Here is a 72089-nt window from a genome sequence, read left to right as displayed (position 1 = left end):
CAACCACAACAACAATGACATCACCACCCTCAGTAAGGTTGGCTTGGACTGGAGCTTTTCCTCCATTCTTTGAGCTTTGTCCTTGACTCTCACTGTTAAACTCTATCCATTAGAAGTCCAAAATTTTGAGCTTTCTTTTCTTTCTATCTTGAGCTCACTTGAACTGATCCTAATCAAGTGGTCGTTCATAGCGCAAGCAAGTTCTATGTGGCCGTGCATAGTATTTTTATGACTCTGAAATGCTAAAAAATATTGTTAGTCATGGTTAGTATTGCTTACAAGTCACAAGGTCATATTTGATGGATCCACCAATTTTTAGGCTAATCGGAGTCCCTCAACCAAATTCAGAAAAATTTTCATGTATATAAACACACGAAAAAAAGAACATAATCATTAATTTCTATTTCATGATCCCAAAATACCAAAAAAAATGATGTTATTCATGGCGAAGCAATGAATAGTAGTTACTGTAAGAAAAATGAGTAGATAATATCGACTAAGAACAAGAAGGAAAGAAGAACAATTTATCAAAAATACTGTGTCGTGGCAAGCCACTGCCTTGAAAGCGATTTCGGCCCGACTAGGTGCAAATCGTTAAGGTCGGTCGCTCCCCAAGGTTCCACAGCACCTCCAAACACGTGCACTCGTGGCTGAAAGTTTAGAATTTGCACAAAACAGTTGCCCAGAAAGAAGAGAAGATGAAGGTATTTTCTGTAATTGTTACAGAAATTAAAGAATGTTGTAGGAAGAAAAGTAATGATTAGCAAGATGGATTCTTGGTTAAGATTGAGTGATGATAATGCCTAATCCATAACCTATTTATAGGCAATTAAGGAGGTTGCATGTATGATAAGTGTCGAGAGTCTTTTGAAACTTGTCCCATTATATTAGTCCACTTGGCTCCAACATTGACAAGTGTATCTTGTCTTCCATGCATGAAGACATATGGTAGATTTGCATAGCCATTTGTCAAGGCCATTCAACACTTGGCTTTAAGGCTTCAAGCAAGAGGCCACTTGGAAATAGATAGGACATTTGAAAAATAAATAAAAAACTCATGGCTATTGGTTGTAAATGGAATTTCAAATTGACTTTGCATTATGAATAATTCCAACAGTTACTAGGCTATTTCTGATGGACCCACCAAATTTCAAATTAACGGGAGTTCGTCGACTTTTTGAGCACCGGTAGGATCCAAGTGGTCGTGGCCTTCCAATTAGAATTACTCTATTTTCAAATATTGAACAACACATTCTAAGCTCTTCTTAGAAATAAAAAATAATTACAGCCTTAAGACGAAAGTTCCTAATGCATTGTAATTTTTAGATTTGGATGAAGAAAAAACTACTTTCTCCTGATTCACATGACACCCTTCTTAATTGAAAGGATCTAAAATCATTCTATACAACTTTCACAAGTTCAAGAATCTAATATCATTTAGCTAATCGAATTTGAACATAAAAAAGACATTTGAACAGTTCTGCACTCTCTTCAATTAACTAAGTTTTACCACTAATTTGATACTTTCAATAAGACCTAAACAAACACACAAACAAGTCAAATTAAAATCTTAAATCATATGACTTGAAGTCACAGTTGGAATTAAAAGAAAATTACGTATAATATTAAGTAGAATAATACAACAAGAAGAAAGGATACGAATGACAATGATATTGTTCATCGATAAAGTTAGTTAATCTTGAGTACAACTTGCAACGACTGATACATGGCCCAACAAGAAGGAGGGAAGAAAATAGGAGGGTGTAAATTTCTGCTACTTCTATTGAAGTTATCTGTTTGCATGAGTTACAATAGAGACAATCTTCTCTCTCTCTACCCATCAAAACCAGCAGGAAAAGAAAAGGATTAATTAGGTCAAAGTTCTCGATCTGTATCTTCGTTTTCATCACCTACTGTCTTATTGGAACTACTGCATAAATGTAGAGAGTGCAACACAAATTAATCAGTCCATACGTGAAATGCTAAGAAGATTTTTAATATATAATATGATTGCTTCCGATTAGATAGTTTATCAGTACCTAATAAACCCAGCTTGGAGTAGTTAATACTATATTAATATTGAAGAACATGAGCTATTGCTAAAATTAATTACCTTTTCCCATTGCAATAGTTGCTGAGATCTTCACATAATACCTTGCTTACATCTCCAACTTGGACAGATCCTTTCTTCATCAATTCTGTGAACTGTAATTTATGGATAGCATTAGTGTAATAGGTAATAATCATCATTAATCTGGTATAAACAGGAGAAGGTAAAAAATATCAAGAGCTATGAATCAGGGAGTAAACGTCATCGTTGTAGGAAAATCATCTTACGTCATCTTCAGTTTGCTCAAGTAACCTGGCAGCATAACAAAATATTGTTAAAAGTGCAAAAATTTAGAGTGGAATCAGAAGTGAAATAGGAATACACCGTAGATAAGAGGCTTAAATGGTCCCTCTCTTACCTTCCACAGAAGGATGATATAGCTTTTGAATGTGCTCGAGCTTCTTGTTTATCTGTCAAGGAAAAAGGAAAAGCAAAACATTAAATTCAAGTTATACGTAAACTTTAACACATAATAACCAGAGATGATTTACTGAGGAAATCACATGATTAGCGTCCCTGATAACTTACTTCTACTCTAACGCACTCATTTTATGAGAATCCATTTGTTCGTTTGGACTATCAGAAATGGTTAAGTTTAGCTTACTCCCAGAAAGTTAAATTATAAATGCAGTTAGCAACTTGGCGTCAGGATTATATTTCCCATATCGTAATATGTGTTCATTAGTCCACATTTTTGAGGTCCATGTCCAATGAACATCACTTTACTAGCTTGCTCTCGGCACAAAACTTGCCTAACAATCTGCCTCATCTAATCTTATCTTAGTCATCTCCTTAACTCAACTTTTGATTGGAAAAATACAAGAAACTTAGAAGTTATTTTCATTCCAAAACTTAATGTTTTCCCCATATGGTGCACACAGCTCATTAAGATAATGGTAACCAACTCATGAACATAGAGACCATGGGGTTCAGTTGAATTCCTCTCATAATTGATACCTCCCCTTGGGTGCTCTTCATATGGTGCACAGCACTTGTTAAGATAATGTGTTTCTTGTACAGCATACCCTGTAAGTTATCTCTTTTCTTGTTATAATGAACAAATTCCTACTAACAACCCATGAATAAGTTATCACGTTTCTTTTTTATAATGAACAAATTCCTACTAACCAACCCATGAATGGGCATGGAGTTCAGTTGAATTCCTCTCTTTCTCTTTTTTGATTAAGTAAAATGTAGGTTCGATTGAATTCCTCTCATATTGTTACCTCCATTGGGGTGCTCTTTACTTCACGCAAAATTCCAGTTACAATGTATGCTTCCAGGAACACTTAAGAATGTCTGAAAACCAATTAAATTGCCATAATATAAATGGTAGTACCATAATCATGTTCTCAAGTTCCAAGCTGTTAGAAAAATTCCCAAGCTCTCTCTGTGTAAAGGAAGGGAAGAATTAACTAAAGGAAGATCATTGACTCGCCAGCTAAGAAAATGCTAGATCATTCCCGCAACACAATGTCAACGTGTAATGTTATTCACATCAATATACCCCATGTACGATGTAATTTGGCAGCTGGAACTATAATGACTATGGATGAGGTTTGTGCTTCAAAACAGAATGAGTATGAGAGATAAAAAAAAAAGAGCATGTCCCAGGCAATACTCAAGTTCATAACAATTAAGATTCTGTCAAACTCGGCCAGAGAGAAGACCTGCATATATAGAGAGACTGTGTTGCTCACTGACATCCAACTCTTAAGAGGCAAGATATCCAAAAGGTAATTTCATAGGCAGATAGCTTGTGAAGGTCATGCTGAGGTTTGGCAGAAACTAGATGAATGACTTTTTTCAAGAAACTTATACTTCGAACTCTCAATATTAGCAACATTAGGAGTGCAGTTATAGATGTGAAGCAATTAAGCATTCAAAGTGGAAGAAATGAAGTCATGAGACGTACTAGTCTTGAGAAGGTCCCAGTTGTTTACTTTAATCCAAGTTTTTGTGCTTGAATCCACCTAGCAGGCAGAAAAAGAACAGAGTTAGCATTAAGGTAACTTTGTACTCAAGTGATTGCCAGAATAAATTGTACAAAAAGCTTTTATGTCTCAAATTTGGATTTATCCAATTTGTCTCTATTAATACTGTTGATTGTACAAATAAAACATGGCAATGAGAAACTAGCAAGATTTCAAGTAAACGCTACCTTCTCCAGAGTATAATCTTGCATTTTTTCACAGAGGTCCTCTAGGAGTTCAACAACCCTTAGCTCACTAGCTCTGCTTGAAGAAATATAGAAAAGAGGTTACCAAAATCATAAAAGTTTAAACTTTTATATGCTGTTAACTCAACAAGAGGTGAAAAAATTTGTGTAACTGCACATCAGCAATATGGGATTCTAACACTTGGTTACTCCTAAAATAGGTAATCTCGTGACCAGGGGGAAGGGGATATTAAAACTGGGACAAGAAGGGATGAGAAGTAGGCAGGTAAAGAGAAGAGGAAAGAGACCAATGACCTCTGATAATATAGAATAGTAAGAAGACAAAGTAAAAAGAAAGGGATTATGAAACCCTTTGATTTGGATCCAAGGAAACAGAGGAAGAATATGGATCCAAGGAAACAGAGGAAGAATATGCATGAAAAATCTAATTGCCTAGCGAGAATAACTTGCTTTTAATGTTTATCAAAATAAAAACAAAAACAAAAACAACTTGCTTTTAATTCATAAGGACAAAACTGGTACCGCACCATATTATCTAGCCTCCCCACCCCTACTTATTTCCTGGAGCACATAATATTAACTACTTGTTGAGAACATCAAAAGATTGTGGTGAAAGTTGAGGTGAAACACCACTCTTCTCTTAGTTTTATTCTTTAGAAAACCAAGCTGATGGTTACCTTCTGTTAGAAACTGCAGTTTCTATTAAGAATCCAACATGCAAAATATGAGTTATTGTAAAGTGGTTATATTTTTTTGAGAAGGATTGTAAAGTGGTTATATTATAATCTGATTGATCATTGTTGCCCGTTAAAGTAACAAGCTTTTAATGAGGAAAAGATTCAGACGATATTTTCAAACTACTAGTTTTTCTAAATTGAAAGGGGGGCAAAAGTATAAACCTTATGGAAGCACTCCTAGGAAATGAAAAAATAACAAAACTAAGTCACTCCAGAAAAGCGGAGAAATTAAAAGCATGTTCAAACTGGAAGAAAGCAACTATAATATAGTTCTGTCAGATGTTGAAAATAGATATGCTTTAACTCTTTAACCAAAAGGCCCATAGGGATAGGATATCACAGAAATCAATTTGAAGTAAGCTCGGTTCTTAATTACAACTGGGTAATAGATTTAAAAGCTGTAACGATGAAAAGAGTAGCAATTAGGAACTGACATAAACAAAAACCTTAATTAATCAATAAGGTGATCATTAATATTAGACCTGTAATCAATAAGTTTCCCTTCACGCTGACCTTTAGAATCCAGGCGGTGTCTCATGTCTAAATGGTTTCTTGGTTTTTCCTATAAAATACACATAAATTAACTCAGGAAATGTCAGAGAAAATGACAAAGAATAGACATGAAACTATAGTACTTTATGTAGATGAGAATATGAAACACAACTTGAACTGAAGATCTTTTACTTCGGATGTATTGTCCTAGTTATAAATCATTTTAGCAATTTGATTTTCTAGTATTAAAATCAGATAGTAACACTATTGAGACCACTATTAAAGCTTCTTCTCTAAAAGTGAATCAAGTGTGGCCTTGGAACAACTGAAGAAGTTTTACTACATTGTGTATAAATCAAAGGCTTATACATGAACATAAGCTTGGTACACAAGACACTTTCAATTATTTTAATAAATAGTCGCTACCCCTGGTATATGCCGCTTTCCTAATCAAAATATAGGAGAGCACCCCTTCTCCCAAAGTTACAGGGTCATTTTGCCGAGTTCCTTCGACTGTTCGACATGTTTCCCATCGTCTTTCAAAACCATCAATCTTGACTAACACAACTTCAAACATTTCCATTTCCTTGTAAGAAGAAGTTCTCACTGCACAGTCATATACATGTATCCAATTTTACAAATCACGCTAGAAGAACCTAATATCTCCATTTTAAACCTAGGGTGAGATAACATCATGGCAGATAGCTAGGATGATTTCTTTTTCTTCCTTTTATTCCTGATAGATTGAGCTAGGACAATTTCTACAAGGTAAATACACAACACAAAAGATAAAGATCAACAAAGTGACATGATATTCTTACTTTCAAGAGTCCACGCTCCAGCTCCTCCTGAGAGTCATGAAAATAAATGAGTCAGAGCCAATTAGGTGCCACACATGAATCAATTGTCAGTACATGTAAATTCTCATTTGGCTACTTTCACTATCATTAAATGTTAAAAAAGGCTTAATCTTTAGCATAATCATGTATTCATACAAATATAAACAAATAAATCACTTCTCAATCTCAAATTAGTTGGAGTAGTCTATTTACAATAGACCCTTGTGTCCGACCCTTCCCCAAACCCGCCGGGCTGCCTTTTAGTCTATTTAAATCATCAATTGAGGCGAACTAATTTGTCTTTAATCGAATTAAAGGTTCTCTAAGCTAGATCTCATACGAACAAAATAAGGTAGAATGCATCTTTATACATTGGCGTAAAATGAGCAGAAGAGAATGTGAATACTTACAGCAATGGCAGTACAAGCAGCACATTTATCTTCGATACAGAGAGTAGCTGGTAAAACAGATAGGAAAGCAATAGCAACAATCAAAATCGATCTCATATATGGCTTAATCGCCATTTGCGTTCTCTCCTTTTTCGTGTGAATTTTTCCCGGTGCCGGAGAATCGAAGGAGCTACGGCGGAGAAGTATTTGTTTTTAATGGGAACGGCGGTCCATGTCATCGGAGTACCTTTGGTGTCATTATCCAATAAAAATGAGCCACGTTTGCCTTCTCTTATTTGATTGCCACGTCGTATTGAACTCGTTGCCATAGCCACGTTTGCTTTTTCTCCTGATTTCTTCAAATATTTTTGCTTAGAGATTTCTTCAAATTGCTTAGACTTTAGAGTTTAGAGTATGTTGCAGCAAAAAAAAATTATGAAAATTATTCCTATAGGGATTTATCACAAAAGCTTTTAGCAAAAAATTTGTTTAAAATTCCTCCATCTTTATCTAGTGGTAGCATATGTAATGATTAAAAATACAGATCTTTCAATTCATTTACAACTCATAAAAGAAATATATTACTTTAAAGATTTTTTCTAGCATTTTCTTTTACACGTTCATCTTATTATTCTATATTTCTTTTTCCACGAATACAATGTAATTATACTGAATTTAGGTGGACTAGGTGATAGTAGGGAGGGGTAACTTTTCAAGAATAGAGTTTAATGTGTACATTGACATTGTAGATAATTATAATATTTATTTGTATAAATGTCAAATACGGATGATTAACAATAATAATGGTGAATAAATAATCCCAAATTATTTATTTATAATTATTGCATTTGCTTTATATAAAATTTCGTATTACATTGGTTTGAGGATCTCTCCACGAAGACTAAAGAATCTATTGACAATTGATTGATGAAAACGAGACACCTCGTTTCATCCCAAGAGCGAAATAGCATTTCTTACTTTCTTTTTTTTTATTATTTTATTCTATGTGATATTATTCTCTTATTAATCTGTTTTAAAATAAAAATATACTTTTATTTGAAAATAATTTAACTTCAAATTTTGTTTATCTTAATGACATATTTTTATAACCATAGCATCTTATGGTATATTTAATAATAATTTTTTTAAAATTTTTTTTTTATCTTATACATCGTACTCAGTCAAGTTGTTCATATAAATTGAAAATTAGGAGCATAATTCTCATAGTGGCGGTGTTACATGAATTTGGCCATCTTTAAATGAAGAAATCAAGAATTAAATCCCATTTATAAACAAAAGGGTGGAAATATTGTTTCATTCATTAATTCCAGTGCCGCGCATTTAGGATCCTTAGTGACGAAAAATTTTATTTTGTGCCTCATACAATTGACATTAGTTGTGTGAGGCTTTTTTTTTATCTCACAACTATGTGGGTCCCAGAATTTTATGAAACCAGATGTGTAAGATATGGGTCCATAAATATGTGAGATAAAAAGAGGTCACACACAACTAATGTAAATTATGCGAGACACAAAATAAAACCACTCCTCAGTGTCATGTTCCTACCACGTGGATCCCAGCTGTTCATCTACGTTTTAATTTAATCCTGTACTCCTCATTTATGATTAAGTGGGCTCCCCTACTAGGCTACTATTAGTCTTTATTGGTTAAGGGTCCTAATCACTCGACACCTAAACAAATTGACAAGATAAACCCAAAACCCAGAAAAAACAAGAGATTGGATTTATATATAAAAAAAACAAAAAAAAAACGTTTTTTTGGTTGGTGCATTGGTATTAAACAATAAAACGAGAAGGTGACTACATGCCCTGATGTATATTTGCTATTTTAAGCAATTTTATTCCTCTCTAAGTTTATGTGTAGAAATATGCTTTAAAACAAGATAAACAACGCGGAGATAAAAGTCGAGCTACGAGTTCGGCCGAATTCAGTCGTTTTTTGCTTAACAATATATTTTATGTTAAGAAATTTATTAAATATGTACAAATATTAAATTTAAAATTCAGTCACTAACACCTGATATCGTCGGTCAAAATTCAGAACCCATAAAATTGATACCTTGACTCCACCTCTGATGCTAAATACTTATTCGCATCGGATGTTCATGCATAACTAAATAATTAACTGAAAGGATCAACGAATCAAAATAAAAATACATATTACTTAACCTTATATAAATTATATTAATTGATTTGGTATGAACAATTAGTGCGAGTAATTTCTACTCTTAAAAACGATAATAACAAAAATATATATCTTACAACACTTCTAGTAAACAATTGTTCAAACAAACACCAAGCTAATTGTTCAAACAAACACCAAGCTAACCGGATCTATTGCTCAAAGATCTTTGGCAATTTTTTAATGAACAATTCAAGAATTAAATCCTTTTTTTTATAATTAAAAAAAGGGGAAAAAAATATTCAATTAGTTACTGGCCAAGCACTTCCATTGCCGCAAATTAAGGATCTCATACAACCCATTCAGATTAACTAGCCACTACTAATAATTAGGGGTGTTCATGGTTCGGTTTGGGTCGGTTTTTTCCTAAAAAGAAACTAAACCAAGTAAGTCGGTTTTTCAAATATTGGAACCAAACCAAACCAATTAAGTCGGTTTTTTGTCGGTTTTTCGGTTTTTTCGGTTTTTTCGGCTATTTATCGGTTTTTTTCTTAAATATGAGACATACACTACCAAATGCATATTCCGGCGACTACATTTTCAACGTAACACTATCAAATCAATTGCTCTTTGAGAAATCTATCATTTACCAAGATATATTGATGATAATTGAATTAAATAGTGATGAATAATTTAAGTACTCAATTAAAAATCGAATATTTTTATCATTAAATAAATTCTTGACTTGCAAAAGAAAACTACCAATCAAACTAGAATGTAAAGGCAAAGAATTAAATTATTATAATAGCAAAGAACTAGACTAAAAATACAAATGACTAATATGTACGATAAAATTTTAGAAACTTTATATAAAAATACATATATGTAGGTGTAATAATAATTTTAAGTAGCTACTTTTATAGTCGGTTTGGTTCGAATTTTTTCGGTTATTTTTTTATTAAAACCAAAACCAAACCAAATTTGATCGGTTTTTAAAATTCAAAACCAAAACCAAACCAAACCTAAAAATATCGGTTTTTTTGGTCGGTTTGGTTCGATTTTCGATTTGGCTCAATTTTTCGGGTTTTTGTGAACACCCCTACTAATAATATATTGGCTTATGGTCCTAATCATTTGCCACCTAAAATTGAAATGAAAAGAAAAACTCAAATCCTAAAAGAAGGAAAAATATATTGGATTAAAAGTATTGAAAATTCTAATATTTCATACACTCTTTTGCGGTAGGTGCATATAATTAAAAAGTACTAGTAAAATGAGGAGGTGACAACTGACAACATACCCCGCTAATAATTGACAATTGCATTTACTCATCCCATTCAATGGAGTTGTTTTTTTAATTTATTTATTCAAGTTCCCTCTTTTACTTCCATAATTCCTCATAAATTATTGCATACTCTTATCCAATAAAACTCAATTTTCTTTCCCCTTTCAAAATTTTGATTACTTGTACAAGTCATGGTCAATAGTCAACAACAACGACGATGACCCAGTGAAATTCCACTAGTGGATCTGGGGAGGGTAGTGTGTACGCAGATCTTACCCCTACCCGAAGGAATAGAGAAGTTGTTTCCGAAAGACCCTCGGCTCAAGAAAACAAAAAGACAAAAGGAGACCATATCAGTAACACCACAGAAATAATATGAAAAATATGAACAACATGAAATCAAGAAGAAAGATACAAGGCAAAAGCGAAATAGTATCCCTACCAAATTAGTCTCACAAAGTTATGACATAAGGCAAGACTCAATTACCTCCTAACCTAGAACCTTAATACTCAACCTCCACGTGTTCTTATCAATTGCCATGTCCTCGAAAATCTGAAGCCTCGTCATATCCTGCCTAATCACCTCCCCCAATACTTCTTAGGCCGCCCTCTACCTCTTCTCGTGCCCTCCACAACCAGCCGTTCGCACCTCCTTACCGGAGCATCTGGACTTCTCCTTACCGGAGCATCTGGACTTCTCCTTACCGGAGCATCATGGTCAATAGTCACTATTAGTAATTAATATATTGATGTACAACATTTCTAGGTCCCATTTGAACAGAGTTTTGGAAAAAAGATTGAGAAAATATTCGGAAAAGTTTATGCAAGGAAAAAGGTATACGATATTGTTATTTTAAGCAACTTTTTTTTTGTTCTCAATTTTTTTTAAGAAACGTGCCTCAAAAATATTTTTTTAACCAAACGGGACTTTATAAAGGGCAAAAATCATTATTAGCCAGTGACGGTAACTATTTATATTCATTAGCCATAATAATGTATAAAAGTTATATACTATATTTTTTTTACATGATATACAATATATATATATATATATATATATATACAAAAAAATATTTTTCCGTTTGTATAGGGTTAAATTTGGCTCATAACGCCCCCACGCCAAATGGGCACGTCCCTTATAATAAGGGCGACCCGAGTGAGGGCACAACCCAAGTTGGTGAAGAAGAAGTGACGTCGTTTAGTGCCTGACCTTTTTACTGAGTAGAAGCCACCAACTTTTGTACCTTTTTGATTATTTCGAGGGAGATAATACAATTTCTCTCTCTATCTCTATCTCTCTCTCTTATCTCTTTCTTGATTTTCCAACTATTGCTTCCCTCTTAAGCTAAGTCTATTTCACTACGCACTTACAGATCTACAAACATTCTTGAAGCAATAATCATCTCTTGGGCTTATTATATTTGATTACGATTTACCCCTATATATTTTCGATTGTTTTTAGGCTTATAAAATACGAATATAATTTTTGAGCTAAACAATTTGGCGCCGTCTGTGGGGATTTCGAGAATCAAAACCATAGTATCCACCTAGAGATCAACCAACTACCACTCTCTACACCATACAAAAACAGAAAATGGCCGAAAATAACACAAGATCGAAAGCTATATTGGGTGTCACTACCAATCTCCTTGGCCCTCTCAACGAGGCCAGTGACGATGGCATCCTGAATGCAACCCCTAGCATCACACCGGGTGCAGAGATCTCACCTTCCCCATCCGAAGGTCTGACGATCTTGCACGAAAAAGGAGCTTCCACATCTGCGGCTACGGAAGCACCCTCAACGGTCAAGAAGCTACTGGAAAGATGGCTAACAAGCACTCTAAGTGGCTTGGTTGAGAGGTCACCACAAAGTAACATCGGGTGTACACCAACGGTAGGTACCACTGCTGCCGTGGGTGAACCGGAAGTCGCACTAGCGAATAACAAACCCATCGAGACACAGACCAACGATGGCACGCTAACAGCCATCCTAAAGAAGATGGAAGAAATGGAAAATGAAAACAAGGCGCTCCGCGGTCAGATGAAGGAACATCAGGAGAGGGTCGACAAGATCCCCGGTGCTCCCAAGTTGCTACCAAAACGCGATGTGGGAAGGTTCGTTGAACAACCATACACTAAAGAAGTTTCCCCTCACTCCACCCTGAAAACCTTCAAGATGCCACCCTACTTGAGGGTATATGACAGAACCACAGATCCCGAGGATCATCTGATCCACTACGTCACCGCTGTGAAGGGCAACGACCTATCAAAAGAACAGGTACCGTCGGTACTGCTGAAGAAGTTTGGCGAGACGTTGACAGGAGGGGCCTTAACATGGTACTCTCAGCTACCGGCTAAGGCAATATCAACGTTCGAGGAAATGGCGGATAAGTTCGTCACAGCCCATGCAGGCGCGAAGAAAGCGGAGGCCAGGGTCAACGACATCTCTCCGTCAGGCAACCACGAGGAGAGGGGACTCAGGGACTCCTGGCNAACTGTTAGTTTATTGCATCTAGTCGACTAAACTTAAAAACCAGTCAACTAACAGAGATTAAAGTTAAAATATACATACCACCACCCCCCCCCTATTGTACTTTCAAAGTGGATGTGTTTTTACCAACTGAACAAGCCTCACTTGTCTAACTTTTGGGAGTAATTTTACATATTGTGTCTACATTAACTACTTTTCATTTCAAAAAGGTATCCCTATTTGATCTCGAATTCAAAATGACCATCTAGAAGAGATGAACATTGTATAGGGTTAAATTTGGCTCATAACGCCCCCACGCCAAATGGGCACGTCCCTTATAATAAGGGTGACCCGAGTGAGGGCACGACCAAAGTTGGTGAAGAAGAAGTGACGTCGTTTAGTGCCTAACCTTTTTACTAAGTAGAAGCCACCAACTTTTGCACCTTTTTGATTATTTCGAGGGAGGTCTCCTACTATATAAAGGAGACCTCCACATTGTAATAGGAGGATGGTTATTCTCGGATAATACAATTTCTCTCTCTATCTTCCCTCTTAAGCTAATTCTATTTCATTACGCACTTACTGATCTACAAACATTCTTGAAGCAATAATCATCTCTTGGGCTTATTATATTTGATTACGATTTACCCCTATATATTTTCGATTGTTTTTAAGCTTATAAAGTACGAATATAATTTTTGAGCTAAACAATTTGGCGCCGTCTGTGGGGATTTCGAGAATCAAAACCATAGTATCCACCTAGAGATCAACCAACTACCACTCTCTACACCACACAAAAACAGAAAATGGCCGAAAATAACACAAGATCGAAAGCTATATTGGGTGTCACTACCAATCTCCTTGGCCCTCTCAACGAGGCCAGTGACGATGGCATCCTGAATGCAACCCCTAGCATCACACCGGGTGCAGAGATCTCACCTTCCCCATCCGAAGGTCTGACGATCTTGCACGAAAAAGGAGCTTCCACATCTGCGGCTACGGAAGCACCCTCAACGGTCAAGAAGCGATTGGAAAGATGGCTAACAAGCACTCTAAGTGGCTTGGTTGAGAGGTCACCATAAAGTAACATCGGGTGTACACCAACGGTAGGTACCACTGCTGCCGTGGGTGAACCGGAAGTTGCACTAGCGAATAACAAACCCATCGAGACACAGACCAACGATGGCACGCTAACAGCCATCCTAAAGAAGATGGAAGAAATGGAAAATGAAAACAAGGCGCTCCGCGGTCAGATGAAGGAACATCAGGAGAGGGTCGACAAGATCCCCGGTGCACCCAAGTTGCTACCAAAACGCGTCGTGGGAAGGTTCATTGAACAACCATACACTGAAGAAGCTTCCCCTCACTCCACCCCAAAAACCTTCAAGATGCCACCCTACTTGAGGGTATATGACGGAACCACAGATCCCGAGGATCTCTGATCCACTACGTCACCGCTGTGAAGGGCAACGACCTATCAAAAGAACAGGTACCGTCGGTACTGCTGAAGAAATTTGGCGAGACGTTGACAGGAGGGGCCTTAACATGGTACTCTCAGCTACCGGCTAAGGCAATATCAACGTTCGAGGAAATGGTGGATAAGTTCGTCACAGCCCATGCAGGCGCGAAGAAAGCGGAGGCCAGGGTCAACGACATCTTCGCCGTCAGGCAAACCACAGGAGAGGGACTCAGGGACTTCCTGGCAAGGTTTAACAGGGTAAGGATGAGTCTACCAAACGTATCGAAAGGTATGGCAGTCGCCGCTTTCCAGAACGGGCTAAGCAGGGATGGTTCGAGGGCAACCAAGAAGCTGCTGAGCCGCCTCATGAAATATCCCCCTACCACATGGGAGGAAATCCACAACGCCTATTGCGCCGAGGTACGAGCGGACGAGGACGATCTTAATGGGCCGACCCAACGGCTAACAGCGATACACTCAGAAACGAGGAGAGATCGACGGAACGAAGGACGACGAGAACAACTCCCCCGCTCCAACAGAGATCGACATCAGCCATACACCAGATCCTCCCATCCGCCACCAAGGCATACAGACGCGCTACAGCGACACGTCGCCCCACTCCGAAACGAAAGAGGTACGCCCCCTTTATTAACCGCCCATAACTTTTGTGTATCTCCTTCAGAAATAGTGTACGCACTGGAGAAGCTGGGCACCAAGGTGCAGTGGCCGCAGAAGATGAAATCAGACCCTGCCACAAGGAAATCAAATGCCCTATGTGAGTTCCATTAGGAACGGGGACACAAAACTGAAGACTGCATAGGCCTACGGCAAGAGGTGGTCAGGATGCTGAACCAGGGATACCTGAGGGAGTTACTCAGTGACAAAGGGAAAATCAACTTTGCACGCGGACGAGAACAACCCCACGGGCCGCCGAAGCCACCTTCCCCAGCGCGCACGATAAACATGATCGTCGGAGGCGGCGACGAGTCAGTGATCAATCACGTCAAGTTCGCCACCACACACAGACCAAAGCGGACCATCGCCCATGAACGGTATGACGACTTCGAAGATAGTATCACCTTCGATAAGTCTGATGCCGACGGTTTGTCTTTCCCTCATTATGATGCTTTAGTTATCGCTTTACGTATCGCTAATATAGATGTTAAAAGAGTCATGATCGATGACGGAAGTGGCGCCTGTATTATCCACCCAAGGGTCCTCGTACAAATGGGACTCGAGGATAGGGTAATACCGCGCTGCATAACACTAATTGGTTTTAACAATGCAGTGGAACGGACGTCCGGAGAAATAGCACTGCCCGTCTTAGCGGGAGGAGTCACGCTGGAAACAACTTTCCACGTGATGAACCAAGAAACGGCATACAGCGTCATCATAGGACGCCAGTGGATACACTCCATGCGAGCGGTCCTTTCAAGCCTCTACCAAGTGATCAAATTCCCTACCCCATGGGGAGTATTCAGTATTCGAGGCGAGCCACGCACCGCATAAGAATGCTACAAAATAGCCCAAGACTGCGCCCACACCCAACAACTAAAGAGGGCGAGCGCGGAGGCATAGCAATTAGCCGTGTCGGGGACTAAGGTCAACCCGACAACGGACGCCATCAAAGACCCCGACGTCGTGGAGGCCTGTAAAGCAACGGTCGAAGATCTCGACCCAGTCCAATTGGACGAAACCAATCTTACGAAGAAAGCCTATATCGGGCACGGTCTCGCCAACCCAAGTAAGTATCGTGAATTCTTAACCAACCATGCAGATTTGTTCGCCTTTTCCCATTCAGATATGCCGGGAATCCCGCGAGACATCGCCACCCACAAGCTGAATGTCGATCCACTATATCCGCCCATGCGACAGATGAGGAGAAAATTCAACGCTGCTATCAATGAAGCGGTCAGTAAGGAAGTAGACAAGTTACTGGCCAACGGCTCCATCAGAGAATCAAAGTACCCCTAGTGGGTCGCCAATGTCGTCATGGTCAAAAAGAAAAACGGGAAGTGGAGAATGTGTGTGGATTTCACTAATCTGAACAAAGCATGCCAAAGGATTCATTCCTACTACCCCACATCGACCAACTGATCGACGCCACTGCAGGACATGAACTACTGAGCTTCCTAGACGCCTACTCCGGCTACAATCAAATTATGATGGCCGAGGAGGACCAAGAGAAGACAACTTTCATCACCCACCAAGGGACTTACTGCTACAAGGTAATGCCCTTCGGGCTCAAAAATGCAGGGGCTACGTACCAGAGACTGGTCACCAAAATGTTCAAAGAGCAGCTCGGTAAGACTATGGAAGNGCCCCCAGTGGTAGTATCTACGAGGGGCGGAGGGCGAGGCCGAGGCCGTGCTAGGGGCCGAGACAGGGGTAGAGCTCAGCCCAGAGCAGCAGCACTAGTGGCGGAGCCTCAGGTTGAGTTTGACGAGGAGGTTCCAGCCCAGATAGTTCCAGCAGGACCGACTCAAGTCCCAGAGGGGTTCATTGCTACCCTAGTACTCCAGGACACTCTGGTCCGTCTAGTGGGCCTTATAGAGAGTGTCACTCGGCCAAGCTTACTTCCCGTAGCACCAGCTATCTCTCAGGATGGGAGAGGAGCACATACTCCCGCTACCCGCACTCCGGAGCAGATGGCTCCCCAGTTTCAGACTCCAGCAGCTCAGCCAATTGGAGCAGTTCAGCCGGGTGCGGTAGCACAGACCGGTGAGGGAGCAGCTACGCCTGCTGATACTTTGTGGAGGCTGGATAGGTTCACCAAGTTGTTCACTACCACTTTTGGTGGTACATCTTCTGAGGATCCCCAGGATTATTTATACAGTTGTCATGAGGTTCTTCGGAACATGGGGATAGTGGAGACTAATGGGGTCAACTTTGTTGCTTTTCGACTGTCTGGATCCGCCAAGACTTGGTGGAGAGATTATTGTTTGGCTAGACCAGTTGGGTCACCAACTCTAACTTGGGACTAGTTTTCTCAGCTATTCCTGGAGAAGTTTCTTCCTGTCACTCAGAGGGAGAGCTATCGGAGGCAGTTTGAGTGTCTCCAGCAGGGTTCTATGACTGTTGCTCAGTACGAGACCAGGTTTATTGATTTGGCCCGTCATGCTCTTCTTATACTTCCCACTGAGAGAGAGAGGGTGAGGAGGTTCATTGAGGGACTCGTTCAGCCTATTCGACTTCAGATGGCTAAGGAGACGGGGAACGAGATTTCCTTTCAGGATGCGGCCAATGTGGCCAGGAGAGTTGAGATGGTTCTGTCACAGGGGAGCGGTCAGGGGTTTGACAAGAGGCCTCGTCATTCAGGCAGATTCAGTGGTGCCTCATCTGGAGGCAGAGATTCTTTTGGTAGAGGCCATCCTCCTAGTCCATTTCAGTCAGCACTTCAGGCTTCTCACGGTGCTCCACGTGGCCGTGGTTCCTATATACAGTATTCTGATCAGCAGTCCTACAGTGCACCGCCAGCTCCTATCAGTGCACCGCCGCTCCAGAGTTTTCAGGATGGTCATTCAGGTCGTCAGGGTCAGCAGTCTCAGCAGCCGAGGGCTTGTTATACTTGTGGTGTTACGAGGCATATTGCTAGATTTTGCCCTCGAGCATCGAGCAACTCTCAGCATCAGGGTTCCTGTGCCATGGTTCAGGCACCGAGTGTTCCACAGCCCGCTCAGCCAACTAGAGGGGGAGGTAGAGGTGCTAGAGGTGGAGGTAGAGGTATTAGAGGTGGAGGTAGAGGTATTAGAGGTGGAGGACAGGCCGCTAGAGGTGGAGGCCAGCCAGTAGGAGGCCGTCCTAGAGATGTAACTCAGAGTGGTGGGGCCCAGCCCCGATGTTATGCTCTTTCAGCCAGGCCTGAGGCTGAGGCCTTCGATGCAGTTATCACAGGTACGATTTTGGTTTGTAGTAGAGATGCTTCAGTCCTATTTGATCCAGGATCTACATACTCCTATGTGTCATCTTATTTTGCCCCGTGTCTAGTCATGCCTAGTGATTCTTTGAGTGCTCCTGTATATGTGTCTACACCGGTGGGTGATTCTATTGTGGTAGATCGTGTCCATCGTTCCTGTATAGTTGTGATTGGGGGTCTTGAGACTCGAGTAGATTTGTTACTTTTGGACATGGTTGATTTTGATGTCATATTGGGATGGACTGGTTATCACCTTACCACACTATCTTGGACTGTCATGCCAAGACTGTGACCTTAGCCTTACCGGGTTTACCTCCTCTAGAGTGGAGAGGGACTCCTGGTCATTCTACCCGTAGGGTTATCTCATATATGAAGGCTCGGCGTATGGTTGATAAGGGATGTTTGGCCTATTTGGCATATGTTCGTGATTCTAGTGCAGAGGTTCCTTCTATGGATTCTGTGCCCGTGGTTCGCGAGTTTCCTGAGGTATTTCCTTCAGACCTGCCGGGCATGCCACCCAACAAGGATATTAACTTCTGCATTGATTTGGCTCCAGGCACTCAGCCTATTTCTATTCCGTCGTATTGTATGCCCTTGCCTGAGTTGAAGGAATTGAAGGAGTAGTTGCAAGACTTGCTTTATAAGGGCTTTATTAGGCCTAGTGTCTCGCCTTGGGGTGCGCCGGTGCTGTTTGTTAAGAAGAAGGACGGATCGATGAGGATGTGTATAGATTACCGGCAATTGAACAAGGTCACAATCAAGAATAAATACCCATTGCCGCGGATTGATGATTTGTTTGACCAGCTTCAGGGTGCCCAAGTGTTTTCTAAGATCGCCTTGAGATCTGGCTACCATCAGTTGAGGATTAAGGCATCCGATGTCCCTAAGACAGCTTTCCGCACTCGGTACGGGCATTATGAGTTCTTGGTGATGTCATTCGGATTGACAAATTCCCCAGCAACTTTCATGGATTTGATGAACCGAGTGTTTAGGCCTTATTTGGATTCCTTCGTGATTGTCTTCATTAATGATATTTTGATCTATTCCCGCAGCTGGGAGGAGCATGAGCAGCATTTTCGAGTGGTTCTTCAGACTTTGAGGGATATTCAGTTGTATGCTAAGTTTTCGAAGTGTGAGTTCTGGTTGAGTTCAGTTGCATTTTTGGGTCACGTTGTTTCAGCAGAGGGTATTCAGGTGGATCCGAAGAAGATAGAGGCAGTCAAGAACTGGCCTCGCCCCACATCAGCTACAGAGATCCGGAGTTTCTTGGGTTTGGCAGGCTATTGGAGGGGTTTTCATCTATTGCATCCCCGATGACCAGGTTGACCCAGAAGGGCGGCCAGTTCAGGTGGTCGGACGAGTGTGAGGCTCAAGACAGCTTTGACTACGGCGCCAGTGTTGGTTTTGCCCACAGGTTCAGGGCCATATACAGTTTATTGTGATGCATTTCATATTGGACTTGGTGCGGTGTTGATGTAGGATGGCAAGGTCATTGCTTATGCTTCACGGTAGTTGAAGATTCACGAGAAGAATTATCCAGTTCATGATTTGGAGTTAGCAGCCATTGTTCACGCGCTGAAGATTTGGAGGCACTATCTGTATGGCGTGTCATGTGAGGTGTTCACGGATCACAAGAGTCTACAATATTTGTTCAAGCAGAAGGAGCTAAACTTGAGGCAGAGAAGGTGGTTGGAGCTCTTGAAAGACTATGATATCACCATCTTATATCATCCGGGAAAGGCCAATGTGGTGGCCGATGCTTTCAGTAGAAAGTCAGCCAGTATGGGCAGTCTTACGTATATTCCGGTCGGTGAGAGACCGCTTGCTTTGGGTGTTCAGGCTTTAGACAATCAGTTCGTAAGGTTGGATGTCTCTGAGCCCAGCCGTGTGTTAGCTTGCACAGTCGCTCGTTCTTCATTATTTGAGCGCATCCGAGATTGGCAGAATGATGATCCTCACTTGTGTGTTCTTACGGACGCAGTGCGGCACGGAGGTGCCAAGCAGGTTACAATTGGAGATGATGGAGTTTTGAGGCTGCAGGGTCGTGTTTGTGTGCCTAATGTGGATGGGCTTCGAGAGTTGATTTTAGAGGAGACCCATAGTTCCTGGTACTATATTCATCTGGGCGCCGCTAAGATGTATCAGGATTTGCGGCAGCATTATTGGTGGAGGAGGATGAAGGATATTGTTGCGTATGTGGCTCGGTGTTTGAATTGTCAGCAGGTAAAGTACGAGCATCAGAGACCTGGTGGTTTGTTCCAGAAGATTGTGATTCCTGAGTGGAAGTGGGAGCGTATCACTATGGACTTCGTTGTTGGGCTCCCACGGACTCAGAGGAAGTTCGACGCAGTATGGGTTATTGTTGATAGGCTGACCAAGTCAGCGCATTTCATTCCTGTGGCAGTCTCCTGTTCTTCTGAGAGGTTAGTTGAGATCTATATCCGGGAGATTGTTCGTCTTCATGGTGTGCCCGTGTCTATCATTTCTGATTGAGGTACGCAGTTTACCTCTTATTTCTGGAGGGCAGTTCAGCGTGAGTTGGGCACACAGGTCGAGCTGAGCACATCATTTCATCCTCAGACGGACGGGCAGTCCGAGCGTACTATTCAGATTTTGGAAGATATGCTCCGAGCTTGTGTTATTGACTTTGGGGGCTCATGGGATCAGTTCTTGCCTTTAGCGGAGTTTGCCTACAACAACAGTTACCAGTCGAGCATTCAGATGGCTCCTTATGAGGCTTTATATGGTAGGCAGTGTCGGTCACCGGTTGGATGGTTTGAGCCAGGAGAGGCTCGATTGTTGGGTACAGATCTAGTACAGGATTCCTTGGACAAGGTCAGGATCATTCAGGATAGGCTTCGTACAGCTTTTAGTCCAGGAAAAAGAGTTATACCGACCGTAAGGTTCGTGATATGGCATTTATGGTCGGCGAGCGGGTGTTGCTTCGGGTGTCGCCTATGAAGGGCGTGATGAGATTTGGTAAGAGGGGCAAGCTTAGCCCTAGATTCATTGGCCCGTTTGAGATTCTTGATCGAGTGGGAGAGGTGGCTAACACACTTGCATTGCCGCTGAGTTTATCAGTCGTGCATCCAGTGTTTCATATGTCCATGCTTCGGAAGTATCACGACGATCCATCACACGTATTAGACTTTAGCACTGTCCAGTTAGACAAGGACTTGTCCTATGAGGAGGAGCCGGTAGCTATTCTAGACCGGCAGGTTCGTCAGTTGAGATCGAAGAGTTTCCCTTCTATTCGTGTTCAGTGGAGAGGTCAGCTTGTTGAGGCATCGACCTGGGAGTCCGAGTCCGATATGCGGAGCCGCTATCCCCATCTTTTCTCCGACTCAGGTACTTCCTTCTTATGTCCGTTCGAGGACGAATGATTGCTTTAGAGGTGGAGGATGTGATGACCCAAAAGGTCATCACTCGTTTTGAAAATAAATTCTGTGTCCCGAGGCCTTAAAACCTCCTTTTTGTCTCACCTCAATTTGCCTCTACAGTCCGGGCGCGTATCCGAAAAGCCATTATGTGGAAAATCTGTGAAAAATAATAAAGCTTGCTTTTAAAATGAATTTAAGTTGACTTTGGTCAATATTTTGGGTAAACGAACACGGGCCCGTGATTTGACGGTCCCGGAGGGTCCGTAGGAAAATATGGGACTTGGGCGTATGCCCGGAATTGAATTCCGAGGTCCCAAGCCCGAGAAATAATTTTTTGAAGAAAATTGTTTTCTGGAAAATATAAGAGTTTTTGGGAAATGAAAGATGTCGAAATTGATGGTATCGGGACCGTATTTTGGTCCCGGAGCCCGGTACAAGTTTGAAATAATAATTTAGTTGAATCTGTGAAGTTTGGTAAGAATCGGAGTACGTTTAGTATAAATCGGACCTTATTTGAGAAAATTGGAAATTTTGATGTTCTTGAGCGATTTCATGAATTTGAGGCTTAATTCATAGTGGTTGATGTTATTTTGATGATTTGATCACACGAGCAAGTCCGTATGATGTTTTTGGACTTGCGTGCGTGCTTGGTTTGGAGCCCCAAGGGCTCGGGTGAGTTTTGGATAGGCCACAGAGTGAATTTAGACTTAGGAAAAAATAACTGTTGCAGGTTCAGAGAAGTTGCAGGTCTCTGAACCAGGCTTCGCAGTATGCAGTGATTTCTCGAGACCGCGGTGGGGTCTTCGCCACCGCGGTGGGATTTATGCGGTCCGCGATGAGCAAGGCTAAGTCTTCGCGGCCGCGCTCGATATTTTGCGGTCCGCGGTGGAGCTCCGCGGCCTCAGTCCTTTTTATGCGGTCCGCAGTGAGGGTCTGAGAGGAGTATATAAACGGGACTTTTCAGCTATTTTCAATTTTCAAAGACCTAAAACATAAGAGGCGATTTTTCAAACACTCTTTTCTTCCCCATAAACACAAGTAAGTGATTTTAAACTCATTTCTTTCACTCCTTAACTTCTTCTTACAAGATTTCATCCTAGAATCTAGAGTTTTCATGGTGGAATTGGGAATTTTGGGTAGAACTTAGGAATATTGAAATATGGGGATTTAGACCTCAAATTGAGGTCGGATTCCAAAACCAATAGTATATCCGGGCTCGGGGGTGAATGGGTAATCGGGTTTTGGTCCGAATTCCAGGTTTGGACCAAGCGGGCCCGCGGGTCGATTTTTGACTTTTTGGGAAAATCATTAGAAAACCCATTTTCATGCATTAGAGTTGATTCATTTAGTATTTATTTATAGTATTAATTAAATTGTAGCTAGATACAAGCGAATTGGTGGCGGAAACAAGAGGTAAAGCGGTAGTTGAGGCTTGAATTGTGTTCGTGGCGTCGAGGTAAGTATTTGGCCTAACCTTAGCTTGAGGGGATTAGGAGTTGTGTCTTATTTGCTATGTGTTAATTGTTGAGTACGACGTATAGGCATGGTGACGAGTATCTATACGTCGGTGTCAAGCATGCCCGTGAGTCTTGTACCTTGATAAATGTGACGCTGTTTCGTATTGTTCATGTTTTATGTGATGATATCTATTGTTGAACAAGGCTTGTGAAAGTATAATTGGTAATTGAACATTGAAGAGCGTTGGCTGATGTTGTGAATTGATTTGTGGAAGTATTATTGGTAATTGAACATTGTGGAGCGTTGGCTCAAGTAGTGAATTGATTTGTGGAAGTATTATTGGTAATTGAACATTGTAGAGCGTTGGCTCAAGTTGTGAATTGAGTTGTGAAGAAATTGTGGAAATGAGACGAGGTTTATGAAATTGTCTCCCTTGCCGGGATGTTATTGCTTTTCATATTATCTCCCTTGCCGGGATGTTATTGCCTTTGATATTGTTTCCCTTGCCGGGATATGGTTGTTATACTATTGTTCCCTTGCTGGGATTTTATTGTGATTTTATTGATTTCCTTGCCCTTATTGCTTTGTGATTGTTGTTTGGGTAAGGAAGAATGTTAAAGCACGAAGGGTGATGTCGTGCATGATATTTGTGAGAGAGTGTTAATGCACGAAGGGTGATGCCGTGCCGATATTGTGAAGTTAAAGCACGAAGGGTGATGCCGTGCCGCACGATGTACAATTCCGTGCCATGATATGAGTGATAATGCACGAAGGATCATTCTATGCCATGATTATGTGAGGTAAAAGCACGAAGGGTGATGTCGTGCCGATTATATTGATTCTATTGGTGATTACGAGAGTAAAAGCACGAAGGGTGATGCCGTGCACTTGTCTTTGATTTCCTGATTATTGTTGATAATTGAGTTATGGTGTTCTTTACGGTTACTTATTGGTTTTTTGTTGTTACTTGATTTCCCCGCAGCATGTTTTTCCCCTCCTATCTTTACCTATAAATTTTTGCCTTTACTTTTCCGCTGTATATGATTTAACTGCACAGGTTTATTTGGTAGTCTGGTCCTAGCCTCGTCACTGCTTCGCCGAGGTTAGGCTGGGCACTTACCAGCACATGGGGTCGGTTGTGCTGATACTACACTCTGCACTGTGTGCTGATCCCGGTGCTGTAGCTTTTGAACCGCAGTGAGATTGCTGCTTCCAGTTCATCAGGCGACCCGAGGTAGTCTTGCAGGTGTCCGCGAACCTTGGCGTCTCCTTCTATCATATCCTTTCTATTTTTACTTATTCAGAGACAGATTCGTGTATTTTTATTCAGACTTTATTTGTAGTATTCATAGATAGTCCATGATATTGTGACACCAATTCTGGGTAGAGTTGTACTTAGACTTCCGCAGTTTGTATTAATCTAAATTATCAAATTTCGTCTTCCGCACTGTTTATGTAATTATTATTTCCGCTGTTTTGTTATTTTATTTTGGAATTGTTAAGGGATTAAAAATAAAAGTGGTTAAATAATTGGAATAATTGGCTTGCCTAGCCTTTACTAGTAGGCGCCATCACAACTCCCGAGGGTGAAAAATCCGGGTCGTGACAGTAAAAGAGCAAGTTAATAGAATAATAGAATACAGTCAATCGGGAAAAGAAAAAAAAACACGTCAATCCCTATCTGAGTGTAGCTTAACAAAGGATGTTGGAGGCTTGTTCTAATTGATAAAATAGTCTTCTGGAAGTGGTATTGTTGTTCAATAAATTGAGTTATATTCTCCAATTAGGAAACAATTTAACATTGTGATTAGCTATTCTTTTATATATTTTAATGGGTCCATCCAAAATGCCATACATATATGGGTGTCAGACCTTGTTCAACAAATTGACTATACGGAGACAAGTATACTACACACTAAAAAATATCCATATTCGCGTTGCGTAAGGGAGGAGTGGAGCTATTAAGATTTTAGTATCCAAAAGGGGAATAGAAACTACTATGATTTAATCTCCAACAAATAAAATATAAGATAAATACAGAATTATAAGTTAAGTTCCTTAAGTTTGTTAGTATTCTATATTTGAAAATATATTCAAAAAATAAACAAGTAAAAATCATAAATGTAGAAGAAGTAGAAAATTAATAAGAGCCCACTGAATTCATAGTGTTTGCTTAAGAAACTTAATTTTCTCCCAATGCCCGAGGTTTAGGATTATTTCCTCCAGTATAGAACGACTTATACACACTAGTGTAGCGATACTTCAAACTCCAGTACTTTAGCGAAAACAAAAATCGGTAGCAAATCACACTTATTGTTTCTCTCTTTTTATTTAAAAATAATGTAGAAGGAAGAAGGAGCATTCAGAATTTTCGTAAGAAAAATCTGAGGGAAAGATAATGCATTTATAGCCAAAAAGTTGGGTAATACCGAAGAGTTAGCAACTCTTCCTTTTTAAGGCTGCAACTGCGGATGTTTTATAAAATGACTAGTTAGGCAAACTGCCAAATTTAAATTTTAACAGGAAAATCAAAACGAAAAAAAATTAAATTACCGTTATAGAAACGATATTAAAATAATATTAATTAAATCTTAATATTAACAAATAAATTTGATCCAAAATATTAATTAATCAATCAGATAATTTGACCAAATCAAAATCCGAAGCTGAGTCGAGCGACGACGGCGGCACAACGCGAGGCTTGCCTTCTTCTCAACTCTTTAAGAGCTAGAAGAAGTGCAATTGTATATATACCTATTGTAACTCTTTTTCTCCTCCAATATGGGACAATGTCCTTTGTAAAAAAGGGAAATTCAAAATTTTATCTTTCCTCCATTTCCCATTCACTCTATTTTAAGCTTAAACCCAACAAAATTATGTTGCCAGATTGCGTAAGGCGTCGCTCGGGGCAACACAAAAAGTGGTTTTTCTAGACAATGGAGCAAAGTCCAGCCCTCTGATAAACTGCATATACGCACCGCGCAGGGCGACACACCTGTGCATTTTTGCTACATGTTTTTCTCGTTTTGGTTTAAAAAGGGTATTTTAGTCCGAGTCTATTCCTACTTGGTATAAATAGGTTTTAAGAGGGAGATTCAACCTAGGAGCGTATTGAAGAGCACTAAGGCAAGAAGACACGTGATTTCATCAAGATTTCAATCAACAATCGGTATAAAATGACAATTTGTATCGAATCATTAAATTTGATGTTGTATATATCTTTGAACCTATTTGAGATAATTTACTGCATTGCTATGGATTAGTTTACCTTATGGTTTGACACGATTTAGTGACTTGATTGTTGTTCATGGATCTAACTGTCGGATAATTGCTTGAATTAGTTGGAGGAATTTTAATCTTAGATGTGACTTTATTCTTTTTCTTGTATTTAATAGAAAGAGGAATACTTTATTGGATATTATTGGAACCTATACCTGTATGGGTCAAAATCCGGCTTAGGAAATCGGGCGTGGGAAGGTCGTTAAGTGAGAAGACTGTGTTTCGATTTGGGCGGCCAAGCCGAGGTCGACTGAAGCCCAACAACGAGCAGTCGTTGAGCAAGCCGTTGAAGCCGAGGTCGAGTAGCGAAGAGTAGGAACAACAGCTAGTGTAGTCTTGAGACTAGCGATAGGAAAATTCTCTTGAACAACGTGACGCCAAGCGCCTCAAATAGGCGAAGTGATTCACCCCCCCCCCCTTCATGGTAACGTTACCGCTTCTCGTGGAAAGGGAGCCTCTACGTCCACTACGGAAGAAGCACCACCAGCGGTAAAAAGCTACTAAAATCATGGCTAACGAATACACTAAACAGTATACTCGACAACCCGCTCAGAGGGTGAGCAGAGAGGGTGTGCGAGTCGACATCGCCACAACAACCAATGAGCAACACACCCAGCCTCCCTCGACAGGTATCACTCACTCTGTTAATGATGTAGGTAACGGCACCCTCGCTGCCATCCTTAGAAAAATGGAGGAGATGGAGAACAAGAACAAAGCACTCCACGACCAAATGAGAGAGCATCAAGAAAGGGTAGATAAGATACAGGGCCCCCCATAACTCCTACCAGAGCGGGACGCCGCCGGTTTGTGGAACAACCGTATAGCGACGAGGCCGCACCACATGCTATACCCAAAACATTCAAGATGCCACCATACCTGAAGATATACGACGGTACGACAGATCCTGAGGATCACATCATCCACTATGTCACCGCAGTGAAAGGCAACGACCTCGTTAAAGAGCAGGTGCCATCTATATTGTTGAAAAAGTTTGGTGAAACCCTAACCGGGGGAGCATTAACATGGTACTCGCAACTGCCCGCACGATTCATACAGGCATTTGAAGAAATGGCCGACAAGTTCGTCACCGCCCATGCAGGGGCCAAGAAAGCGGAAGCCGGGGTGAATGACATATTCGCCATCAGACGGTCACCTGGCGAAGGGCTCAGGGACTTCCTCTCCCCATTCAACATAGTGAGAATGACCCTTCCAAATGTATCAGAGGGGATGGCAGTAGCAGCTTTCCAAAATGGGCTGAACAAGAGCGGGTCGAGGGCGAGCAAAAAACTATTGAACAGACTCATGAAGTACCCTCCCACCACTTGGAAAGAAATACATAACAGTTATTGTGCCGAGGTGAGAGCGGACGAGGACAATAATGGGCCAACCCAGCGGTTGACGTCAGTCCAGATGGAGTCGAGAAAAGACTACAAAAAAGACAACAGCAGAGATCATGCAGGTCCGCGCCTCAATCGCAAAAGAAACCAGCCGTACACCAGAACGGCCGTCGTACCACCTCCTCGTCACGGTGATGGCTCACCTAGGCCGCAAACAGGGACTCACCAAAGCGAAAGAGGTATGCCTCCACTGTTATCTGCTCATAACTTCTGTGTTTCTCCTTCAGAGATAGTCTACGCTCTAGAGAAGCTCGGCTCTAAGGTGAAATGGCCACAAAAGATGAAGTCCGACCCAAACACCAGAAAATCGAATGCCCTATGTGAATTCCACCAGGAACGAGGCCACAAAACCGAAGATTGCAACACCTTGAGGCAGGAAGTAGTAAATATGCTCAACCAGGGGCATTTGAGAGAACTGATGAGTGACCGAGGAAGAGCGAACTTCGCTTGCGGACGAGAACAACACCAGGGGCCGCCCAAAACACCTTCCCCAGTTCGGACCATTCAAATGATCGTCGGAGGAGACGACGACACATCTATCAACAGCGTGAAGTTCACCACCACCCACAAACTCAAGCGGTTAATCACCCACGAGCGGCATGACGAACTCGAAGAAAGTATCATCTTCGATAAGTTAGATACCCACGGTTTGGTCTTTCCTCACTATGATGCCCTTGTCATTACTTTACGTGTTTTTGATACTGATGTAAGACGTATCATGGTCGATGATGGAAGCGGCGCGTGCATCATCCATCCTCGAGTTCTTACCCAAATAAAGCTCGAGGACAGGATAGTGCCATGCTGCATCACGCTAATAGGTTTTAACAATGCAGTTGAGCGGGCATCTAGAGAAATCACGCTGCTCGTCTTGGCCGGCGGCATCACCTTGGAGATCACGTTCCACATCATGGACCAGGATACAACGTACAACGCCATTATAGGCCGACCATGGATACATGCCATGAAAGTCGTCCCCTCTAGTTTGTACCTAGTCATTAAATTTCTCACCCCCTAGGGAGTATTTTGCATCCGGGGAGAGAAACGTGCGGCCCGAGAATGCTACCCCATCGCCCAAGACTGCACATACACCCAACAATTGAAAGGAAAAGCCAAGGAAGCATAGAAATTAACGAAGTTGGGGTCAGATGGCGATGAAAAGAAAGTCGTCATCAGCGACCCTGAAATCATTGAAGCCACGGGGCCAACCGTAGAGGAACTCGACCCCGTCCAACTAGACGACGACGACCACAGCAAGAAAGCTTTCATTGGCCATAAACTCCAAGATCCAGGTAAATTTTATCAATTCTTAAAAAATAACGTAGACCTATTTGCTTTTTCCCATGCAGACATGCCAGGTATCCCAAAGGAGATAGCAACTCACAAGTTGAACGTCGACCCATTTTACCCCCCAGTAAGGCAAATTAGACGAAAGTTCAACTCTGCAATAAACGACACAGTTCATGAAGAGGTCGAGAAATTGTTAGTGAGCGGTTCTATTAGAGAATCGAAGTACCCTCAGCAGGTCGCCAATGTGGTCATGGTAAAAAATAAGAACGATAAGTGGAGAATGTGCGTGGACTTCACAGATCTGAACAAAGCCTGCCCGAAAGACTCGTTCGCGCTGCCCCACATCGATCAACTCATCGACGCCACAGCCGGGCACGAACTACTGAGTCTCTTGGATGCCTACTCGGGCAACAACCAAATCCTCATGGAGGAGGAGGACCAGGAAAAATCCACCTTCATCACCCACCAGGGGACGTACTGCTACAGAGTGATGTCGTTCGGGTTAAAACAATTCGGGGGCAACGTACCAGAGGCAAGTGACCAAAATGTTCAAAGATCAACTTAGAAACACCACCGAAGTATATATAGATGACATGTTGGTCAAGTCAAAGAGAAAGGAAGACCATATCGACTACCCGAGGGAAGCCTTCGACATACTCAGAAGGTATAGCATGAAATTAAACCCCGAAAAATGTGCTTTCGGCATGACATCTGGAAAATTCCTCGGCTTATTGGTATTACAACGAGGCATCGAGGTCAATCCCGACCAAATCAAGGCCATAGAAGGAATCCCAGAAAATGTAACCAGCGAAAAGCAAGTGCAAAAGCTGACCGACCGGATAGCTGCCTTGTCAAGATTCATCTCGCGGTCCTCCGATAGGTGCCACAAACTTTTTGGCATGCTCAAAAAGGATGACGGACTCCAATGGAATTCCGAGTGCGTCAACGCCTTAAAAGAACTAAAGGCCTACCTGTCTTCGCCATCGTTCCTCGCTAAGGCAGAACCCAGAGAGCGCTTCCTCGTCTACCTGGACATGTCCGACGTCGTAGTAAGTGTTGTCCTGGTACAAGCAAATAAAGGTACGCAATCTTCAATCTATTACATTAGCAAAACTTTGGTCGACGCTGAAACGAGGTACCCCCACCTCGAGAAGTTAGCTCTAGCCCTGGTCGTAGCTTCACGAAAGCTTAGACCTTATTTCCAGTGCCACCCCATCTCACTGGTCATGACTTTTCCTTTAAGGAGTATCTTGCACAAACCCGAATTGTCGGGCAGATTGGCCAAGTGGGCCATAGAGCTGAGCGAGCACGATATAACCTATCAGTCGCGAATAGCGATAAAGTCGCAAGTTCTTGCCGACTTCGTCGCCGACTTTAGTGCGAAGATAATGTGCGAAGTCGAAAGGGAAACCGCCACTACTTCTACCAAAGTACACGACCGATGGGTTTTGTACACCGATGGCACTTCTAACGCATCAGGATCTGGACTAGGACTCGTGCTCGAGGTCCCAACATGCAAAATGGTTCTCCATTCCATACGATGCTCTGATATGACTGACAACGAGGCCGAGTATGAGGCGGTGATTGCAGGGCCAAAGTTGGCACTCAAGTACGAAGCACGGCGAGTCATCCTTCGATGCAACTCGCAACTCGTCGTCAACCAAGTCATAGGGACTTTCCAAATTAAGGAGCAACGGCTACAAAAATACCAGGCCGAAATTTGCAAACTACTACCCAAGTTCGACGAATGCCAGCTCGACCAAATATCCCGAGCGCAAAACATTGAAGCGGATGGCCTCGCCAAACTGGCAGTAGCCACCAAAAGCATAACCGGAGAGGGGGACGTGGTCACTCTCCTCCATTCATCAATAGATCAAATCGAGGTACGATCTATTAACCTCACTTGGGAATGGCGCAATCGTATTATCTCATACTTGCAGGACGTAGTAATCCCACGCGACAAAAAGAAGCCAAGAAGCTTCGAATACAGGCAGCCAGGTACAACATTGTCAATAACAACTTGTACAAAAGGGCATTTGGTGGTCCCCTGGCAAAGTGCTTAGGACCAAATCAAATGCGGCGCGTCCTCGAGGATGTACACGAGGGCCACTGCGGAGCTCACATCGGTAATCGAGCTCTCGTCAGATGCCTCATACGAGCAGGCTACTACTGGCCCACAATGAAAAAGGAAGCAACCGATTTCGTTAAAAGATGCGAACCATGCTAGAAGTACGCTCCCATGATCCACCAAGCTGGAGAACACCTCCACTCAGTCATGTCGCCCTGGCCCATCATCAAACGGGGAATGATATCGTCGGCCCGCTCCCCGCAGGATGAGGTAATGTGCGATTTCTTTTGGTTTTGACTGACTATTTATCTAAATTGGTGGAAGCAGGTGCATTTGCTCAGATACGCTAACAAGAAGTGATCGCCTTCATATAGCGAAACATCGTATGCCGCTTCAGCATTCCCAAGGAAATCAATTGTGACAGCGGACCTCAATTCACAGGGAAAAAGGTCGCCGAGTTCTTCAAGAAATGGCACATCAAAAAAATACTCTCCATGCCATATCATCCCGCCGCCAACAGCCAAGCTGAATCCTCCAACAAAATAATATTGAATATCATTAAAAAGAAACTTGAAAATGCCAAGGCCAGAAGTGCTGCTAGAAGTGTTATGGGCATATCGCACCACGCCAAAGACGAGCACAGGGGAATCGCCATACTCACTAGTATATGGGACTGATGCAATGATACCAGTTGTGGTCGAGGAACCGAGCCTAAGATACTCAAATAAAAGCGGGCCAAGCAATGACGAAAACAGAAGGAAAGATCTCGATGAGGCCGAAGAACGAAGAGGCATGGCTTACATAAAAATGGTGGCCCAGAAGCAACAAGCAGAGTGATACTACAACAAAAAAGCCAAGGTCAGGCCACTCAAAGTCGGCGACTACGTACTCAAAGCAAAAACGCAGGCGAGCAAAGATCCACGAGAAGGCAAACTAGGGACCAATTGGGATGGCCCATACAAAATCACGGCGGCAGCAAGAAAATGGTCGTTCCAACTAGAAACAATGGAGGAAAAAGTGCTACCGAACAATTGAAACGTCGCTCACCTCAAATACTTCAACTTCTAAAACAAGACGTCCTCCAAGTCGTACTCTTTTTCCCTCGCCCGAGTTTTGTCCCAATTGGGTTTTCTCGGGAAGGTTTTTTAACGAGGCGACGAAGAGGGCATCTCAAAGTTAAGTATAAGTTCATCGCCCGACCTCTCGACAACTTCTCCTGGTCGGCCAATGAAGGGACTAGATAGACTGTGACTTCTCCAATGCATATATCAATAGAACAACAACATGTAAACTACTCCAATGAATGTACAAACAAAGCGAAATACGCGAACACATGAGTCTATCATTTCTCCGCCAAATTTATATATTACGCCTATCTTAGAGTCAAACATTCGACCTTGCTCGAATTGACTCACAATCGACTTTGTTTGAATTAATTAACATTCGACCTCGCTCGAATCAACTTATACTCGACCTCGTTCGAATCATTCAGAGTCAAACATTCGACCTCGCTCGAATCGACTCATAATCGACTTTGTTCGAATTAATTAACATTCGACCTTGCTCGAATCAACTTATATTCGACCTTGTTCGAATCATTCAGAGTCAAACATTTGACCTCGCTCGAATCGACTCACAATCGACCTTGTTCGAATTAATTAACAGTCGACCTCGCTCTAATCAACTCATACTCGACCTCGTTCGAATCATTCAGAGTCAAACATTCGACCTCGCTCGAATCGACTCACTATCGACTTTGTTCGAATTAATTAACATTCGACCTCGCTCGAATCAACTTATGTTCGACCTCGTTCGAATCATTCAGAGTCAAACATTTGACCTCGCTCGAATCGACTCACAATCGACTTTGTTCGAATTAATTAACATTCGACCTCGCTCGAATCAACTTATATTCGACCTCGTTCGAATCATTCAAAGTCAAACATTCAACCTCACTCGAATCGACTCACAATCGACCTTGTTCGAATTAATTAACATTCGACCTCGCTCGAATCAACTTATACTTGGCCTCGTTCGAATCATTCAGAGTCAAACACTCGACCTCGCTCGAATCGACTCACAATTGACTTTGTTCGAATTAATTAACATTTGACCTCGCTCGAATCAACTTATACTCGACCTCGTTCGAATCATTCAGAGTCAAACATTCGACCTCGCTCGAATCGACTCACAATCGACTTTGTTCGAATTAATCAACATTCTACCTCGCTCGAATCAACTTATACTCGACCTCGTTGGAATCATTCAGAGTCAAACATTTGACCTCGCTCGAATCAACTCACAACCGACTTTGTTCGAATTAATTAACATTAAACTTCGCTCGAATCGACTTATATTCGACCTCGTTCGAATTAGAGTTAAGCATTTGACTTCACTCATATTGAATCGTATTTGACCTCATTCGAACCAATTTAAAATCAATATTTGACCTTGCTCGAGGCAACTTATGTTTTGACTTTGTTCAATTAAAAACACAAGTCGACATTCAACCTCGAACCGGCTCGACTCGCTGTCAACCTAAGTGAACTCGCAACCAAGGCAGAAAACATTCAAGGGAAAAATAAGAAGTTCAAGAACAGAAAACAAAAGTATTATCATTGTAAAATGTCATCTTACAAGGGCCAAATAAGTGCCCGCAAAACAAAAAAAAGAGAAGAGAACAAAAGTACAGAGAAAAGCACACTATTCGCCGCAGCTTCCCCATCGCCATCACCACCGACGCCCTCGCCATTTGAATACTCGTTGTCGTACCAAGCATCTAGCTCAATCCCGTCCAAATCCTCTTCGTCACCATCCATCGCGGGCGTGCCGGGGTCATAGCCGCAAGCGGTACGAGCTGTACGTGCCCTAACACATGTGTCCTCAAACTCTGCCTCAGAAGCTTTTTCGGCCGCCATCAAATCCCTGTATATGTCAAGATAAGCCTCAGCATGGACCCAGTTCTCGTACAAGTCTTGTGGGACGTTGGGATAAGTGGAAGCATGAGAGGTAGACGACTAAGCCTGCTGCTGTGCTTTCTCGGCATTGAGGACGGTTATCTGCTCGTTCAAATCCAGGACTTCCCCTTCCAGTCCACCTATCCGCTCTTCGAGCCTTGCCTCTTTAAGAGCAGAAGTCTCTGCTTCACTAGCCCGCTCTGATCTGAGGACGCGGAAGCGCCGCCACCTCCGCCATAGTAGCCGTTCTAACTCTCTCAATTTGCTCCAACTTTGCAGTTTTGGCAGCCAGCTCATCCTTTAAGCCGTTAACTCTAGTTTCGCTCTCCTCAAGCTCGGCCCGTAAGGATGTCACCTGATCTTAGAGGTCGACGCACTCGGCCATGACCCCCTTGCTCACCTCGAGCTCATCATTTTTGGTCCTTAACGTCTCTTCGAGCTCGCTGAACCTGCCAATGAACCTCATGAGCTCATCATCCTTCTCCTTTAACTCCTCATTCTTCTACATCAGCTCGTCATGGAGAGTTGGGAACAAAGCGTCCTCACCAAGCATGCAAACCAGGGACTTGTGTTTGGTACGGTACTCCCTGTATTTTGACTCCATCTTCTTATAGAGAGCCGTCCTCTTCTTCTCCCGACGGGCGCTCTCAATCTCCAGGATGAGAGTCTGATAAACAGACGAAGAAGGGTCAGTAAAGGCAAATAACGTAAAGGAAAGAAGAAATTAAAACGCTAAGAAAGGACTTACTCGCAGGGCCATCCCGGAAATGCCTAACGACAGGTCTGCATCCTTCAACGTCTGCAAGGTCTTGTTCTCGGACTCCACGCATAGGGGGGGGGGCAAAAGCTGTAACCACACGCTCCGAGTTGACCAACAAGTTGAAATCCACGGGGATGATAATATTTCGAGTGGACCCCTCGGTCCTCACCTCCACTTGAGTAAATCTCTCCTTGAAAGTCCGCACCTCCTCAGGGTCGATATCAGAACCGGACTCATCATCCTCCACAGCATCCGTTTTTCCTCTATCACCAGCAGACAAAGAGCCAACCTCGACTGCCCAACAGCCTCCGCCGTCTCCAACGGCCTAGCTTCCGCGACAATCTCCTGTGGCGGAGCAGTCCCCGCAGATGAAGGGCACGCCGCCTCCACATCCACAATCATTGCCCGCTCAGGTGTGTCCATGGCCTCTACTCGTCGCCTCTTCAATGGCGCCATTTCCTCCTCGCCGGGGGAAGATTCGTCCACTAAATGAACTACCGGGCAGGCCGGGACCTCCGCTGATGGAATGGCCATCTGACGACCAGGTTCACTTAATATCGGAGTCTGGGAAGAAGTATTTCGCACAGACTCGGCCAACACAAACTACATCCCAGCCAAAGCAACTGCCTAGCGAAATGCGGGGACATGAGCCTTCACCTTCTTAGAAGTTCTCCGACCTAGCATCAAAAGAAACCCATAAACGGCAGAAAAAAATGCACCATAGCAAAAGCGAAATAGTTATAAGGGCGAAACCCGGCTTACCGGTCGAGGGCTTGATCCTGAACCTCTTGTTGAAGGACGCCAAGTCGCGGATCCCTGCCATGTGAGGCAAGACGCGGGCCACCCAATCACTGATATCGGCGATCAAAGAAGGGGGATGCCTCTCAGCTGCAAAAGGAAAAACAACGTAACAAGTCTCGAAACACGAAGAGAAGGGAAGAACGTACTCTAAATAACGACACTTACGAGAAAAATTTCATTGTTCAAGAAATTCGCTAGGGTTCGCTACCGCGTGCTCGGTTTTGATGAATAAAATAATGGGCCCAAAATCGGCGGTTCGTCCTATCATCCATCCCCGCCACCAACCCTTTGGTTCCGTAGTGGCGGAAGTGAATCATCGTGCCTCTATGAAAGCTCGGTCCGAAGAGATGTAGTAGATGGCGGATAGAGACTTCGCAACCGGCAAGCTCTGCAAACTTCGCCAACATATGGAAGACCTTGTAAAGGTAGGGGAAAGCTATGCCGGGCAGATGCGGTAGTAGCGGCAAAACTCCTTCGCCAACGAAGGAAGAGGAAGAGAATAGCCTATCTGGAATGGGTAGGCATAAAATGCACAATACCCAGGCCGGTGAACTTGAACCACGTCATCTCCGACCGGAACCAGGTCAACGTGGGCGGGAATGCCATATTTGGTCCTAAGGGCAGCAAGGTGCTTCGCCTCCATCTCAGACTTCGTAGACTCCGGTTCATGGGTGGGTTCTTTAGAGAATCGGACCTAGAAGTAGGGTTACAAAGGGACGATCTCCTCCACAGTGGGAAAGCTCTCATCCTCTATAACCGGTGATTCTCCGCCACCAGAAGGCATGGCCACCAACAGTGGAGTAGGGTCAAAGATCGTCTCAGCGTTGGGGGTCATGTTAGCCATTTTCCGCTAATGTGTATACGATGGAATAGAAAAAGAAGAAAAGGTGGCAACAGCCGCAGTTGCAGGGAGCAAGAACACAAGAAGGAGAAAGGGAAGCAAGTGCAGGGTTGAAGAAATAAGAGAATGCAAAAGTTCCATTGAGAAGTTTTCACCTCTATATTTATAGACATCAGAGACGTTCGAATCGATGTACGCAACCGCCAGTAGCCCTAGAATCAAAACGACAGGAGCTCGAGGAACGAGGCAACGCAATGGGAAGATGCGCAATGATGATGCATATGTCGTGACGTCACCCTGCACCAGCCCCATGACCAACGACTCTCAAAATGACACGTCATCATTTCAGTTACGAAAACCTCTACTCGATCACCAAGCCAAAAAACCTTTTCCTAAGTTGCCAACTAATAAAGTTCGCTCATCGGGGCCGACCAGAAGGCGACCTCGACAAACGGAGGGACTAGCTGTATGAGTCAAAATCCGGCTTAAGAAATCAGGTGTGGGAAGGTCGTTAAGTGAGAAGACTGTTTCGATTTGGGAGGCCAAGCTGAGGTCGACTGAAGCCCAACGACGAGCAGTCGCTGAGCAAGCCGTTGAAGCCGAGGTCGAGTAGCGAAGAGTAGGAACAACGGCTAGTGTAGTCTTGGGACTAGCGATAGGAATATTCTCTTGAATATTCTTTTTGTTGTACTTTTTTAGGATTTTTAGAGAACATCCCATATATATAGAAGGAGAGAGGAAAAAGGGCACGTGAGATTCATCCTAAGAAAAACTATTGTAAGAAGTTGAGTCTTGAGAAAAATACAAAAGTTTACCTTTCCACGGTGATTGATTTTATCGATTATTCTTCCTTTCTACTCACATGATCCAAGAAAGCATTGTTCATTTTCCTACTTATTGCCATATTTTGTTGTGAGGAGGAAAATCTTCCACATCATTCGATATTTGGGTGAATTGTTCTTCCTATTTACATTTATTGCCATTTTCCATATATATTGCTCATCATTCATCCTTCATTTATTCTCCAAAGTGTGCATTTAATAATTTAATAACCAATTTGGGACATTAAGTAGACGGTACCATTTAAACGTTTAGCTAGATCTTAGAATTATTATGCTTGAGTAGGATTCACCTTTCACCTTAGTTATCTTTTAATTAGTTTAGCAAAGAGTGCTATACTTTTTGGTCAAACAATACCTTTATTCATTTTGATTATTCTTTAATGTAATCGAAAGTGTTTTGTGATTTACGTTTGAATTAAGCTTAAGAAATATTCACAAGAAGTTTCTCTTAGACATGATTCTTGCATATTTTTACTGCACTTCACATTAGTTTATTTGTAAGGTTTAGATTTATTCGAGAGATGAATCTTATCCATAAGAATAAGCTAATCACCTATTGAAATCGCGAGAATCAATAGAACTTTAAGAGTGAAGTTGAACAGAGTTAGATCCTGAATATCAATATTGCACATATCATGTCGCGATCCTTCCTTCTCATATTATTAGTGAACTATCGTATCTCAATTCTCATTTTCTTATGATCAATTAGACTTAGTCATAATTTTAGTTTGTTAGTTGTAGTATTAATCATATCAATTCAAAGATTTATTCATTCTAATAGTGTTAAGCCTTAAATTACTAGAACATTATTTAATTCAATCTCTATAGATACGATACATAAACTATACTATCTTTAACTTACAAGCTTTAGTAATAATTCAATCTCTATAGATACGATACATAAACTATACTATCTTTAACTTACAAGCTTTAGTATTTGTATATTGTATTTTGCACTCGTCACTTTCTTGGTTAAAAGACACTTTTAATTTGAGCCCACCTTTAATTGTACCAACCAACATACATATATATATATATATATATGTGTATGTGTGTGTAAGTCCATATATTCTTAGATGGGGGTGATCCAATAGTGACACGTTCACCTTCCTAATTTTTCTCTCTCTCTTTTTTCCCTTATAAAGGAGGGCGGTGGAGGTTATAATTTTGAGCTCCTGTCACAATTCTAAAAACATGAATATATATTAAAAATATGTATTCGTTTCTCACATTAAGATCTGACATGGACCATTCGTAGTTATGTTTTTGTCCGCGTTTTTTCCACTCGTTACAGGTTTCAAAGTTTTTCCTTTAATGTTTCTTTTAACAAAGATATAGTAAGGTTTGAGCTCATAGGCGAGCTATGATTATATTATGATTATGCCCATTATCATCATGTTGTCACTTCTAACAAGATGTTAGTTAAAAGTTACCTCTTCTTGGAAGTAGCAACGCCACGCTCAGATGCGCATTCAAGATTTCGAAAGGATGAGTGCACTATTATGAAAAGGTGAATCTAGAATTTACACTAAACTGGTTTAACTTTAGTCTCTTACCATAAACCACTATACATTTGAAATTATAGGTTCAAAATTATATTCTTTTTAAAATTTTAGTGATTTTCACAAATATATTTATACTCTGTGCTGAAAACAAGACCGTCCGAAGTGCGATTTTGAACCGCCAACTCCACTTGTAGAGATGCATCCAACATATTACACCATAAGAGTCTTTAAGCATGAGTGTACACATATATTTCAATAATTTTAAAGAAATATAACATTGTTATACATGATTTAAGGAAATGAGTATGAGTTCACGACAACCCATACCCCTTGAGGTAGATTGGCCCCTGGCCACGCTAAGAAGGGTACACTGATCCAATTCCATACTAGCTTGTATCATTTGGATGAGCTAAAAAGATGAAGGAGAGCACATACAAGGAATAAGGTTTGACGTCTTACTCAGCATCTAATATTTACAACAAAAAATACTCTTTTATCATGGTTAAATAATAAATTAAGATAAGAATGTATATTAATTAATTATAATTTAATAATAATTATGTTTATGAAGACATAAATTACGTATTTTATTGTGTGAACATGTGGTCCAAATTAATTTTACCAGCTTACCACTTTAACTTTTTCTCATGGAGCAAATGGTGGGCAAAAGCAGGAAAAAATGCCATAAAAAAGCATGGAAAGGGCAATGTACCAAAATGGAAAATTGGAAAAGGGCAAGTAATGCTAATATTTCATAATCTTTATAGGACCATTGCTTACTACAGTGCAAAACTTTTTCATTAAACGAAGAGAAGAGTGATCGCCATTTCTACTGTGAACGTGAAATGGTTAAAAGTTGGGCCCCGAATTGAATCCACCAGCTACGCAAAACACACAAACGCACACACAAGTATACAGAAAAAGCTGGATCACATTCATTATGGAAATTTGTCTAGTTCATGTGTTAATGTTCCTTGAGCAAGATTTTGTTTATTCGTCAAACGTCTAACAAATACAACGCACAGAACAACAACTAAATGCACAAATTTGAAGTTCACTCTCATAATTGCCCTTGCCTTTGTTTTAAATGATTGGCAATCAAAAAACTACAACAACATACCCAGTATAATCCTACAACTGGGTGTGTACGCAAATCTTATTCCTACCTTTTAAAGGTAGAGATGCTATTTTCGATAGACTCTCGACTTACGAATAGCATAATCACAACAGTTATGACAAAGAAATACAGAAAGAGAAAAAGTATTAACAACAAAAGAAAGAACAGATAGTAATAAAAATCTAAGAATAGGAAATACGAAAGTAATACTAATACTATATGTATGGAAAAGAAATACAAGTTTGAAAAAGAAATACTCTCGATTACCTGCTAACCTACTTGTATGGGTCAAAATTAGACCAAAGAAATTTGGCACGCGAAGACATAAGGACAAGGTCGGACCGTCGTCAATAAAGCTGAGGTCGGACAGGCCAAAGTCGGACCGTCATCAATAAAACCAAGGTCGGGACAGGCCAAGGTTGGACCGTCGTCAATAAAGCTGAGGTCGGACAGGCCAAAGTCGGACCGTCATCAATAAAATCAAGGTCGGACAGGCCAAGGTCGGACCGTCGTCAATAAAGCCAAGGTCGGACAGGCCGAGGTCGTGATGAAACAACTAGTCTGCTTTGGGATCCTCAAAAGGAATATTCTACTGAATATTCCCTCTAATTGTACCTTTTGTAGGATTTTCTATGGATACCCCCCTTATAAATAGGAGGGAAGGACTTCCCCAAAAAGGGGGGCTCTCTCTCTGTCTCCCTCTCCCTCTTTCTAAAAAAGATGTAAACACACCTCTCCAAAGAATTGAGAGGATCAGTGATCCCATACCTTCATCGGATCCAAAATGGGTCATAAGGTTCTTGTATTTGTCTATCATTGATCTTTATTAAATGAAAGAAGACCCGTCTCACTGAAGATCAGGTGAATCTTTTCCTTTATTCATATTTTTGTTAATTAATGCATCTTTACTTATGCCATTAAATCCGATCTTAATCGCTGTCAACATTTATACTCGGCTATGTTTTTCTACTCACATTATTCGTCTCGCATCTAGAGTTAATTATCTTTAACTAGGATTTACCCCTTCATCTTTGATTGATTTGCTTAAAAAGAGTTTAACATCTTTTGAATCAAACAATTTGGCGCCGTCTGTGGGGATTTCCTAGTTAAAATTGTAGTTTTCTCTAGATCTAAAATTCAATTCTAGCAAGTTTGTAGAGTAGCGTCACTGTTCGGGATTGCTGCACAAAAAGAGAATTAAGAAATCTAAGCAAAAAATACTAGTGGATATTTTTCTGTATGGCTGACAAAGTTGCACATCTGTGCCTGCGCACAAGTAGGCCTGAATCACTGTTGATCAAACTAATCCACGCTTATATTTTCAAAACACACAAAAAAAATCCAAAAAGAAAATAATATTAATATAGTAGGGGCCATGTTTAAATATCATGCTTTATGTAAGTTTTTCTTTGTGATAGGGGATGGAAGTGGTTCCATGTCTCCTCCACGCTATATGTTGTGCCGCCTTACGACTTTTTGGTCGGCAGCAGCTCACGTTGCTTATAAATACGGGGACGGTGCCAAAATGCTCTCGTCAAAACCTAAGTGCGCATAAACACTCCCAGAAATTTCAATTCACTCTATCATACGCGGATCGATTGATGTCATCACGCTACCGAATGACAACTCGGTCTATGGACTTTACGGTCAAGGTGAAATAGTTGAAGCCGATGTCCTTGCCTCTATGATAGAAAAAGGCGTTACACATACTTTTGCCAAAAGAGGCAAATATCATTCAATATGAAACTTCTGTATTGAAAAAGAAATGCCAAATCTATACTACTGTTCCTGTCAATATTCTTGCTGCTCTTAAGATAATGTCGAACAATCGTCTAACTACTGAACAACTTTCCATCCTTGGCTACATGCTTATTTCATACTAGCATATCCATGACATTTTATATTCATGCAAGATCGATTTAAGGAAGGGTCGTGCTCCAAAGAATGTGGCATAGACAGTCTATACTAATCTAAATTACCACGGTTGAGAAGACCGAAATTAGCTCTCAAGTATGGAGCATGGCGAATCATCCTCGGGTACGACTCACAGTCCGTCGTCAACCAAAACACGGGGACTTTCCAAATAAAAGAACAAAGGCTACGAAAATATCATGCAGGAATTCATAAGCTACTGCCCGAGTTTGACGAGTATCAACTCGACCAGATACTCGGAGCACAAAACATCGAAACAGATGGCCTTGCCAAACTGGCAGCGGCCACTAAAAGCATAACCAGAGGAGTGAACATGGCCACTCCTCTCCACTCGCCGACCAATTAAATCGAGGTAACGAACGATTTCATTTGGTTTAACTGACTATTTTTCTATATGGAATAGAAGCAGGAGCATTCTCCCAGATACACGACCAGGAAATACATCATATTCTCCAATGCAAGCAAAATTAAGCAAACTGGGACTCCCCAAGGGAACACCCTTTAAGGCCAAAGGGCCTTCGCCAAAGAAGAAGAGTTCGACCTTGATCGAAAGACGACGGGTTAACATTTCGATAAGTCGAAATAACACCCTTTAAGGCTATGGGCCTTCGCCAAAGAAGAAGAGTTCGACCTTGATCGAATGACGACGGGTTAACATTTCGATAAGTCGAAATAACACCCTTTAAGGCCAAGGGCCTCCGCCAAGAAGAAGAGTTCGACCTTGATCGAACGACGACGGGTTAACATTTCGATAAGTCAAAATAACACCCTTTAAGGCTATGGGCCTTCGCCAAAGAAGAAGAGTTCGACCTTGATCGAACGATGACGGGTTAACATTTTGATAAGTCGAAATAACACCCTTTAAGGCTATGGGCCTTCGCCAAAGAAGAAGAGTTCGACCTTGATCGAACGACGACGGGTTAACATTTCGATAAGTCGAAATAACACCCTTTAAGGCCAAGGGCCATCGCCAAAAAGAAGAATTCGACCTCGTCTGAATCAACCTTCGGCCTCGTCCGAATCGACCCTTACGGCCAAGAGCCATCGCCACAAAAGAGGAGGTCGACCTTGTTCAAACCACGACGGGTTAACATTTCGACGAGCTCGAAATAACACCCATACGGCCAAGGGCCATCGCCAAAAAGAAGAATTTGGCCTCGTCCGAATCGACCCTTACGGCCAAGAGCCATCGCCAAAAAAGAGGAGGTTGACCTTGTTCAAACCACGACGGGTTAACATTTCGACGAGCTCGAAATAACACCCCTACGGCCAAGGGCCATCGCCAAAAAGAAGAATTCGGCCTCGTCCGAATCAACCTTCGGCCTCGTCCGAATCGACCCTTATGGCCAAGAGCCATCGCTAAAAAAGAGGAGGTCAACCTTGTTCAAACCACGATGGGTTAACATTTCGACAAGCTCGAAATAACACCCCTGCGGCCAAGGGCCATCGCAAAAAAAGAAGGGGTCGACCTTACGGCCAAGGGCCGTCACCAAAAAAGAGGGGGTCGACCTTATGGCCAAGGGCCATCGCCAAAAAGAGGAAGTCGACCTTATGGCCAGGGGCCTTCGCCAAAGAAGAAGAGTTCGACCTTGATCGAACGACGACGGGTTAATATTTCGACAAGTTCGAAATAACACCCTTTAAGGCCAAGGGCCTCCGCCAAGAAGAAGTGTTCGACCTCGATCGAACGATGACGGGTTAATATTTCGACAAGTTCGAAATAACTCCCTTTAAGGCCAAAGGCCTTCACTAAAAAGAAGAGTTCGATCTCGATCGAACGATGACGGGCCAACATTTCGACAAAATCGAAATAATACCCTCTAAGGCCGTGGGCCTTCACCGAAGAGAATTCGAAATGTCCCTAAGGCCAAGTGCCGTCAGAAAATATAAAGGGAAAGAAAGACCGGGACTCGCCATGCGGGAATCTACCTCGCACCAAAGTCGCGAAAAGCGAAAGCATGGAAAAGTACAAGGCGAATAACAATGAAAAATTCGTCTTTATGCAAAGTCACTGCGCAAGTAGTCGCAGATTACATACGACCCGGATCAATGGTAAAAAAAGACAACTATCTTTTCACTCGGCGTCACCATCGCCACTCTCTTCACCACCATCTCCAAGATATTCTCCATCGGCATCCTCAGCTGCAACCCATACTATTCGACCTCCCCATCCGAATTTCTCGAACTACGATTAATGAAGTCCGCTCACCGAGCTCGACCAAGAGACGACCTCGATAAGCGGAGGGACTAACTGTATGGGTCAAAATTAGACCAAAGAAATTCGGCACGCGAAGACATAAGGACAAGGTCGGACCGTCGTCAATAAAGATGAGGTCGGACAGGCCAAGGTCGGACCGTCATCAATAAAACCAAGGTCGGACAGGCCAAGGTCGGATCGTCGTCAATAAAGCCAAGGTCGGACAAGCCAAGGTCGGACAGGCCGAGGTCGTGATGAAACAACTAGTCTGTTTTAGGATCCTCAAAAGGAATATTCTACTGAATATTCCCTCTAATTGTACCTTTTTGTAGGATTTTCTATGGATACTCCCCTTATGAATAGGAGGGGAGGACTTCCCCAAAAAGGGGGGTTCTCTCTCTGTCTCCCTCTCACTCTTTCTAAAAAAAATGTAAACACACCTCTCCAAAGAATTGAGAGGATCAGTGATCCCATACCTTCATCGGATCCAAAAAGGGTCACAAGGTTCTTGTATTTGTCTACCATTGATCTTTATTAAATGAAAGAAGATCCGTCTCACTGAATATCGGGTGAATCTTTTCCTTTATTCATATTTTTGTTAATTAATGCATCTTTACTTATGCCATTAAATCCGATCTTAATCGCTGTCAACATTTATACTCGACTATGTTTTTCTACTCACATTATTCGTCTCGGATCTAGAGTTAATTATCTTTAACTAGGATTTACCCCTTCATCTTTGATTGATTTGCTTAAAAAGAGTTTAACATCTTTTGAGTCAAACACTACTGTCCTAATCTCGATCCCAGCGGCGGTTCATAAATTGCTCGGGTTGGCTATTGAGTGGAGACTTGAGGTACAACTGCTCGGCCTCCGTAGCCCCTAAAGTTCCCTTCTTCTTTATCTTAGATGTGTACTTTCCTCAGACAGTTTTATTTTTATTCTAACCTTTACTTGTACTATTCTAGTAGCTCGTGCACTTGTGACACCAGATTCGGGTTGTATTAGAGATTTCAGTTATTATGTTTTCTGCTCTTTACTTCAGAATTTATTTCAGTTATTTCGATTTCTTTATTATCATTTCATTTAAACTGTTAAAAATGGATAAATTACTCTAATGTTGGCTTGCCTAGCAAGTGAAATGTTAGGCGTCATCACGGTCCCGAGAGTGGATTTCCGTGTCGTTACACGGAGGGAGTAACTTTTTGGAGTTTTTCAATTTTTCGAAAAATTTTGATATTTAACTTCAAGTGAAATTTGAAAATTTAATGGCAAAAAACTAATTCCGAAATTTTTTTTCCAAAAAAGGTAAAATTTTTTTTTCCAAACATGCCCTAAGAATAGGAAAGACTAGAATAACACTAATACAATATGTATGGAAAGAATACAATTTTGAATAATAAATACTCTCAATTACTTATTAACCTACTGCCCTAATTATCGACCTTCACATATTTTTTTTACGAAGGATTATGTCCTCAGTGAGTTAAAAATATGATATATCTTGCGTGACAATCAAACATGATAATTAAATTGTTAAGTTGCAACCTGCTTATTTCCTCGAGTACAGTAGTAGAAATTTAGGTTAGCAAAAGGTCAGATAGACCTTTATTTTATTGCAACATGGCCTTAAAAGGGGACTGCATCTAAGCCACTTTCTTGATTAAAAATCTCAAGTTTCTTTTGTCATTTACACATTTAATAATATTTCCAACAATTACTACCTAAGTATTTAATAACCAAGTCAGGAATGTGAGACACACAGAGAGAACCTGCAAAGGAGAGAAAAAAGACAAATCGCTCCTCATCTTCTACCTCTCTCTCTCTCTTTTCATGGGTATTGGGTTTTGGCTAGTGTGAACATTACAGCCACCATTACCAATGTCTATGAAGTCCAAAACCCTAATAAACAACAATAATTCTTTAGTTTTATAGTACAAGTTACATTTTCCCAATATCTGCAGCTTCCTTTGACTAAACATTTAAGAACAAGAGACATCTCGAGTTCCTTTTACGCATCAAGTATGCCTCCTGTCACTAAAATTTTCTTATTCTGCTTCATTACTTCCTTTTCCCCTCTAATTAATGCCACCCTCAATCTTACCCTTCCTCACCAGCATCCCTCCCCTGAATCTGTGGTTCAAGATGTTCAGAGGTAAAAAAATGTGGGTTTTAATTAGCTCATTACTGTATTTTATCTGTTGATACAGATCTATCTGTTGTTAATTTTCTACATTCTCTCTGTTTCTCAGGAGGGTAAATGAGTCTATTGCGAGAAGACAAATACTTGAAACAACTGTTAGAGACAGTAGTAATAAATGTCTAACCGGGAATCCAATAGACGATTGTTGGCAATGCGACTCAAACTGGGCTAAAAACCGACAGAGGTTAGCCGACTGCGGCATTGGGTTCGGTCAAGGTGCAATGGGTGGAAAAAACGGTCAGATCTACGTAGTCACCGACTCCTCCGACAGAGACACTGTAAACCCTACTCCGGGCACTCTCCGGCACGCCGTCGTTCAAGAGGAACCTCTCTGGATCGTATTCGCCGCCGACATGGTTATTAAGCTGAAGCATGAGCTTATTGTAAACAGCTACAAAACCATCGACGGCCGCGGCGCGAATGTTCAAATTACCGGCGGCGGATGCATAACGTTACAGTACGTGAGCAATGTGATTATACACAATGTTCATATTTACAATTGTGTCCCTTCGGGTAATACTAATATACGGTCGAGTCCAACGCATGTTGGGTATAGAGGCAAATCGGACGGTGATGGGATATCCATATTTGGATCTCGAAATATCTGGGTTGATCATTGTGCATTATCTCATTGTACTGATGGCTTGATCGATGCTATCATGGGGTCCACTGCTATTACTATTTCGAATAGCTATTTTAGCCATCATGATGATGTCATGCTCTTGGGACATGATGATAAATACTTACCAGATTCAGGAATGCAGGTAGATATTTTAATTTTTTTTTTTTGTATAAAAATATGATTTTTTGGGGTTGTAAGTGTAATTTTGAAAACTTCAGGTGACAATAGCGTTTAATCATTTTGGAGAAGGGTTAGTGCAAAGAATGCCAAGGATTAGAAGAGGATATGTACATGTGGTGAACAACGATTTCACAGAATGGCAAATGTATGCAATCGGTGGTAGTGCAAGTCCTACTATTAATAGTCAGGGCAATCGCTATACTGCTCCTGATGACCCTAATTTGAAGGAGGTAAAATTTTTCTTTTCTTTCTTTATCTTTTATTTTTGGTTATTTTTTCTTTCTTCTTAAAAGCTCTATTATACTATTGCTCCCGCTTCAATTTTATCGAGAGCCAAATTATGTGAAATTTGACTAATTTTTTAAAATATTATTTTTATCATATTGAAATGAGAAAGTCACCCCTTATAATACTTTTTGTATTTTAAAATATTGAGTTGAACTTATCCAATATAGCTTCAAAATTTAGTTAAAATAACTCTCGATAAACGAAATATTTCGATAAACGAGATATGCATCAAACGGATGTAGTACTCCCTCCGGCCCAAAATAAGTGATTTTTGGATGTTTTCACACAAATTAAGAAATCTACCTTTTAGCATTAATTAGCAATAGAATTGACCATATTAACCTTTACTATCTCTCATAAAGACTCCTAACACATATTCCAACACCATTTACTTCAAGGACAATGTAGGAAAAAAATAATTAATTCATTCTTGAAATCTAGAAAAATCGCTTATTTTGGACCACAAGAAAAAGGCCAAAAAAATCACTTATTTTGGACCGGAGGGAGTAATAATTAGTAATGTTAATTATTAATCTTGTTTTCCACAAATTGAAGATTATGGCTTAATGATCTCTTGGAAATCTAGTAAACTTTTTTTTGACTTATGTCGCCACATTTGTTCTCTTTGGATGACTTGCCAAGGATGCGCGTGGTGAACACGCTACCACTGATTCACACTGTTTTCTAGCAAGATGGATGAGCGCGTTGAAAATAGTAATTTTTGTTTAGTTTAATAATTGTTGAAAATAGTACTCTCCCCTGTTCACATTCCCTTCTACTTATATCCTCAGTGCTAAAAATATGTTTTTACTTTTACTTGTCCATTATACTAATAGCCCGTTTGGCCAAGCTGCAAAAATCAACTTATTTTGAGAAGTGCTTTTTTCCCAAAGTGCTTTTCTCACAAGTACTTTTGGTGAGAAGCAGTTTGTGTTTGGCTAATTAGTTTGAAAAGCACTTCTGAGCAGCAATTAGTGTTTGACCAAGCTTTAAAAAACTGCTTCTAAGTGCATTTTTCTTAAAAGTGCTTCTCAAAAAAGTGTTTTTGGAGAGAAGCTACTTTTTTCTGCTTCTCCAAAACTGCTTCTGCTTCTCCTCAAAAGCACTTTTTTTCCTTCCAAAAGCTTGGCCAAACATGCTATAAATCTTGAGAAATACAATCTTTTTTTTCTTCATGTTTTATCCTTATCGTTAACTACTTGTACCACAAACTATTTCTCAAAACTTTTGAAAATGCCATCATTATTATGGGTACAATTATAAAATACATGCTTTATTTTTATTTTTTAATAAAGTGAGTGCAAAGTTAAAAGTGGATAACTAAAAGTGAATGGAGAGACTACTAAGTATTTTCATGGTTACATTCTTGTGGGACAACAATTAAGAAGAACTTAGTGACAATTGTGGTTTTAGTATTTCAATTATTAGTCAACTACTTTTGATTCGCATGATACTTAAAATAAATATTTTAAATGTATATGGAGTTAACTGGTATTGTTGTTGTTGTATAAGGAGTTAACCGGTGTTTCCAATGGCATTCAGCGTAGATTTCTCATAAAGTATTTCTGATACTAATGCTTTAAAAAATTGAATATAAGAACCGTTTCTTTTTCTCGTTTAACTCAATATCAATGTGGGATGGGTTCAAATTTTCTGTTATTTGGAAAATATAGTAACTTTGTTTTTGGATTTTTTGTGGGGAACAGGTGACAAAGCGGGAGGACACAGACACTGGGAAATGGAATGACTGGAACTGGAGGAGCGATGGCGACGTTATGGTTAATGGTGCATTTTTTGTGCCTTCAGGGCAAGGCATTAGCACCCAATATGTCAAAGCTTACAGCGTCGACCCCAAATCCGCCCTTCTCATCGATCAGCTCACCAAAAATGCCGGTGTCCTTGGTGGCCCCAGGTACCCCCCCACCCAAGAAACTTTTCTCCTCTATTCTTAGCTAGCGTTTGACCATAGATTCCAAATTTATTTTGAAAAATCTGATTTGGGTGAAGTTTGGTTTGAAGATGAAAATGTGTTTGGACATACGTTTTCAAAACATATTTTCCAACTTTATTTTGGAAAAACATGTATATAATTCCCAAGTTTTAGGATTTTGGCCCAAATTCAGCTCAATAGCTGATTTTGGGATTTGAAATTTGCGATTTGGGGTTTGGCCAAAATATGGGCAAAATTTATGGCCAAACACGAGTTTTGAAAATAAATCTCAAATTTATTTTGGCAAAACTCATGGCCAAACGGGGCCTTACTTTCAAGTTTCAACCCATTGTTTTTTTTTTCGTATTCCCAAAACGAGAACTTGAGTTAATGCACCCAAGTTCGTAGAATTTCAAACATTATTCTTTTCTTAATTTTCTTGAAATGAAATTAGTATATAAATATTGCAGAAAAAGTAATACTATAAGTCACAAATTAGTTATACTTAAAATTTAAAAGACTTTAAGGGGTGGTTTGATACAAATGATAAAGATAATAATTTCGAGATAGAATTTGAGATTATATTTATCTCATATTTGATTATAGGTATAACTAATCACGAGATAAGTTTTATACTAAAATGTCAGGATTAGCTATTCCATTATAAAAGGCGGAATAACTAATATCATAGGATGTGAGATCCTTGTTTATCTTGCCATTGTACCGAATGATCCCTTAGGGGTCGTTTGGTTCGAACACGAGTTATGCAGGGATTAATAATGTAGGTGTTAGTTATATAAATAGTTATGTAGAGATTAATTATGTAGGATTTAGTTATGCAGAATTAATGCAGAGTTTAATTATCATCAATGGCATCACAAATATCTTTGGACTTGCATAAATTAAATAAGGATTTAAACATGCAAACAATTCTTATTTTGAATCGATTCTCCACTTGAGAGGAAAAATCGTTTTACGGATTATTATATATTATAGTGTATGAATGAGAGCTTATATGAACTTATGAAGTAACTGATGAAGAACAGTTTTTTTTAGAGGGTCGAATCCGAATGAAGAGAAAATAAATTTAAAAAGAGTATAAAGTTGAGATATGATCAGCAGCGATATAGGAGGGAAAATTGTGATTTTCCTATTCTTTTAATCATTTTTCTTTCTTGTCGTCTTGTTTTTTTATTTGCGTTCATTTCCGTAAAGTGGTCAGATGGCCCACCAATCGGGTATCAAATGTAATGGACCCTCATTCATCTTTTGTTGGTTGTAATTCATGCATAACAAATTTTTTCTACGAAGCTAGGCCTCATAGATCCACGTGATTATGTGGGGGTGTTTGACAGTTAAAGCCAATGCACAACACCGGTAAGCCTATCCAGCCTTGTAGTCTTGAATTGCCTTTTCGGCCTTGGCGTTTTAGTTGTCAAAATTCTAGGAAAGTATAGGGACCATTGCATACTTGCAATTAGGAGTGGCAAACGGGCGAGTCGGATATAGTTCGGGTCGAAAATAGGTAATGAAAAAATGGATAAATTATCCGATCCGGCTCATATTTAATACAGGTAAAAAATGGGTTATCCAATGGATATTATGGGTAACCATATTATCCATGACTTCTTGCATATGATCACTTTTGGGAGAATCCTTAGTCTTCCTAACTTGAGGAACCCCCATTTTGAGGCTTTATAAATGTAAAAGTTAGACTCATTGGTTATCCATTTCCTAAATGGATAATATGGTTCTTATCCATATTTGACCCGTTTTTAAAATGTTCATTTTCCAACCCAATTTTTAATGGATAATATGAGTGGTTAACTGTTTTCTTTTAACTATTTTGCCACCCCTATTTGCAATTCAAGAGGAATATGGTCCTTTTATTAGCTTTGGCAGTGATTTTGTTGGGGTTGAAATTAACATTTTACATTAATAGTTAAAAAGAACATATAAGATGTAAATACTTTTAACAATGTAAGAACTTTCGAAAAACCCATGCAAACAATATGTACTCTTCTTTGTGTTGGTTTACTTATAACCTTGTCTCAAAGACACTACTGCACGGACCATATAGACCAAAAATTTCTTGAAAAATAAAAGGTATACACGAATGTTTCAGCAGGGTATTGGAATCCTGCCCGTGAAGGGGGTAGGAATTGTTTAAGCTTTCAAATAGAACATTATTCCGAAATTATTACAAATCATTTTTCATGACCATTATACCCTTTGTGGAGAGAGTGAGTCAAATTTTTGTTCTTTAAAAATATATTATGAGCAATAGGAATTGGTCAAATGTTCAGACAGTAAGCTGCTCTGTAACCACGACCTGCAACAGCGCCTAGAATATTTCATTTTACTCGTTAGAGAGTTGTAGGGCAGGGCAAAAAGGTCATATAGCTGTTTAGCATGTGGGAGATGAAGTTATATTCTCTGGTTCATGCTTTCCAGCCATGAATGTGGACCCACTGCTATAGAAAAATTTCAGTGGCCCCTCTTCTCATACTTATAAATCAAAGCTTGGACAACTTTTTACCGAAATTGCTCATTTTTTAAGACCAATTTTTATAAAGATAAATTTTATTGAGTTATTTCTTTTGTATGTATAATGTGCTTGATAGTTGTTACAAATCTAATTATTGGTTAGTTGAAAGAGTTTACTTATTGCCTTTATTTATTTACTAGTATTAATTTTCTAATTATTCTGTTTGGCAGTTCTGTGATATTTGTTAAATAAGTGTTTTTATATTTCGTAGTAGTAAAAAATCATTGTGCGCTGTTATTATTTAAACATACTAATTTGGTAGTATGTTTTATTTGGTATTTGTTAATTATAATAAACGGACTAATTAGCGTTACAAAGTATAATTAGGTGTGCATGCCAATTATAGAGGAATTTTTAGGTATTGTGCGTATATTTGCACATATGCTAAGTTTTCTAAGCTTTTATCCATCGATGTCAGATTTTCACTAATCTCTACAAAATTACCTGTAAAGGTGACTTGATTGTATAAATAGTTTTTAACTCGTTAATGCATACAATTTAAGCTCTAAATTATTATATGGTCTCTCTTCCCACAGCCCACCTGCACAGGGGCGCAAATAGTTGGTTGCGGGTTCGGCCGAACCCATTAGCTTTTGTTCAAACCCTATATTTGTTCAAACCCAATAATTTCAAAGGATTATAATTTTGAACCCATAAGGTTTCCAAGTCCTCCATTTTAGTTTTCTGCCTCTCTTAACTTTTCATGGACTGGTGTAACAATCTTCCTTTATATAACAGGGATAACAGTATGAGCATGTCATCCAAAGGAGGCATTACCGGAGGCGGCGGTGGCGGCGGCGATCATGCCGAGTCCACCAGCGGCGATGTCGACATGTTCGGAATGATATTCAGCGGTACTGGTGCATCTTCTACAGGATCATCACCATCACCTACACCCACCCCAATCTTACTGTCCTTTTTAATTATTCTGACTTTGTACATAATCACCAAACAAGGCGGTCAATTATCTATACCATTATTTCTCTTGCTATAGCATTTTAGGACAGCACATTTGTTGTATTATTCAATTATTATTATGGAAATGAAAGTTTTCATTTCACATGATTAGTCATATTCATAGGAGCCCCACATTTTGTACATCGATTGATTGGTAGGAATATTAGAGAGGCATCATATAGGCTGTTAATTATGGAATGAGTACTGTGCTTTCACCTATTTTTATTTATATCTTGTGGGCTTATTGGTTGGGTTTTCGTCTCCATCGATTGTGCTGATCCTCTAGTTTTTAATTCCTCTTGTTTCCTTAAGAGGAAATCATAAAGCAGCCAGTAATGGGAGATCATAAAGGAGATATGATAATGACATTCTATCAGTAAATTTAGCATTATTGTCGCTCATGGTAGGCTTTTAATTCTCACTCTGGTTATCAATTTTTAATACTGTTGTGATCTGCATGCTTGCTTGGAGTCGAGGGTCCACGGGAAACATCTCTATCTACATAAGGCAGGGGTAGGAGTGCTTATTGGCCAGATAATCACGCTTAACGGTTCGGCTTATTGGTTATCGAATTACAAATATAGTAATTCGCTAGCCATCCAATAAGACAACGAGCGGATTGGTATTGGATTGACAATTATCGGGCGGTTATTGGACGGTTTATCGGCTAAACCAATTTTTTTTTTTTAACAATCAATACCAAACGGCCAAATACATAGTTCTAACTCTCTGTTAGTTGTAATTGCTTTTCTTGATTAGAAGCGAAAGACGACTGCCAATGCCATTAGCTACAGACAGACGACAGTTCTATTGAGAATTAGAAAATAGGGAATTAGCCATTTAGGTTTTAATAGTACTCTATACACATAGGGGTAAAAGTATAAATATAAAAAATTTTAACGTGTTAACGATTTACCCGATAAGAAAATTAAGTAATTCGCCCCCAAATCGTTAAGCAGTTAATTATAAAATCTCAATCCGTTCACCATCCATTACTCCGATAATCCGATACCAATAAGCCTTCGGTTCGATTCGGTTAACGATTTCAATTCGGTTTTGAACAGCCCTAGGTAGGGGTAAAGTTGCGTACACATTACCTTCCCCAGATCTCACTGGGCTTCTTTATTTCTTCAAATTTGGATGGCTTCTTTATTTCTTCAAATTTGTATGTTCTATCGACAAATTTGTAAACGATAGGGCTAAATGAATTGTTGGCATCACAGACTGACTCAGTAGCTTCTATAATACATGTATTGAGAGACGAATTGCATGCTTTGCTTTCTTACAATATGGAGACGCAGTAGACTAAGAATTTTATTTAACTGATTACAAAGGACAACCTTGTTATTCACGATGAGAGAGTATGATTTGAGCAATAAGTGGAAATGGCACACAGGGGACCATAATGCCTTCCAATAGAGGAAGGCTCTCTTCTACAAAAGCATAAAAACAAAAACAAAAGACACTAAAGACGTCCAATCTGTTTCACTAACAATAAACATAACGCTGCGACGTTTCTACTAATTTACTCTACTCGTCAGTATTCATGCATAGTAACTACTAGCTGCTTCCAAACAAGACGGCATACAGTTACCCTACTGTACTCCATACCACCAAACTGCAGCGGAGATCAACTAAAAGTCAACATCTTCCACATAGATGGCACTTCAGTAACGGTCAAAGGAAGGTGGGCGTCCTCCCCTTTGAGGGCGGTCATAAGGTCCCGCTCTATCTCTGTAGCTTCTTCCTTCTCGGGCTGGCCCTCCAGCTTCATATCTGTCACCCACACCTCTCGGGCCTACATCCCTATTAAAACCTCTCTCTTTGCCATAACCATTCTGAGGGTAGCGGTCAGAACCTCCATACCTGTTGCCCAAGCGATCACCACCAGGAGGGTACCTAGATATCAAAAAGAAGTCATATTTGGTGAGACAACTAATACCACTTCACACTTAACACTAAACAAGAAAAGAAGAAGAGGGGAAAAAGAAGATAAAAAAGCAGCACCACCTCAAACAATTATATTTCTTGGGGAGTTGGGGGTCAAATTGTGATACCACTGCATTATTGTCAGTTTTTATAAAGTACCTGTCACTAGTGTATCGATCACGGTTCCCGTATCTGCTGTCATAGCGCTCCCTATCAGCATAGTTCCCTCTATCATACCGGTCATCCATGTACCTATCACGGTCACCTCCAAACCTATCACCACCATACCTAGAACGAGGGGGTGTTAGTGGTCGAGCACCACGGCCACCTCCTTCTAATGGACAGTCTCTGGCCCAATGGCCAGGGCGACCACAGCTGAAGCAAGTGTCTTGCCCAACTGACCTATTACCCCCACCATAGCTTGCCCTGCCACCTGATAGGTAACCTCCACCATAGCCATGGTCAGGATCCTCACTTCCCATCTTTGGTTGGGCCTTGTTCACTGTGATTGGCCTATCACCAAACTCTGCACCATCCATTTCTCTTATCGCGTCCTCCATTGCCCGGCGATCTGCATATGTTAAAAACCCAAATCCACGAGGGCGACCAGTGTCTCTGTCCAGCATAACCTATGGGACAAAAAGTTCAGAAACTAATGCCAGAAAACACACATCAAATAGAAGAGCTTAGTTCTTCGAACCCCATGATAATATATATAAGTGTGAGATAGTCAAACTGATGATGAGCATTATGTATCAGGATATTATCCTTTACTCTTTTCATCAAGTATCTGGAGCATCAAATGGTAAAAATAAATATCTGTAAGACTAAAAATGTTTTGGCTCCTTTCTTTATACTATTAGAAACTGTTTAACTGGCTTGGGTTGAGTTATAGCGTAAAAATTGTTGGATCAATACATGTATATGGAAGCTATCTCAACCATCAAAACAAGAGCTTTCTTTCAGAACGTTACTGAGGAAAACAAATTTGCTCAAACCCAGCCAATTTAAACACGGGTACTCAATCTATCACAATGGACTGTCACCAAAATTCAGAAAAAAAAGTCAGTATCATAACCTTATTGCTCTCTGTCCATATCTGCAAAAATGATGACCTATCCTACACACATATACCGAGACATGATTGGACCCAAGATACAATCAAAGAAGTCAAAAATAGAATGCTTCACGCTTTAAGTCAGAGATTGTTATCTAAGTCTATAAATAGGCATGAAACATCAAGTGTAACACGACTTTCAAAGGCTTTAGAATGATTCACGTTGGACCCCTCATAATTGGTATACAAGATTAATCTTGGGACCAAAAGGAAAAGGAAGGGACATTTCTATTGTATTGCTTCCATCATTTTCAAGGTTTTTTGCTCAAGTACCTTCCCTTTCTGCCATGCCTCAGCCTTCATTTACTGATCTGAAGGTGTTGACAAATTTCACGGTTTTGTTTACATGAAAGGAAAGTATTGACTTCCCAGGAAAGTTATTCAGATTTTAGCCATTGTTTCAAAATCCTCAATCATCCTTAAATTATGGCTTTTAATTTGTGCTTTGTAAAGTAACTGATAGCTATATTTTTGGTGCAGTACAAATGCTGCATATTATTCGGATCATGTATTGAGGAACTCCTTGCATATTTAAAAGACAGAAAGTCACTGATACTTTTGTACTCGGAAAGTAGCTTCTTAGGGCTGAATTTTTATTTCTTTCAAAAGGTTTTTGAGGCTGAAAAATCAAAATTTAGCATTCAACTCCAGATTTCTTTTTTTTTTTTTTTGGAAATGGAAATCTTTGTTAATTTAATTCATGATAAAGACTTCACTTCTCAAGTCAACCAATTTTATAAGTGTGCATGCAGCAATGACACAAATGGTAGGCAATGAAAATAAAGTTGGTAAAACCGACTGCTACACGTATTCTTAATCACATTACTAAAATGAGAATGGAGGATCCCGAAGAATCATATTTAGAGCAAGGTCTAGGAATATAAAAGTAATTAAGGATGATAATACATTAAAAATGGCAAAGGAGTCTTACTTGGGCAGCAGAATCTGCAGTCCTGCAGATTTCACTCATCTGACCCCATTAGGTTGACTCAGATCAAATGTACCCAATGAAGTCGATGCCAATAACAGCAAAACATAAAACAACAAATATGAAGGCATTCTAACGTCTCGGATAAATTCTTGACAATGCCAATTGATCCGATTTAAGGCCATATACTTTCCTTCACTTATTTCAACCACTAACGAGTGCCAAGCAAATATATGGCAGAAGTATATCTAAGCCATAGGTGATTGACCATGCTGAGAAAGCTCAGCTGCAAGATACCTTTTTGAGGAGCTCTCCGTGTTAGATTTCCCAAAAACATATGCTATTATTTCAGTTATTATGCAAGACACTGATCTTCATTCAGCTAACTTTTCCAGCAACAGTTCAACTAATCTTAATTAAGAACATCCACCAACTAACGACATTTCAACTTCCCCTCTTCAGCTGTTGACTAGAAAGCCGTCAAAGAAGATGAAGCCGACCTTCATAATCTTAAGCCAGCTTCAGCATACAAAATGCATTTCAAAGTGAATGGACAACTAAGATGCCAAAAAACAAATCCAAAGCAATATATCATTGACCATAAAAATCTGAAAAGTAAAACACTTGATTGTTTTCACTAGGTTGTTTGAAGAACTACTACTCTTCAGACTTGAAGAGTATGTCATCTTCTGATGTTCCAAAGTGGAAACGAACTAAAAACACTGAAGCAACAATCCAATCCTCAAATAAACAGAAGATACCTAGATCTTATGGCTTTCAACATGTCAAAAATCGAGTTTCCTCTTGATTGTGGAACATATAAAGTGAAGCAGGGTGTTTGATAAGTGCCGCTACAGCTTCAAAATTTTGTTCCCTGATTTTCTTTAAAACAAACTCAAAAGAACGCGCAGACTACGAGCACCACAAACATAAGGAGGTGAAACAGACAACAATGTAGAAAGCTAACGGTCTCAATATCCTCATAGCATCTAAAGCAGAAGCACGGAAGTCGTTATGTTTCTCTTGTGAACTTCATGCACCAAGATCTGATGCAGCTTACAGTCCAAAGAAATTATCGAAGGGACAAATTTCCAAGGATCTCAGAGATCACAAATTAGCAAAGAAATAGCAGATTTGAAAAATCAGCTAATAAGAGAAAATGATACTTTCTCATGTTCCTTCCAAAGCACTTAGAATTCGTGTCTAACATCTGGTCCCTCGAACTAGGGAGTATGACACCAACTACTAGTAAAAAGAGCAGACAACATTTTCCAATCATATTCGTCTTGCAGGACGCCAAAACCAAGAGGTGCCATTCTCGGAAGCTGTCTGCCAACTCAACTTGAAGACATGTTCAAACTGGACACAAAGCATAGTTTATGCATTTGAAATTCATCTCTTGATGGACTGAATTCCCATTAAAAGCAGAAAAATGCATGATTACTGGTCACAGCTACGCATGATCGAAGCAACTTGCGTCTAAAGCTAATTCTACTCTCTATTCCCACATTTGACGCATCTCGCAAGGTAAAGAGGTTTACTGAACGTTAATGTCAGTTGACTGCTATGCTTCTAACTCTGAATGAAGAAAATTGTCTTCAATCCGAGGCCAACATGCAGCAATCAAGTCCAGAAAGAGAAAGGATTTCAATTCAAACCGTTCATACAGGGACCCAGAGCTTTAGACCCAGAGCACAATTTCTTAATCGGCTGCAATCCGCATCAAAAAGCAAACTTCCGGACAAGTTATTTCTGAAATTGAATCTGATGTTCATCCAAATTACTCTCAAATGTTTCTTTAAAGCAAATCTCTCAAATCTTAAATGCAATTAAAGGTCAACAGCCTTTTGTGAATACTCTAGCGAGTGAATAAAAAACAAGCTGCTGAGCAGATTCTAGTATCTCAAATGGTACACTCCCAAAAACTTAGCACATCCCGATGAACTAATGACTTCCTCATACTAATCCATTTAAGGCATTTCGACTCTATAAGAAGCCAGATCCACAACAAATTGAGGAAAGTTAATAATAAGTAATCAAAGTGAGACAACTACAGAACATAACAAGACATAGTCCTCAACTTCAAGCAATCTAGGGGATTTCAAAAAACAAAGACTGTCCCTGCCAATCCTTTCCACAGAACACAAACTATAAAGAGAACGAAGAAACAAAAATTAAAACAGAAAACCATTTTGATCTCATGGTTGATCTTTAAAACATTTCCTTTGCTAAAGCAGACATATATCTCACCACAATTTTTGCAGCTCCAGAGACAAGCTACAAGGAGCAATGTACAATCTGTTCCACAGCTATTATTGGATGTAGATAAAGAAGCAACACTTAGGCACCACGCTATAAAAATAGGGTTGCTTTACATACCATGGTCAGAAATACCTTTTGTCTTAATCTAACTAAGCCAATTATTAATCACAAGACGCAAATAAAAGAGTTTCAACAATATAGATAACCAGATGGATTTTGAATCTTCTTGAGCCTCACTTAAAAATATGCCACAAAAATAGACGTTTTATAATCAAGAAAAAATACATCCCTTACTTGCTAGAACAAAAGGTCAATAAACTTCAACAAAAAAACTCACAAAAAAATTCTAAAAAGAACACAGATTTATTTTATTATATCTATACCACAATTATCATATAAATGATCAATTTTGAGTTCCAATTTTCAGAGTCGAACAAGAAATTCAGCTACACACAAACAGGCAGAAAATCGCCAATTAATGTAACAAATTGCATCAAATTCGAACGATAAACATAAAATACAAGTATTTTACGGAAAATAGCGAACCTGACAATCAACAATTTTACCGAAAGGGCTAAAGGCATCTTCCAGCTGACGTTCAGTGATGTCCGATGATAACCCTCCTACAAATATTCGATAATCTCCCACCTTCCCTGACATCTTAATTCAACCAGTAATTCTCACGAAACCCTAAAATTGAGCAACTACCGAATTTCAACAGCCGAACCCTAGCCAGATTCTGAAAAGTACGTCGGAGATTCAGAGGAAAAAAAAGATGCGTCGAACGTTTTCTCCGTTAGAAACCCTCAACTGCTCTCCTTTTTGGAGTTCTTTTTACCTTTAAATATGTTGCACCAGTATGTCCCTCGTAGTTTTTAAGAAAATCAAATAAGACCCCTGCCTTTTAAATATATGATAAACTTAATATATAATATAGATGTCAACAGGCACCAGTGGTCTAGTGGTAGAATAGTACCCTGCCACGGTACAGACCCGGGTTCGATTCCCGGCTGGTGCATTTATTTTCCTTTTTTAATTTTAAATTAATAAAATCTAATCCTTTTGCATTTTAAATGATATTGTGGCTGCTGCATTTGTGGTCCCTTTTTATTTCAAATACTAGATGGTTTTTGCCCGTGCAACTGTAGAATATGAAAATACTATTTATGATTAATTTATTTGTATATGAAATTGCATAAAAGAAACAGAAAGTGACACACTATTTACATCCATGAGAATACTAAATATACATATAGTTATTTACATATCGACAAAAAGAGATATATTTTACTTAGAAAGTGGCATAACTTTTACATTCAAGAGAGTATTTATATTCACAAAAAGATGATTCTTTCTTTATCCTGTAATTATTCTTCTTCATTGTAGTGCAACAAAAGTACCGACATCTGCAAATTCACAGAAAAAGACCAAGTTTCAGTACCTATATAACATAATGAATTAAGTTTTAGGATAATATCAATGCAATTGATTTTTTCTAAAGCACTTCTTCATTGCGGCATGATGCCTCTCTACAAGATTAATATATGTAGGCCTTCTGTTACACTATTATTGATTAATCAATTGCATTGATACCTGATAGAATCTTTACCAAGAAAATCGAACTGAACGAAGCAAATTCAATTCTATGCATAATAATTAATTGCACGAGACTAAGAATCTGTAAACGACTTTCCTAGAGCTCTTCAAATTTAGCTTTGTTGGATAAAACCACAATACCCTCAAGTAACTATGGATGTTCTCCACTTTAAGATGATTATGCAAAAGAAATGAGAAGCGAATGCACAATCTACAACATTGTCATTAACGAAACAACAAATACAAATTTAGCATGACCACTAAAGCATTTGACCAAACAATCGAGTATGTTATCCTCATAACTCGTACAAAAGATGCTAGTGTTTGCATCACAATGAAGGAAGAAGTCAATATAGACTTAGGATAGAAATGAGCTAGGGAGATGGTTATGTCCTTTTATATGACAACTAAAAACCAAAGCAGGAAAAGAACAAACTCCTTTAATAAAAGGAGGATGAAACACACAAACACACACCAAAAAAAAAAGTAGCAAATTTAGAGAGACATCTATCTTACAGGCCTATTAATTAACCTCAATTGTAATGCGAATCACATCCTAATTCAACAGGTAGACAGTAGACAAATTCCATCTTCACGTATATCTCAAGCGCAAAACTTGTCTTGACATAGCTTAGCAACATTATCAAAGTTAAACAACTAAAAAACTCCATGCTTTGGCCCTAAACTTTATGTTGCATACAGTTTTATCGATCCTACATGCATTCAAATATTAAGATTTGATTTCATTGTTTGATATTTGAAAAAGGAAAAAGGTAAAATCATGTACGTACTAATACCTGATGATGATCTGCCCATTTTTCTAGCAAGAATAACCGGGTATTCATTCAGTTGTTTCAAAAGTTTATTCCCATAAAGATTAATGAAATCTTCCCAGAGTGTGAATTTTGTTGGTTTTTCCCGTAAAAAATGAATAGAAGATGTTCAAGTCTCAAACATGAAGACACAAAAATCGAAAAAGTAAAATACTTGCCATGTAAATAAAACCTCCCAAACATTTATGTTGTAAAAAATGAAAGAAGTCCGGTGCTTAGGGAAACAAAGAACGAAATATTTTACTTTGCAATCACAGAAATCAAGCATCCAAGTTACATAACATATACCTGAAGCTTAGGAGTTCAATATGAATCAGTGAACAATAATAAATATCTAGCTTAGCCAAAAAAGGATGTCCACACACAATGGACAATGACAGAGAGTCAAATGCACTTAACATTTCTGCAATGTTTGGGAAATTACAAAGGTTGGGAAGAATTGGTCTTTTGAATCGGTTAGCGTCCAAATCGAAAATCTTAAACTTATTTGCCGCTTTGCTGATTATTGAGAAAAGCTTTTGCAAACAAATTTAGCATTTAAAATTTAGAAGGAAGGAGAATATCTGTATTTTCAGATTTATCAATCATCGTTTCTTTCATTTTGAAGCAAGCTGTTACCCTAGGTTCCCGCCCAAACAGCTGGAAGCTTTTACCTCACCTTCATTTATGGAGGAATAATATCCAAAGTGAGCAAAAACATATTAGTTACCAACAAAATTCCATGGAGAAAGTAAATTCAGTTATAAGGACTCGTATACCATTTGACACGTTGAATAGCCAAGGAGTCTTTCAGAAGCTAATCAGAGTAGCAACATCATTTGGAAAAACACAAAACCTGTACATCTTGAATAATAATCTCCATTTTATTGTATTTAGCATTCAGCTTTACAAAAATACATTTAGAAGTGCTTGCAACAACATCATACATATACCACTCTCTAACATTTCCTCAAAATAAGGATACAACTTCTTTAAGTGACCCCGTTTTGCCTATCCCTTTGATTAACTTTGAATATGCAATGTATTAGGAAATAATTCATTTAGCTCAATTTTCTTGAGGATATTTCTGGCAGAATTAAATATGCAATCTATCCAATTTATAAGCTGGAACAATCCTCTTTTCAATTCACCAATTCGCGGCCTATAACATCTTTGCCAATCACTATCCAATAAAATTAATTGAACTGTAAAAAGATAGAAATATTTGGGTATATAGTATAGAGAGTTCTTAACGAACATAGTTAACCAATGGATATTATGTTCCTAAATTGAGGGGAGGGGGGTTAGAAGCAAGTTAGAGTTGGAAGCTTTTATTTGACGCACATGAAGTAGATTACAAAATTTAATACTACTGGCTTGTTATTCGACATGCTTGTTATTGAGTAAAACTTGTGTGAAAGCGATTGTTCTTATTGAGTTGTTTATTGCCTTTCCTTTATTTGGTTTCACCGAATTTAAACTGTGTTTAGCTTACTCTACGCCGTGGTACCTGTTTGCTTTCGTTGCTAATAGTTGTCTCTAGTTTCCTATAGTGAATTTGTTGTTTCTACAATGCTTAGCATCATGATGATATTATTCCCTGATAGCAAGCAGAATTCTTATCACATTCAGATCCACTTGAAATGACTAAAGAACAAGAATTTTATAAATTAAAATGTTGATCCCCCAAATAACATTCTTTACATAAGGCCTTAACCCAACCAACAGTAAGAGCGTCATTGGACTAACAAACTTCCCAGAAAAATTCCTTTGAAAGCTATTTTACCTAACAAAAATCAGAAACACATATTATCCCCCCAAGTATCTAACTCCAAACATACATGTGAAAAAGAAGTAAAAATATTGACATGCATGTTCAAAATCGACCAAAAATATTCAGAATAAGAGGAAGCTAACAGATATCCGCCAAAATCTCATAACCAAGGAATGAGTACAATAAAGAAAGAACGACAAAAAGAAAGAAACTAGAAAAATTCACTGCCATACAGGTATAGAAGAGGCGAAAAACAAAGAGCAAATGGAGAAATCTGGAAATCAAACCAAAACCAGTTGAACACAGAGCCGTAGTTAAGCATGGAACATGCTACAGTGGATTGCACATCTAGTTATCCGCTCATACAAGTTTAATTTCCAGAATCCTGCTTGTAAGATGTCAATTCAACAGCATTTAAGCCTTGAGGCAGAAAAGCAACTTCAGTAAACTCTCAAGGAAAAGAAAACTCAGATTCTAAGATTAAATAAAAAAGTTCTACCCTAAAATACCAAGAGAAAAGTGGTAAGCTACAGAGCCTAAAATCATGATATCCCTTTAACAAGTAGTTACTATCACTTTTTGCATTGAGTAAATGGAAAATCAGATCTGAAATTGGAACACCCAAAGTAGATTAAAAAAACTGATAAATTAGTTCTTGGGAAAAAAAGTAGGAGAAATTCATATATGAAATTGGAACATTTAAAGTAGATGAAAATAATTGATAAACTAATTCTTGGTAGAAGTTTTAATGAACAATAATGGCACCTACAAAAAAATTTCAGCATGAAATCGGAAAGGAGATGAGAAAAAATAATTCCATGCTAGTTGAGCAGATGAATCAAATTTACATAAGAGTAAAAGAGATGAAAGGGAGTGTGAGCAAAGGAGATGACAGTAACTTACAGAAGAGTAAAGGAGACAAAGTGGCTGAGCAAATGAGACGAAAGTGACGAAAAAGTCTAGGGTGTTGACTGTTGGGGTTTTGATGGATGCCATGAAAGTAATTTTTCTAGAATAGTGTAGATATGTACTCATTCACAGTTTATATTAATATTAATAGAAGAATAATATTTCTATGATATGTGAGAAGTTGGTGAGAGGGTATAATGACAAATATACCCTTGGTCGACCAACTTCTCATTTCTATATAATAGAAAAAATCTAACCCTTTTTGTTTATGTGATATTGTAACGGAACACGAAATTTAAGAATTGAATGAGTCAGATATATGGGAAGTGCCCACATGTATATACTAGCAACAATTAGATGACAATGATATGATTTTCATGTGTTTATTGTTCTTTCTCCCAATAAAAAGATTATAGCTTATATATCAAAAGTGAAATCTGATAAATTATACTCTTAGTAAGGGTAAAATGAGAAATGTTATCATTTGGGTCTTTCAATTATTTGTAAAACGTTAATTTTGATCCTTGCGATACATGATTAAACATAATTAATTTTCAATTAATAGAAGCGTGTATTTTGGTCCCATTATAAAGGAAATATAGTATATTTAGACTATTTTTAGAATTATATTACTCTCAAATACGGAATAATAGTGCAAACTCTGTGAAATGTATGTGTAATTAAAGGATTTAATGGTATGATTCGTGAAAAATTACAAGTGAATAAATCAAAAGTGCGTCAATTAATTAAAAATTAAACGTACTAAGATATCAGAAGGATTAACATTAAAATTCATCAACATTTGAGTTACTAAATGTGCAAATTCCTTTTAAGAATTATAATGTGAAAATGTCTCTCTATCATGGAAGGTGGAATTTCAAATACGGTAGTCGATATATCTATTTTCAATATAAATTAAACATCGCTTTTTCTATTTTTACAATAATATAGAAATTTACCTTACTCGTTGTATGACAATATTTTGAGTAATTTGTTAAATGTCACCCAACTTATGAGACTATCCTATGAAAGTAACTTTTATTTCTTTTAGGATAATAAAGTTATCGAACAATTGTCTTTTTATTCAAAAAATAAAAAAATACAAATTAACCCCATTAAAATCCTATTTTTTTAATAATAAAACCCATTTACCCATGACTCTTTTCCATCTAACCAACCCAATAAGAAAATGGATTTACTATTAAATAAGTAAAAATCGATCATAACTGCTATTTCATTATCTCTGTTGGAAGATGATATATTATAGTAATATAAAAAACTTCCCAAAGCAATACCAATTACTTTCTTTTTAAACTAAAATATTGTTATGAGCCAAATTAAATGGCATGTGAGCTATGTGTGAGTAGGGGACTATTTTGTAACTACCTATGTTCTTTCTATAAATAGGGAAGTTAGGGCTTGTAAATAATATTGTGATTTGATATTGAAATTGATTTCCTTCCCCCGTTCTCTCTGTTACGATCTTGCATCGACTCCGTCGGCGACGCCGGCCAGTCCACCGAAAAATCTGTTCAGGGACCATTCTTGCTCTTGGTTCCTTAGGATTTTCTATCTTCTTCATTATAATTGTAACAATGGTATCAGAACCATTCGATTATCGGACAGAAATGACTACGTAAGACGATATAGATGATACTGAGTACCAAGAGATCCATCAAGAAATCAATGGTTGAACTAGAGTGAAAGTATGATCAATTACTTAATGAGGTAAAACAGATGATGGTTTCCCTCTTTCCCAAAATTAAATTGCCGATATCCGAAGAAATTTTAGCCAAAAGCGCTGAATCTATTTTCGCAATTTCAAGTAGTGGACATGAAAGTAATGGTGACAATTTAAAGAAGAATAATATGGTTCTTGATCCTGTTGATTTTGGTAAAGACAATGAGGGGAAGACGGAGAACCTTGATCCAATTCTTGATGTAATGAATAACACTAAGGATACCTAGATAAATCATGGTTTTCTTGGTCCTTATTCTATTTATGGGAATACACTCATGGACTTAGATGCCAAACTGCAGGATTCATCACATGACTGGTATGTATTTGATAAAATTTTCAAGTCGGATTTGTTTGATAGTTATAAAAACAATTTGATTGTTGAAGGTTATGTGCATGACTTGGCCGAAGATATTGAGAATGAAATTGATGGGTTTGCCCATAAACATGTTTTACATCAGAAACTAAGAAATGAATTGAATAGGATTACAAAGAGTGAGTTGTTCGATCCTGTCGATGCCCCCTTTTTCTCGCGAAATCAGGTTTATGACATTTGGGCGGACAACTCTTTTCCTTTTGGGAATTGGGTTTGCAATTTAGAAGAGTCGCCACCTAATAATTAAGTGCATTAGGACACTAAAATGAATTTGATTTAGAAAACCAGAGATTGGGTAAGGGCTTGAGATTATCTCGAGGGGAAGGTGTTAGGCACCCCTCAAGATCCATTAGTGTGGTTCCCGGTCATGCTACAATTGTGACTTTAAATAAAAATAACAAGTAATCAAGCAAGCATTGTAAATACTAGGTAACTTTCACATAACGGTTGCAAATAAAAGAAGTACAAGAGGTTTAAAGAGTGCTGAAATTTGGAAGAAGGTAGTTTTATAATTAAAGGAAGATACACAAGTAAAGGAGAAGGGGTCAAATAACTGATGCAAGTAATTCAAAAAAAAAAAAAAAGTGAAAGAGGCGGAAGTTTGGGGAGAAACAGTATTGAAAATCAGACAATTAAAAGAGAGATTTTGCATAATAAGTGCAAGTGATTGAAGTAAAAGAAGAAGTTAAAGAAACTGAAAACTAAACAACTTTAAAATTCTGAAAAAAGGAAGTAAACAAGTAAAGAGGGAGGGGGGGGGGTCCTAGGTTTATAAATAACACGGATCACCCCACACAACACCCGGTAACCATTTATACACGTGGTGCTATCGCGTGGTTATCATATCCATGTCTACCCTTACCCACCCCGTTAAGGTATTAAATCGCGGAATGGTCTCGTTACTTATTGCATGCTATTATCCGTCCCAATCCTATCAGCCCCAGAGGTATTAGGGACTACTAGTCCTAAAGGGGAGGAAAATTGGCTTTTAGAGTTTAAAAATGACAAAAGTCTAAGGCGACATTCAAAACATACATGACAAGTATGGGGAAGCACATAACAAACAAGGCTCAAACAAACCTCCTTAAAACATAAAGAACAAATAGTTTTAGTATGTCTTTCAGATATTGATTAGGTCTTTAATTAAACTTAAACGTTAAGGCGTGGCTGATTTATCACATATTTTCAGATAAGAAGTCCAAATTAGGCCTGCCTGCTGGTTGTAATTATTAAAGACTGGTGTAGTTAATTAATTACCTAATGGCTTGCCTAGGTGAGACCTATGGGCATGATATCTAGCAATGCGAAGTATACTGATTTTAAAGAAAGCAAACATAAACTCTGCAGATGATGAGTATCGAAATTGTTGATTTTAGGCTTGACTCAGATTCAGTTGATTACCCTTATAGACATGCTTTCTAGGCGTGATTGATTTTAAAACGTTTATAGAAATGCGAGAAGCCTATAGTCATGGTATCTATATGAGTGCAGAACCTCAAAGGCATGGTATCTATATATGCATAAGTGCAAAACTATAAGCAGGATTTCTATATGAAATGCATAAGTGCAGAACTATAGACAGGATTTCTATATGACATGCATAAGTGAAGAACTATAGACATGATTTCTATATGATATGCATAGATGAAAAGCAGGATGAGATTGCAGGAATAAACACCTAAGAACATGATGTCTACCCACATGCATACATGAGTGACCCTCCCCTTTTCACTATATACCCCCATAAGTTATTATAGATTATTACAACCCAGAATGAATAAAGGAAAGTAAAATTACATCAGAAATTAAATTACAACCAAGGAGAGCCTAATTTAGACTCCAAGTCTGAAACATGAAATAAACCAACTCCGAAGATCTGCTTTCCAAAGCCTTTCTCATTTTGGGTGTGTCAGAGCTCCCAGGAGCTTCATGAACTCCGGGCGGTGCTTACACCCAAATAAGTTGCAGAATTGAATTAAAGTGCAGTGTGGAAGGGCCAACCCTCAGATGTCCAAGTTCAGAGGGAACTCAAGGTCCCAAAGCAAGGCTCATAGGAGGGGGGCAGAACTTAGAAACTAGGAATGAGTGTAAGTGCAATAGAGGGGATTCTAGGAAGGCCATGGTAGGCTGGTGGTCATACCCAGCAATTAGGAGTGCTGGCACACCCCTGACCAGCCTGTTAGCCACATTTGTTTGGGAGTTAGGATCCATTAAGGATCGGGCCCAAACATGAGCAGCAATTTGGATACTGCCATGCCTGAACCTTAACTCAAACACATAGAGGGAATAGGGGTATAGGGATTCACAGCAGAAAACAGGTGCAAAGAGAATAATATACAGATTAATCAATGAGCATGGACAGTAAAGTAAACAGGATTACAGAAGCTGTAAATAACACATTGGTGTGATGGCTGAAACTAAATTAGGACATACCAGTTTCAGAAATAAGCAGAGAAAAATTAGTAGTAAAGCCCAAATTGCAAGCAAACAGCCAGAAGAAACTCAGATGAGAATGTGAAAGTATTGAAATTGAGAGTGTGAGGTGAGTAGTGTAAGTTGAAGGTGTGTAAAAGTATTGAATTCGAAGTTGTCTTAAAGAGTTTTCAATCTTGTGTCCTTAAAAGTGCAGAAGGGTAGTCCCCTTTTATAGTGCAGAAGGCAAGTAAGAAAAGGTAAGAAAATAGTTTTACAATCAGTCACATAAAGTCTCCCTTTAGTTAAGGGATTCTGATTTCAAACGGGTAGAAGACAGTTAAGGAAAGAATTTGACTGAAATCTTTTCCAAAGTAACACAAAGAGGGTAAATACATAGGAGTTTATTTAAGGAAAAAGTCCAGTGGTATACGGTTTGTGAAAATAAGGAAAGGGAATCAATCAAACAGTCAGTAAAATCAAAATTGTAGGCTTTGTTCGAATGAACCAAGTCAGGAAAAGAGAGGAAAGGGTTTTACTTAAGGAAAATCAATAACAATCAATCAAACCTTACTAAAAGGAATTCGGAATCAATCATAATTGGCAAAACCTTTTTGAAAGAAGAATTTCTCATATATAAGGCACACAAATATCAAACAAGAAGGAGTTATCATGCTGATTAGAAAAGACTATCATAGAAACAGTCATAAAAAGGGCTCAGGTCCAATTTATAGACTTAGAATGAGTCTGAGAGTTCAGGGTTTCAAAGTAGAACCCCAGTCCAAACACAAAATTGAACTTGCCAAAGAAACCCGCAAATTCTAGGGTTTTCTCTCGAATCAGGCACAGAGATTAGAAGGCAAGCCATTGAAACAGACTCAGAGGTCTCTTTCAGAGACTCATAAGAGACCAACAAACATGATAGCAGGTTTGAAAGCATAAAGAACACGTTTGAGAAAAGCTCGAAATTTAAGGAAGTTCAGCAGAGAGAAGAAGTGATGTAAACTTAAGAAACAATAAAGGAAGCATGCTTAGAACTCAAACAAAGTCAGGTAAAGCAAACAAAATTTAAGAACTCAGTAGGAAACACGTACAGTAGAAAAATACTGAAAATATAGCAAAGAACATATAGAAGAACATAACAAAGATTAACATGCGAGCCTAGTCTAAAGGCACAGTAGAATACAAAGATATAGAAGAATCGTGTATAGTAGGAAGAAAACAGAAGAACAACACATGCGTGGTAGAGAAGGAAAACACACGAGCATAATATAGAGAAACACACATAAAGAAAAGAATCAGAAAGATGTTTTGAAAACCTTTCAGAAACCCTAAATCGAAGAGAAACAATTTGAAAGAAAAGATTGGGGAAAACACTTAAAAAATCCAGTAGAACACAAATATATCACAGATCTAAGAAAACAAATAAAGAAAAACCTCGAATAGCTTATGATTTCCGAGAAACCCTAGAAATGAGAAAGGCTTGGAAGAAACTCCGATCTGGAGTCGGATGAAGTGGGAAATAGGCTCCTAATGCTTGAATACGCCTGAGCATGGCCGGAGAGGCCATAGAACCATAGATCTAAGAAGGTCTGAAAGAGAATCATCGTGGTCAGACCTCAAAGCTTCGAACACCCATAGTCTAATGGTGGAGGGGGGTGAGTGCAGACCATCCATGGCCTGAGAAGCCATGGATTCCGGTGAAAGTACGGTGGAAAAGGGTCAGAGACGGTTAGGGTACCTTCGAGAGAAATTTGGGAGTGGAGAGTATTCAAGGGCGGCGGACTAAACGAAATGGGGGATTAGGGTGGGGTTGGTGAATTAAAATGGAAAGGGGTGATCCTGGCCATTGATCAAAATGATCAACGGCCTGGATTGGAAGAAAATCCGGGCGGGTTAAACAAATGGGTTAAGGGGTTGGGTAAAATTGGAATTGGGCCGGTCCAATTGGGTTTAGGATTGGGCCAATTTGAGGGCTAAAATTGAAATGTAAATAGGCTGTAATTGCAAAGAAATGAGGCTAAATATTAAATAGCAAGTTTTCCCCCTTTTTTATTATAAAAATAGTAAAAATGATTTTAAAAAGCAAATTAAAAGTACTGAGTCAGTTAATAACACATAAATATTAATTTAAAAATGCTGGAACCAATTTTTATAATTAAAATGCTATTGAACTTGAAATAGGCTAGAATTGCAATTATATGCGATTTAGCTTTTTAAAATACCAAATAAATTTGTAAAAATGTGCAGAAATCACCTTAACTATATTTTGGTGTAAAGGTGGGAATACAATAAATTATTCACCAAAGTTGATATTTTTTGGGAATAATCACTGATTTTGTACTGCTAAAATGGACAATAACTTGATTCTAAAAATCGTAAAAAATTTGGAAAAATACCAAAATCTTTAGGCATGCTTATATATGCATATATACATTATTTTGAAAGTATTTCGTATAAAAAAAATACATAGGGAAAGATTGGGTATCAACAACTGCCCCTCTTTACCCGGGAAGGTTGGAAGAGTTGTCGGGTAAAGATATGATGGCCAATTTTGACCGAACGGAATGGTTTGAAGCGATTGATCGTGCTCTGGTTCCTGAGCTGCCTACATATCCCTGGTCTTACAGGAATCAGGCCGTATGTAGTTCGGGATCCGTCGGCGGAACATGCCGATGGAGATTTTTCAAGAACGGACGAGATATTCGGGTTGGGGGTGGTGGTTATGAGTTTAGTAGGGCTGCGGGAACCAGAGCGGGATCGCTCCTGCTGGGATGGCCGTTGCTCGCCGGTTTACCTGCAAATAAACAATACGAGCGCATATATTGTGCATAAATTTAAACGTGGTGCAAATTCCCGTTGGACCATGAATGCTGTCTTTGGACGGTTAGGATGACGTCCTCGGACCATGATGTCCTGGGCCATGAAGCATATAATAAAGGACTCGCAGGCTATGAAATGATGTTCTTGGGCTATGAGAATGATGCCTCCGAACCATGATGCCTTTGAATAATGATATGCAAAAGATAAAAGGGGTCCTCAGGCCATGGCATGGCGTTCTCGGGCTATGAAAATGGTGCCTCCGAACAATGACGCCTTTGGACAATTTGGCAATTTTTCAGCCCATGGAGTGCAAAAGGTGGCGATCTTTCAGCCGATGCAAGATTCAAATGGAGTGGCGACATGCAAAATGTAAATAAAATGGCGATCTTTCAGCCGATGCAGGATTTAAACTAAGTGGCGATATTTCAGCCATGCGAAAAATGTAAATAAAATGGCGATCTTTCAGCCGATGCAGGATTTAAATGAAGTGGCGATATTTCAGCCATGCGAAAAATGTAAATAAAATGGCGATCTTTCAGCCGATGTAGGATTTAAATGAAGTGGCGATATTTCAACCATGCAAAAAAATGTAAATAAAATGGCGACCTTTCAGCCGATGCAGGATTTAAATGAAGTGGCGATATTTCAGCCATGCAGATGGAGACAAATCTTAGTCTCGGAAGGCAGAATAGTAGCCTTATGCAATGCAGGAAATGCAAGTGGAGACAGGGCTTAGTCTCGAAAGGCAGAATAGTAGCCTTATGCAATGCGGGAAATGCAAGTGGAGGTAGAGTTTAACCTCGGAAGGCAGAATAGTAGCCTTATGCAATGTGGGAAATGCAAATG

The 72089-nt window shown here is 39.6% G+C and overlaps 3 protein-coding genes, 1 long non-coding RNA gene and 1 other non-coding gene across 9 annotated transcripts; 2 read left to right on the top strand and 3 right to left on the bottom strand.

The window, feature by feature from the left end:
* Positions 1 to 1596: 1596 nt before the first annotated feature.
* Positions 1597 to 6997, bottom strand: LOC109242687 (protein seele). 2 transcript variants are annotated; one of them, XM_019409530.1, is made up of 9 exons: positions 6768 to 6997; positions 6340 to 6366; positions 5509 to 5588; positions 4272 to 4344; positions 4026 to 4083; positions 2469 to 2520; positions 2338 to 2362; positions 2114 to 2205; positions 1597 to 1927 (listed from the first exon to the last, which is right to left on the bottom strand). In XM_019409530.1, the coding sequence occupies exons 1-9, from the start codon at positions 6879 to 6881 to the stop codon at positions 1876 to 1878; spliced, it is 573 nt and encodes a 190-aa protein (XP_019265075.1). In that variant the 5' UTR covers positions 6882 to 6997; the 3' UTR covers positions 1597 to 1875. The 2 variants fall into 2 exon arrangements, with proteins under 2 accessions (XP_019265075.1, XP_019265074.1); XM_019409529.1 differs by having other exon boundaries at positions 1597 to 1930; positions 6768 to 6993.
* A 38583-nt stretch (positions 6998 to 45580) lies between these two features.
* On the top strand, positions 45581 to 52796 carry LOC109242686 (probable pectate lyase 5). 2 transcript variants are annotated; one of them, XM_019409527.1, is made up of 5 exons: positions 45581 to 45994; positions 46092 to 46806; positions 46883 to 47074; positions 48839 to 49044; positions 52349 to 52796. In XM_019409527.1, exons 1-5 carry the CDS (start codon positions 45864 to 45866, stop codon positions 52602 to 52604), a joined length of 1500 nt encoding a protein of 499 aa, XP_019265072.1. In that variant the 5' UTR covers positions 45581 to 45863; the 3' UTR covers positions 52605 to 52796. The 2 variants fall into 2 exon arrangements, with proteins under 2 accessions (XP_019265072.1, XP_019265073.1); XM_019409528.1 differs by having other exon boundaries at positions 45581 to 46004; positions 52349 to 52619.
* Positions 52797 to 53820: 1024 nt separating this feature from the next.
* LOC109242684 (glycine-rich RNA-binding protein RZ1C-like) lies at positions 53821 to 59659 on the bottom strand. 2 transcript variants are annotated; one of them, XM_019409526.1, is made up of 4 exons: positions 59350 to 59659; positions 56545 to 58527; positions 54656 to 55125; positions 53821 to 54466 (listed from the first exon to the last, which is right to left on the bottom strand). In XM_019409526.1, exons 2-4 carry the CDS (start codon positions 56581 to 56583, stop codon positions 54235 to 54237), a joined length of 741 nt encoding a protein of 246 aa, XP_019265071.1. In that variant the 5' UTR covers positions 56584 to 58527; positions 59350 to 59659; the 3' UTR covers positions 53821 to 54234. The 2 variants fall into 2 exon arrangements, with proteins under 2 accessions (XP_019265071.1, XP_019265070.1); XM_019409525.1 differs by lacking the exon at positions 56545 to 58527 and having other exon boundaries at positions 59350 to 59642.
* A 91-nt stretch (positions 59660 to 59750) lies between these two features.
* TRNAG-GCC lies at positions 59751 to 59821 on the top strand. The gene has a single exon. It is a non-coding gene; the product is annotated as a tRNA-Gly (tRNA).
* A 3034-nt stretch (positions 59822 to 62855) lies between these two features.
* LOC109242683 lies at positions 62856 to 64009 on the bottom strand. 2 transcript variants are annotated; one of them, XR_002070428.1, is made up of 2 exons: positions 63889 to 64009; positions 62856 to 63405 (listed from the first exon to the last, which is right to left on the bottom strand). It is a non-coding gene; the product is annotated as an uncharacterized LOC109242683 (long non-coding RNA). The 2 variants fall into 2 exon arrangements; XR_002070427.1 differs by having other exon boundaries at positions 62856 to 63370.
* Between the last annotated feature and the right edge of the window lie 8080 nt (positions 64010 to 72089).

Source organism: Nicotiana attenuata, unplaced genomic scaffold (assembly GCF_001879085.1).
Source record: "Nicotiana attenuata strain UT unplaced genomic scaffold, NIATTr2, whole genome shotgun sequence".
NCBI classification, from domain to species: Eukaryota; Viridiplantae; Streptophyta; class Magnoliopsida; order Solanales; family Solanaceae; genus Nicotiana; species Nicotiana attenuata.
Note: the sequence above shows the minus strand (reverse complement) of the source record. Positions and strands in the feature narration are given on the sequence as shown.

Bases quoted from the DNA above. Each gene is read 5' to 3' on its own strand.
- LOC109242687 (XM_019409529.1), bottom strand. From the start codon at position 6,881: ATGGCGATTAAGCCATATATGAGATCGATTTTGATTGTTGCTATTGCT. The intron at 6,367-6,767 runs GTAAGTATTCAC...CATGACTCTCAG, and splicing joins CTGCTTGTACTGCCATTGCT to GAGGAGCTGGAGCGTGGACT. The intron at 2,206-2,337 runs GTAAGATGATTT...CATAAATTACAG, and splicing joins TTGAGCAAACTGAAGATGAC to TTCACAGAATTGATGAAGAA.
- LOC109242686 (XM_019409527.1), top strand. From the start codon at position 45,864: ATGCCTCCTGTCACTAAAATTTTCTTATTCTGCTTCATTACTTCCTTT. The intron at 45,995-46,091 runs GTAAAAAAATGT...TCTGTTTCTCAG, and splicing joins GTGGTTCAAGATGTTCAGAG to GAGGGTAAATGAGTCTATTG. The intron at 49,045-52,348 runs GTACCCCCCCAC...TTTATATAACAG, and splicing joins GGTGTCCTTGGTGGCCCCAG to GGATAACAGTATGAGCATGT.
- LOC109242684 (XM_019409525.1), bottom strand. From the start codon at position 59,463: ATGTCAGGGAAGGTGGGAGATTATCGAATATTTGTAGGAGGGTTATCA. The intron at 55,126-59,349 runs GTTCGCTATTTT...TTTGTCCCATAG, and splicing joins GTAAAATTGTTGATTGTCAG to GTTATGCTGGACAGAGACAC. The intron at 54,467-54,655 runs GTACTTTATAAA...TTTGATATCTAG, and splicing joins GATCGATACACTAGTGACAG to GTACCCTCCTGGTGGTGATC.